The 72,089-nt window shown below is 43.3% G+C and overlaps 3 protein-coding genes across 3 annotated transcripts in view; 1 reads left to right on the forward strand and 2 right to left on the reverse strand.

Moving 5' to 3' along the window:
• The first annotated feature begins 18,911 nt into the window (after positions 1-18,911).
• Positions 18,912-23,247, forward strand: LOC120053056 (ecto-ADP-ribosyltransferase 5-like). Its single transcript, XM_039000307.1, has 3 exons — positions 18,912-19,069; positions 21,943-21,972; positions 22,216-23,247. Exons 1-3 carry the CDS (start codon positions 18,986-18,988, stop codon positions 22,930-22,932), a joined length of 831 nt encoding a protein of 276 aa, XP_038856235.1. The 5' UTR covers positions 18,912-18,985; the 3' UTR covers positions 22,933-23,247.
• Positions 23,248-48,553: 25,306 nt separating this feature from the next.
• On the reverse strand, positions 48,554-52,040 carry LOC120053060 (CD209 antigen-like protein E). The gene is made up of 6 exons (XM_039000309.1): positions 51,723-52,040; positions 50,899-51,015; positions 50,402-50,569; positions 50,140-50,285; positions 49,869-49,969; positions 48,554-48,819 (listed from the first exon to the last, which is right to left on the reverse strand). The coding sequence occupies exons 1-6, from the start codon at positions 51,805-51,807 to the stop codon at positions 48,663-48,665; spliced, it is 774 nt and encodes a 257-aa protein (XP_038856237.1). The 5' UTR covers positions 51,808-52,040; the 3' UTR covers positions 48,554-48,662.
• Positions 52,041-70,206: 18,166 nt separating this feature from the next.
• Positions 70,207-72,089, reverse strand: part of LOC120052238 (C-type lectin domain family 4 member E-like) — a gene marked incomplete at its 5' end in the record, with an annotated part of 2,285 nt that continues 402 nt past the window's right edge. Inside the window, 2 exons of the mRNA XM_038999060.1 lie at positions 70,207-70,354; positions 71,926-72,026. Of these exons, the coding sequence (XP_038854988.1) occupies positions 70,207-70,354; positions 71,926-72,026 (249 nt within the window). The remainder of the gene's footprint in view (positions 70,355-71,925; positions 72,027-72,089) is intronic.

The following is a 72,089-nucleotide window of genomic DNA, read 5'->3' on the forward strand; positions in this document are numbered from 1 at the left end:
GTTTCTAATGATGTTTGAAACATAACTACTGGTACACAAGAAGTTACACACAGGAAATAAGTAAGACTTTTATTAATATGATACTAGAAACAAATAAAACATGCGTGTAGATGAGTGTGTGTCGGGGGGTTTGGAACAGAAAGAGAGAGAGAGAGAGAGAGAATGAAGGAGGAAGTGTTACAGTACGTTGTCATGGTGATGTTAAATCACTATCTCACAAATCCAGTTGAGTTTGCTGTCACATGACAAGTCATTCCATGCCTTTAGAGGACTCTGATCTATATATATCTCAGCACAGTCTTCCTTCCCAGTAGCACCTGCATTATCAGGCTGTGGGTCATGCCAGTACCTACAAGGTTAAAAGCCATCAGATATCATGGTTAATACCGGTACCTACGGGGTTAACAACAGTCAGATATCATGGTTAATACCAGCACCTACAGGGTTAACAACAGTCAGATATCATGGTTAATACCAGTACCTACGGGGTTAACAACAGTCAGATATCATGGTTAATACCAGTACCTACAGGGTTAAAAACAGTCAGATATCATGGTTAATACCGGTACCTACAGGGTTAACAACAGTCAGATATCATGGTTAATACCAGTACCTACAGGGTTAAAAACAGTCAGATATCATGGTTAATACCAGTACCTACAGGGCTAAAAACAGTCAGATATCATGGTTAATACCAGTACCTACGGGGTTAAAAACAGTCAGATATCATGGTTAATACCAGTACCTACAAGGTTAAAAACCATCAGATATCATGGTTAATACCAGTACCTACGGGGTTAATAACAGTCAGATATCATGGTTAATACCAGTACCTACAGGGTTAAAAACAGTCAGATATCATGGTTAATACCAGTACCTACAGGGCTAAAAACAGTCAGATATCATGGTTAATACCAGTACCTACGGGGTTAAAAACAGTCAGATATCATGGTTAATACCAGTACCTACAGGGCAAAAAACAGTCAGATATCATGGTTAATACCAGTACCTACAAGGTTAAAAACCATCAGATATCATGGTTAATACCAGTACCTACAGGGTTAACAACAGTCAGATATCATGGTTAATACCAGTACCTACAGGGTTAAAAACAGTCAGATATCATGGTTAATACCGGTACCTACGGGGTTAAAAACCATCAGATATCATGGTTAATACCAGTACCTACAGGGTTAACAACAGTCAGATATCATGGTTAATACCAGTACCTACAGGGTTAAAAACAGTCAGATATCATGGTTAATACCGGTACCTACGGGGTTAAAAACCATCAGATATCATGGTTAATACCAGTACCTACAGGGTTAACAACAGTCAGATATCATGGTTAATACCGGTACCTACAGGGTTAAAAACAGTCAGATATCATGGTTAATACCGGTACCTACGGGGTTAAAAACAGTCAGATATCATGGTTAATACCAGTACCTACAGGGCAAAAAACAGTCAGATATCATGGTTAATACCAGTACCTACAAGGTTAAAAACCATCAGATATCATGGTTAATACCAGTACCTACGGGGTTAATAACAGTCAGATATCATGGTTAATACCAGCACTTACAGGGTTAACAACAGTCAGATATCATGGTTAATACCAGTACCTACGGGGTTAACAACAGTCAGATATCATGGTTAATACCAGCACATACAGGGTTAAAAACAGTCAGATATCATGGTTAATACCAGTACCTACAGGGTTAACAACAGTCAGATATCATGGTTAATACCAGTACCTACAGGGTTAACAACAGTCAGATATCATGGTTAATACCAGTACCTACAGGGTTAAAAACAGTCAGATATCATGGTTAATACCAGTACCTACAGGGTTAACAACAGTCAGATATCATGGTTAATACCAGTACCTACAGGGTTAACAACAGTCAGATATCATGGTTAATACCAGTACCTACAGGGTTAAAAACAGTCAGATATCATGGTTAATACCAGTACCTACAGGGTTAACAACAGTCAGATATCATGGTTAATACCAGTACCTACAGGGTTAACAACAGTCAGATATCATGGTTAATACCAGTACCTACAGGGTTAACAACAGTCAGATATCATGGTTAATACCAGTACCTACAGGGTTAAAAACAGTCAGATATCATGGTTAATACCAGTACCTACAGGGTTAACAACAGTCAGATATCATGGTTAATACCAGTACCTACAGGGTTAAAAACAGTCAGATATCATGGTTAATACCAGTACCTACAGGGTTAACAACAGTCAGATATCATGGTTAATACCAGTACCTACAGGGCTAAAAACAGACATATCACAGTTAGAACTTCACAATCCTAAATAATATACAGACATGTTTCATCTTACAGTTTTTTTGGATTGCTTACACACTAAAATTAAAAGTAGTACACTATTAGCAAAACCTTACACTCAAGAAGCAAAACATCAGCCCATATTTGCACAACTATAAGCACATTGTCAACCTCACACTTGTTGCAAAACTCTACACACAGTGATTTGCAAAACACTAAACACACTTAACATACATTACACACAAAAATCTATCATGAGGTCACGTCCTTGCAATACCAAAGCACTGACTGTCAAATTACCACACCGTCCAACCAATTGGTTCAACACAGTCATCAGGTGTGCAAACACTCGTTTGCTTAATTGTAGACACACCAATCAGGTGTATAAGCACTATAAAAAGCAGCAGGTGAGTTCATCGGTCTTCAAGCACAATGGAAAGAGTCAGAGAAAGAGTAAGACGAGGAGGAGGAGGAGGAGGAGGAGGAGGAGCACGAGGAGGACGAGGAGGAGGAGGAAGTGGAAGAAGAGGAAGAGGAAGACAAGAAGGTGCTCAAAGAGGACCGAATCTGACAAATGAGATCCGCGCAACACTGGTTGACCATGTTGTCAACCACGGCCTGATGCTGAGGGAGGCTGGACTGCGAGTACAGCCAAATCTAAGCCGATATACAGTGGCAAGTGTGATGAGAACATTACGACTGGAAAATAGGTACTGTAAAAATATCATCATATCAAAAACATCTGCACGGTTTCAGTAACTGCTTACAGTACTGTATTCTATGCACTATCAGCACTTCTGTTACCTTTTCCTGTGAAATTACTGTACTATTGTATACAGTTTTTTTTCTACATAGGATTGAGGGTCAGGGACGACAAGGGGGAAGGCCTCCTATGTTCACAGAACAGCAAGAGAGGGAGATGGTAAACATGGTTTTGGCCAACAATGCTATAACACTCAAGCAGCTCCAAGCTAACATTGTCAATAACCACGCCATTTTCAACGATATCCATCAGGTCTCAACATCAACACTGGCACGCATCCTAAAAAAAAAACATATTCAAATGAAGCAAATTTATCGAGTGCCTTTCGAGCGCAATTCCGAAAGTGTGAAACGACTGCGGCATGATTATGCAGAGGTATGTACTCACTTTAGCAGTGTGATCTTGCATACTGTCTCATAATCTTTTACTGTAATATGTATACTAGATCTACACTGAACTACACAATTTTGCCTGACACTGTTTTTCAGAGTTTTACGAATGGATGGAGAAGAGATCCATTTACGTAGATGAGGCTGGGTTCAACCTGACGAGAACACGAAGGAGGGGAAGAAACATCATTGGCCACAGGGCTATAGTCAATGTCCCAGGGCAACGTGGGGGTAATATAACACTCTGTGCAGCCATTACACAGAATGGGGTCCTCCACCGCCATGCCCATATGGGCCCTTACAACACAGCACTCATACTTACATTCTTGGACCAATTGCACAACATAACAGCAGCAAATCAAATCGATCATATGCAATACATTGTTGTCTGGGACAATGTGTCTTTCCACCGCTCTGCTCTGGTTCAGAACTGGTTTCAGCAACATCCACATTTCACCGTCCTATATCTTCCACCATACTCTCCATTCCTCAACCCTATAGAAGAGTTTTTCTCGGCACGGCGGTGGAAGGTATATGATCTCCGTCTCCAGGCTGAGGTACCCCTCATCCAAGCCATGGAGGAGGCCTGTGACCAGATGGAGGTAGCAGCAATGCAAGGATGGATTCGTCATTCAAGACTTTCTTTCCAAGGTGTCTTGCTAATGACAACATGCGATGTTGATGAAATTCTCTGGCCAGATCCAGCTAGGCGAAGAGACAATGTCTAGTTTTTTTTTTTTTTGAACTTACAATACGTAAAGTGACGTTTGGTTACAGTATTATGAATCTCCATGTCAACATTTTGGGCGTGTTGAGAAATAAATGAGTTTCTTCAGTCTGCAACATTGGTCTTGTGTAGTGTTTGGTGAATTTACATTATATTTGTACTTTGTTGATAGTAGCCTACTCTAATCATAGGGAAGTAGAAGTGCTAAAAGTGTTTTAGGTTTATCACAGCAGAGTGTAACTCGTGCAAACAGAGTATAGTAATGTGAAACGTGTGTGTTTCATATGGTAACAAAGTGTGGTTTTTAAAAAGAAGTGTATAGTTTTTACAAGAGTGTTTAATTTTGCTAAGGATCTGTAGTGTTTTGCTAATTGGGTGTGTGGTTGTGCTAATTGTGTGTAGTGTTTTGAAAACACGGGCCCTGTTTTGAAAATCGTGCTTAAGCAATCAAAAAAAACTGTAAAGGAAGTCAGTGGTATGGCTAAATATGAGTTGGCACAGCAACACATGCTGAAATCAACAAAAATTACAATACAATAGATGCTCCAACAATAACTTCCCTAAACTACTGTGTCCCAAATGGAACCATTTTTCCTACATATTGATGGACCCTGATCAAAAGTAGTGCACTATACAGGGAATATGGTGCCATTTGAGATGTATACTTCATGGCATTATTCACATTCTATGTAGGTCTTATGTACTGTATCTGTCCTGAAAACACAGGCCACTTTTCATCCATGGATATAAGGTCACCACAAGTACAACAGGACATCTATAAAGAAAAAGGCTTCATTATAAACTTTAAGAACATAATTTTCTGAGTTAGTTCAAATTAGGTGAAGGTTAGGGTTAAGGTAAGGGTCAGTTTTAGGTTTTGTCTATAATCTGTATGTCAATGTGATGCTGGTCAGAAAAGTCCCTCTTGTTGGGTATAATACCTACTTTTATAAGTGTTTGTCTCCCCCTACTGGCTGTTTTCTACAAGGTCAGTTTCTTCCTTCTATTACTGTGACCTTGACCCATAGAGATAGATAGAGGACTCATCTGTATCTGTTCCATTTTAGCTACAATCCATAGAAAAACCAACCCAGTTGACAACCCTGACTACTTTGAAATGGTGGAAGGATGGTGGAACCCCAGGTTTTCTTCTCAGAGGAGAGGAAGTAGAAACTGCAGTCAAAATATCTCCATTCCTCCTGACAATGCTGCTCTGCTGAAGAGCAAAGGTGAACACATTGAGAAAGTTAGCAAGTTTCGTTATACTCTCAAACCCATATACAGTGGGGCAAAAAAGTATTTAGTCAGCCACCAATTGTGCAAGTTCTCCCACTTAAAAATATGAGAGAGGCCTGTAATTTTCATCATAGGTACACTTCAACTATGACAGACAAAATGACGAAAAAAAATCCAGAAAATCACATTGTAGGATTTTTTATGAATTTATTTGCAAATTATGGTAAAAATAAGTATTTGGTCAATAACAAAAGTTTATCTCAATACTTTGTTATATACCCTTTTTTGGCAATGACAGAGGTCAAACGTTTTCTGTAAGTCTTCACAAGGTTTTCACACACTGTTGCTGGTATTTTGGCCCATTCCTCCATGCAGATCTCCTCTAGAGCAGTGATGTTTTGGGGCTGTTGCTGGGCAACACGGACTTTCAACTCCCTCCAAAGATTTTCTATGGGGTTGAGATCTGGAGACTGGCTAGGCCACTCCAGGACCTTGAAATGCTTCTTACGAAGCCACTCCTTCGTTGCCCGGGCGGTGTGTTTGGGATCATTGTCATGCTGAAAGACCCAGCCACATTTCATCTTCAATGCCCTTGCTGATGGAAGGAGGTTTTCACTCAAAATCTCACGATACATGGCCCCATTCATTCTTTCCTTTACACGGATCAGTCGTCCTGGTCCTTTTGCAGAAAAAAAGCCCCAAAGCATGATGTTGCCACCCCCACGCTTCACAGTAGGTATGGTGTTCTTTGGATGCAACTCAGCATTCTTTGACCTCCAAACACGACGAGTTGAGTTTTTACCAAAAAGTTATATTTTGGTTTCATCTGACCATATGACATTCTCCCAATCTTCTTCTGGATCATCCAAATGCTCTCTAGCAAACTTCAGATGGGCCTGGACATGTACTGGCTTAAGCAGGGGGACACGTCTGTCACTGCAGGATTTGAGTCCCTGGTGGCGTAGTGTGTTACTGATACTAGGCTTTGTTACTTTGGTCCCAGCTCTCTGCAGGTCATTCACTAGGTCCCCCCGTGTGGTTCTGGGATTTTTGCTCACCGTTCTTGTGATAATTTTGACCCCACGGGGTGAGATCTTGCGTGGAGCCCCAAATCGAGGGAGATTATCAGTGGTCTTGTATGTCTTCCATTTCCTAATAATTGCTCCCACAGTTGATTTCTTCAAACCAAGCTGCTTACCTATTGCAGATTCAGTCTTCCCAGCCTGGTGGAGGTCTACAATTTTGTTTCTGGTGTCCTTTGACAGCTCTTTGGTGTTGGCCATAGTGGAGTTTGGAGTGTGACTGTTTGAGGTTGTGGACAGGTGTCTTTTATACTGATAACAAGTTCAAACAGGTGCCATTAATACAGGTAACGAGTGGAGGACAGAGGTGCCTCTTAAAGAAGAAGTTACAGGTCTGTGAGAGCCAGAAATCTTGCTTGTTTGTAGGTGACCAAATACTTATTTTCCACCATAATTTGCAAATAAATTCATTAAAAATCCTACAATGTGATTTTCTGGATTTTTTTTCTCATTTTGTCATAGTCATAGTTGAAGTGCACCTATGATGAAAATTACAGGCCTCTCTCATCTTTTTAAGTGGGGGAACTTGCACAATTGGTGGCTGACTAAATACTTTTTTGCCCCACTGTATGTACACACTATTGCGTTTGATTTTACTTCTAATTCACCACAGTTTATATCTCACCTATCACAAAAAGCTTTGCCTGAGCTGGTCTCTCTCTTTAGTCAGGTTGTTGTAACTGGCCTCTCTCTTTAGTCAGGTTGTTGTAACTGGCCTCTCTCTTTAGTCAGGTTGTTGTAACTGGCCTCTCTCTTTAGTCAGGTTGTTGTAACTGGCCTCTCTCTTTAGTCAGGTTGTTGTAACTGGCCTCTCTCTTTAGTCAGGTTATTGTAACTGGTCTCTCTCTTTAGTCAGGTTGTTGTAACTGGTCTCTCTCTTTAGTCAGGTTGTTGTAACTGGCCTCTTTCTTTAGTCAGGTTGTTGTAACTAGCCTCTCTCCTTTGTCAGGTTGTTGTAACTGGCCTCTCTCTTTAGTCAGGTTGTTGTAACTGGTCTCTCTCTTTAGTCAGGTTGTTGTAACTGGTCTCTCTCTTTAGTCAGGTTGTTGTAACTGGCCTCTCTCTTTAGTCAGGTTGTTGTAACTGGTCTCTCTCTTTAGTCAGGTTGTTGTAACTGGCCTCTCTCTTTAGTCAGGTTGTTGTAACTGGTCTCTCTCTTTAGTCAGGTTGTTGTAACTGGTCTCTCTCTTTAGTCAGGTTATTGTAACTGGTCTGTAACTGGTCTCTCTCTTTAGTCAGGTTATTGTAACTGGTCTCTCTCTTTAGTCAGGTTATTGTAACTGGTCTGTAACTGGTCTCTCTCTTTAGTCAGGTTATTGTAACTGGTCTGTAACTGGCCTCTCTCTTTAGTCAGGTTGTTGTAACTGGTCTCTCTCTCTTTAGTCAGGTTATTGTAACTGGTCTGTAACTGGTCTCTCTCTTTAGTCAGGTTATTGTAACTGGTCTCTCTCTTTAGTCAGGTTATTGTAACTGGCCTCTCTCTCTTTAGTCAGGTTGTTGTAGCTGGCCTCTCTCTCTTTAGTCAGGTTGTTGTAACTGGCCTCTCTCTCTTTAGTCAGGTTCTTGTAACTGGCCTCTCTCTCTTTAGTCAGGTTATTGTAACTGGCCTCTCTCTCTTTAGTCAGGTTGTTGTAACTGGCCTCTCTCTTTAGTCAGGTTATTGTAACTGGCCTCTCTCTCTTTAGTCAGGTTGTTGTAACTGGTCTCTCTCTTTAGTCAGGTTATTGTTACTGGTCTCTCTTTAGTCAGGTTGTTGTAACTGGTCTCTCTTTAGTCAGGTTGTTGTAGCTGGTCTGTAACTGGTCTCTCTCTTTAGTCAGGTTATTGTAACTGGCCTCTCTCTCTTTAGTCAGGTTGTTGTAACTGGTCTCTCTCTTTAGTCAGGTTATTGTTACTGGTCTCTCTTTAGTCAGGTTGTTGTAACTGGTCTCTCTTTAGTCAGGTTGTTGTAACTGGCCTCTCTCTTTAGTCAGGTTGTTGTAACTGGTCTCTCTTTTTAGTCAGGTTGTTGTAACTGGTCTCTCTCTTTAGTCAGGTTGTTATAACTGGCCTCTCTCTTTAGTCAGGTTGTTGTAACTGGTCTCTCTTTTTAGTCAGGTTGTTGTAACTGGTCTCTCTCTTTAGTCAGGTTGTTATAACTGGTCTGTCTCTTTAGTCAGGTTGTTGTAACTGGTCTCTCTCTTTAGTCAGGTTGTTATAACTGGTCTGTCTCTTTAGTCAGGTTGTTGTAACTGGTCTCTCTTTAGTCAGGTTGTTGTAACTGGCCTCTCTCTTTAGTCAGGTTGTTGTAACTGGTCTCTCTTTTTAGTCAGGTTGTTGTAACTGGTCTCTCTCTTTAGTCAGGTTGTTATAACTGGCCTCTCTCTTTAGTCAGGTTGTTGTAACTGGTCTCTCTTTTTAGTCAGGTTGTTGTAACTGGTCTCTCTCTTTAGTCAGGTTGTTATAACTGGTCTGTCTCTTTAGTCAGGTTGTTGTAACTGGTCTCTCTCTTTAGTCAGGTTGTTATAACTGGCCTCTCTCTTTAGTCAGGTTGTTGTAACTGGTCTCTCTTTTTAGTCAGGTTGTTGTAACTGGTCTCTCTCTTTAGTCAGGTTGTTATAACTGGTCTGTCTCTTTAGTCAGGTTGTTGTAACTGGCCTCTCTCTTTTGTCAGGTTGTTGTAACTGGTCTCTCGCTTTAGTCAAGTTAATGTAACTGGTCTCTCGCTTTAGTCAAGTTGTTGTAACTGGTCTCTCTCTTTAGTCATGTTATTGTAACTGGTCTGTAACTGGTCTCTCTCTTTAGTCAGGTTATTGTAACTGGCCTCTCTCTCTTTAGTCAGGTTATTGTAACTGGTCTCTCTCTTTAGTCAGGTTATTGTAACTGGTCTCTCTTTAGTCAGGTTATTGTAACTGGTCTCTCTCTCTTTAGTCAGGTTATTGTAACTGACTCTCTCTTTAGTCAGGTTATTGTAACTGGTCTCTCTCTTTAGTGGGGTTATTGTAACTGGTTTCTCTCTGTAGTCATGTTGGTTATATAAGAGAAAAATGCTTCTAAAGAGAGTCTTTGATGCATCTGTTATCTAGAAAGGATTGAAACATTTTGCTACTGGTTAAAACACAGTTTCTTATTGCTAATGTAAGTGACAGGCCCCAAAAAACAGACAGTCTATGGCCGCACACTTTCTCCAGGACTGCTGCGCAGAAGAAACGCCATGCTACAGAGATGGAAGAGATTGAACTTCACTGAGTTCACCCCATTAGATTGCACTATAAAGATAATTGTTTTTTCAGGAATCAAATCAATGTTTTATCAGCCCCTTTTCAATGCAACAAACCAATACAAATATAACTTTGCAAGATTGAGTCTGTGATTTTGTTGTTGGCAGGCACAGAGCACAATGGAGTTAAAATGTAATTTGAAAGGGGTTTGCCCCCGAGTGGTCTTTAAATCACCTGTGAGTGAATGCGCATTTCACATCAGTTCAGATCAGAGCGCAGAGTCGCTCATTTGCACATTTCTTGATATTCTTTGCTTGATTAGTTATTAGCCCAGTTATTGTAACATCTCCTTCCAACTCTCACCCTCAAACATGTAGATCACCTGAATGCAGCTCACTCCCCAGATCCCAATCACCTGAATTCTAATCACCTGTTCAAACATCTGTAGGTCGTTATCACACACTATTTAGTTCAGTTCTTTGCATCCTGTCACTGTGATGTATTGTTTGTTTTGTGACACACGGCTTTCGTAGTGCTGGTTTTCCCGTAATTTACTCCTCCCGTGTATGATAGTTTTTGCCTGCCTCTCTAACAACGCCTTTTGCCTATTCACTGCCTGTACTTTAGCCTACTGAATTTCCTGTTATCTACCTATTGCCTGATCTCCCGGACTATGTTACTAGCCTTTTACCTGCCTGTACTGTTTCCCCTTTGGACCCCCTGTGTATGACCTTCTGCCTGCCCCTGGACCCAGCTACCTGCCTCCTCCTGTGGTCCTTTGCAATAAACACCTGCTGCGCCCTGCGCTTGAAACCAGCTCTCTGCCTCCCCTCGTGTTCATTACAGTTATACATTAGTGTAGGTCAGATATGGGGAGTTACTGCTTCCTACAAGAGCACACAACGTGTAGGCCACATTTCAATCTGTCTTTGAAAAACCAGTCAGGTTAAAAGCTTATGTCTTAATTAAAGGGGCAATGTTGTATTTTGAGACAGGTTTGAATATGCAAATAAGCCAATAGGCAGAGGGGAAGCCTACGTTGTCTAATTTGCTGTATGGTTATAATAATTCATTTTATTTTGTAGAATGCTGTCTTGCATAACACAACACAATGCCATTTACAGTCACCTATTTGGCCCATGGTGTTACAGACCAAATAAAACAATTATTAATGTCAAGCCCTTTACAATGTAAAAGGTTTTTAAGCCAATTTGTATATTGCTGATTCATCATTTATGCTAGGGTTTGTGCAGATATCCAAGAATTTTGCCACATTCAGAATGAGACTGATGAGGTAAATAATATTTAATGGACGACTAAAATATTAATGATATATTCTGATATTGAGTGAATTCGGGAAACGGTAACTCATTAAACAAACAAACTGGTGCCCCAAGATTACTACTTAATTAGTTATATGATTAATTGAATCGCGTAATAATTCAACGTGTTTGTTAATTGAGTTGATAAAATAATTGTCATCGCATTAATGATACAAATGACACGACAGAGCGAACCAATGTGAGAGATCCGGCTGGCTCACCAGGCTCCATTCTAAATAGTATGCAGTATGATTAGAACGCAGTAGTTTTAGTCATTAGTAGTCAAGACAGATGTTGGACACGGTCTAGGTGGTGTGTCTAAGAGATCCGGCCTGCTCGCCAGGCTCCATTCTAAATAGTATGTAGTATGATTAGAACACAGTAGTTTTAGTCAGTAGTAGTCAAGACAGATGTCGGACACGGTCTAGGTGGTTTGTCTAAGAGATCCGGCTGGCTCGCCAGGCTCCATTCTAAATAGTATGTAGTATGATTAGAACACAGTAGTTTTAGTCAGTAGTAGTCAAGACAGATGTCGGACACGGTCTAGGTGGTTTGTCTAAGAGATCCGGCTGGCTCGCCAGGCTCCATTCTAAATAGTATGTAGTATGATTAGAACACAGTAGTTTTAGTCAGTAGTAGTCAAGACAGATGTCGGACACGGTCTAGGTGGTTTGTCTATGAGGCAGGTTGACAATAAACATCAAATAGTACAACAATCAAGGACATATTTTAGTCATTGATCATTTATTAATTGATCTCATAAAGGAGTCTTCATATTCACATGACTGTCTCACATCTGCAAATGGTCCACACTTATTTAGGAGTTGGATTCTGGGGAAACAACATTTTAAATAGAGGGTTGACAGATGCTTTGGCCTAGATAAGCTGCGTGACATGGAGCATTCTTCACAGTTACCAGAAGAGGGAAGCATTTCACTTAACCAGCTAAAGGCATGAATGACAGAGAAAGTTTAGACGAGGGTTATTCAAATCCAGTCTCACACAGTAGGGATCTATGGAATGCCGATAAAGGTGTTCCATAGGAATCAGTTCAGTGAATGCCTAAATTCAACACAACTGGTCTTCCAGGTCGGTTAAATTAAAAACATGCCTGCGCCACTCCAGGACCACGGTTGCCTACAAGGTGCAGTATTTTCCAAACCTTTCCTCTGGGTTCACCAGACAGGCACACCTGCATCAATTGGTCAAGGGGTTGATGGTTAGTAGACTGAATCAGGTGTGTCAGATTAGGGCTAACACGGAACCCAAACCGGCTGCGCGCGTGCGCCATCATGCATACATTTATTTTGCCCCCCAACCCCCGAACGCGATCACCACACGCAGGTTAAAATATCAAAACAAACTCTGAACCAATGACATTAATTTGGGGACAGGTAGAAAAGCATTAAACATGTATGGCAATTTAGCTAGTTAGCTTGCACCTGCTAGCTAACGTTAATTTGTCCTATTTAGCTAGCTTGCTGTTGCTAGCTAATTTGTCCTGGGATATAAACATTGAGTTGTTATTTTACCTGAAATGCACAAGGACCTCTACTCCGACAATTAATCCACACATAAATCTCTCCTCCTTCCAGGCTTTTTCATTGTTACACTTATAAGGTGATCGCATCTAAACTTTCATTGTATTACCACGACTACTGGCAAAATGTTCGTCTTTCATTCACCAACGTGGGTATAACCAATGAGGAGATGGCACGTGGGTACTTGTTTCTTTAAACCAATGAGGAGATGGGAGAGGCAGGACTTGCAGAGCGATATAAGTCAGAAATAGGAATGAGTTCTATTTTAGCCCTTGGCGTCGCAGACGCTCGTTGGCGCGCTCGAGCAGTGTGGGTGCAATAATTGAATAACAAGGATTTCTAAATATATTTTGCGACGCTGGTCTGGTCGGCATGTAAAACCAAAATGTGAAACGTCTGATGGTCCCTGAGGAGAGGGTTGGGAAACCCTGGACTGGGGGCCTCAATCTTCACTGTAGTGCTGCTTTCCATTATTCTGGGTGATTGATTAAAGTGGTATATTGGCTATCAGTAATCCAGGCCTGAATCAGTCCCTGATTAGAGGAGAAGGATGATATTGAGGTTTGAGGGTCTTTCTGTACTGTTACTATGGGAAACTTTTTCTCAGTATCAGCAGTGGTGTTGCTGTTTTAGTCATGTTCACACACAGATCAGCATGAAAGAAGTGTGATCAAACATTTCTCAGAGGCCTTGTTGTGTTTCCTGCCTGTGTCTGGGTGTGTGTGCGTGTGTTAGAATGTGACCTCTATTGATCTGTGCAAACACATATCACTCTGTAAATACAGTGCATTTGGAATGTATTCAGACATGTTCACTTTTTGCACATTTTGTTACGTTACAGGCTTATTCTAATGTGGATTAAATCGTTTTTCCCCTCATCAATCTACACCTAACACCTCATGATGACAAAGCAACAAAAAAAAATGTATGACAAGATTTTTTTTAAATTCAGACTCTTTACTCAGTACATTGTTGAAGCACTTGACAAATAAACTTTGATTTGATTTGAAGCCCCTTTTGGCAGTGATTACAGCCTTGAGTCTTCTTGGGTCTGACGCTACAAGCTTGGCACACCTGTATTTCTAGGAATTTCTCCCATTCTTCTCTGCAGATCCTCTTAAGCCCTGTCAGGTTGGATGGGGAGTTTCGCAACACAACTATTTTCAGGCCTCTCCAGAGATGTTAGATCGGGTTCAGGTCAGGGCTCTAGCTGGGCCACTCAAAGACATTCAGAGACTTGTCCCAAAGCCACTCCTGTGTTGGTTTGGCTGTGTGCTTAAGGTCATTGTTCTGTTGGAAGGTAAACCTTCGACCCAGTCTGAGGTTCTGAGCGCACTGGACCAGGTTGACATCAAAGATCTCACTGTACTTTGCTCCATTCATATTTTCCTTGATCCTGACTAGTCTCCCAGTCCCTGCCGCTGAAAACATCCCCATAGCTTGATACTGCCCCATCAAGCTTTACTGTAGGGATGGTGAAAGGTTTCCTCCAGACTTGACGCTGGCATTCAGGCCAAACAAATAGTTCAATCTTGGTTTCATCAGACCAGAGAATCTTGTTTCTCATTGTCTAATAGTCATTTAGGTGTCTTTTGGCAAACTCCAAGCTGGCTGTCATGTGTCTTTTACTGAGGAGTGTCTTCCGTCTGGCCACTCTACTATAAAGGCCTGATTGGTGGAGTGCTGCAGAGATGGTTGTACTTCTGGAACGGTCTCCCATCGCCACAGAGGAGCTCTGGAGCTCTGCCAGAGTGACAATCGAATTCTTGGTAACATCCCTGCCCAAGGCCCTTCTCCCCTGATTGCTCAGTTTTGCCAGGCGACCAGCGCTAGGAAGAGTTTTGGTAACAAAGGGTCTGAATACTTATGTAAATAAGGTATTTCAGTAAAAAAAAATTGATATTTTTTTTTTTTAAACCTGTTTTCACTTAGTCATTATGAGGTATTGAGTGTAGATTGATGATCTTTTTATTTATTTAATCAATTTTAGAATAAGGCTGTAATGTCACAAAATGTGAAAAAGTCAAGGGGTCTGAAAACTTTGCAAATGCACTATATGTCTGCTGGATTAGGTGCTATCTATACAGTTGCTGTACTTCACACATTCAGCAGCTATGAAAATTATGTTTCTGATTCCCTCCCTCTGCATCAATATTGTGTTTAATATTCACCATTATATTACTGATTAGCGCAGCGGTCTAAGTCATCACAGTGCTGAGGTGTCACTACAGCCTGGGGTTTGATCCCTGGCTGCGTCACAACCGGCCATGACCAGGAGCCCCATCGGGCGGCCCAAAACTGGCCTAGCACTGTCCGTGTTAGGGGAGAGTTTGGCAGGAGGGGAGCTATCCTTGGCTCATCGCACTCTACTGACTCCTTGTGGCGGGACGGGCGCCTGCAACCTGACTACGAATGTCAGTCGAATGGTGTTTCCTCCGACACATTGGTGAGGTTGACTTCCGTGTTAATGAAAGGAAAGGGGGATACCTAGTCAGTTGTACCACTGAATGCATTCAACTGAAATGTGTCTTCCGCATTTAACCCAACCCCTCTGAATCAGAGAGCAAGTATTGTGTTTAGAAGTGGGAGGCTAGGCGGGTCATGACCTTCGTCTCTCCCGAACTCCACCGAGGAGTTTCAGTGCTGAGACAAGGTTGTAACTAGCAACCGGGAGAAAATGTGGTAAAAACTATAATACATTTTTTTTTAATGAATCATTTGACATAGTTTTATAGAGAAGTAATACTTAGTGATGGCTTTGAAATAAACTTGAGGCCAAAGAGTAACATGTAGGCTGGCTAACCAGAGAGAGAAGATTAAACTGTGGCTGTCAGAGGGGAGGGAGAACAGTAGCAGAGTTAGTAGTTTCCTGTATCTGTGAAGTCAGAGCTCAGTACAGTTCAATCTATCAACCACAACGAGGAGAGAGCTGTCTCGTTCCAGGCCGACTATATTGCAGTCAGGCTGCACACAACAACTAATGGGCCTCCGATTGCTATATCATATAATGTGGTTAGCTGATGTGTTAAACACCTATCCGGAAGTTGTGAGATCTGGAAGGCAACTTCAATGTAGTCAGCCTGGAACACGACAATGTTACGACGGGTGGGAGGAGAGAGGGGCCGGGACTCAGTTATCAGTTGTCCGTTGTTATAGGTTAGTACTTTTTGCTGATACAAGATTGTCTTATGTGACTTAGTCATAAGTCTGGGCGTACAGATAAGAGCTGTTTGGGTACAACCTCAGTGTGTGACATCCTGTTCTCATATCCTGTTCTCATATATCTACAGGAACTTAGATGGGTGGAAACATGAAGGATGGAACAAACAACGGTGGCAACGTCAGCTATCTTAATCTGAACAGACAAGCTAATTCAGCTTTTACACACCATGTTCCTTCTCTGTTTCCACCCATCTGCTAAACTGCCACAATGACAAAAAATGTTTTGTAATTTTCCTATAAGAGGAGAGAGAACTCTGTTTGTTGGGCTTTCCTAAAGATGCACTGTTGAGTGGTTGTTAATGATTGCTTCATTTTTGCTGATCTTATAATGAAGTTGTTGTTAGAGGAATCTACAGTCTCTCGTCCTATAGAATTGCTACCATAAATGGCACATGCAAAGTTACATGTTGGTAAATAAATGACATGTATCTTATCTTTGTAAGGTTGTAGTTAGGTGTTGTAGTTTACACCTAACTCACCCTGACGACTCTCTCGCTCTCACACCTTCAAGAGGGCTTCAAACTTGTTAGCAGGGGGTTTATGATGAACTTGGGCGGGGGGGGGGGGGGGGGGGGGGTCTACCAGTCAACTGTCTATCCTGCCGTCTATCCACTATTCATAGTGACACTAGTGGTAGATGGATTATTTGTCCAGATCTGCAATAGGCTAAATAGCAATCATACCACACATAAAAGCATTCAAAGCTGCATCAATGTTCAATATAAATCCACATCAACAACTAGGAATTGCTGATAGGCAGCAGACAGGCCAGTTGCATCATTGTGCATGAAAGAACAGTATAGACATGAGACACAGCTCAAAAAGATCCCCTAATGATCTTGCTCAGGGACAATACAGTTATCCTGCCTAGACTAGCCTACAACACCAAAAACCAATGAAAAATGGCATTATATTTCTACTCTAGGCTGTAGACTGCAGTAAAAATGTCATAATAAGCCTTGTTATTTGATTGTCTCATTCCATTCATTCCATGTGGATCAGTTGTGGTTCTACTCTGACAGATTCTAGAAAGGCACAGCAGCAGGCCAGTCTGGCTGTATTTTTACTGCTGATACTAATGTGCTGTCTCTGGCCGATCATCATTCTGTCAAGTCGTTCTATATAGTGTGGCCTCAGAGGCCTATGATCCCAGCAGGCCCAGTTATTCAGAAAAGCTCAACAAACCTTCTGCTTTCTGATCCGAGCTGCTGTTCCTCAACCTACAACCTGAAGCTTAAATATAGCCTAAATACTTGCATTTTAAAATGCATCACCTTTTATGTGTGCATTAACATAACAGGTCACAATGTTTTAATCTGATTAGGCTACTTTAAAAGTCTCCTGTAGGCTTCCTGCACACGTTCATCCACTCCCCTCTAATGTAATTCCAGCATCCAAACTGCAAAAAGGCCATTCCATTCCACCAAAAAACTGTAAAGACATTGGGAGATTGTCAAGCCAAGACTTTAATACTGAGTAGGGAGGGTTATATTTTCTGTTTGTCAAGATTGACATACTCTATTTGATTGTGGTGTTGAAAATGCAAACCATGATGATAAGCACTCAAAGTTAGTAATTGGTATGCAGTTATGCATTGCTTATTGGTTGGTGGAAAATGTGTTGCATAAATATTATATAATTAAACAATAAGGCCCGAGGGGGTGTGGCGTTGCGCGGTCCCTGAGTACATCCCTTAGCCGTGGTATATTGGCCATAAATCACAAACCCTTGAGGTGCCTTATTGCTATTATAAACTGCTTACCAACTTAATTTGAGCAGGAAAACGAAAAGTATTGTCATGCCCGTGGCATACGGTCTGATATACCATGACTTTCAGACAATCAGAATACAGGGCTCAAACCACCCAGTTTATAATTATAAATACAACACCAAAATGTTGAAAATCTGGTATCCTACTAACTCATCATTATCTGAAGCTCTGATCATAAAACAGGCAGAGAGAGTTGGCTCATCTGTTGTGGTCGGCAAACCTTCAACCTTCTGGCCCGTTATCCCTGTGTGGCATCCACTGTGGTAAAGTTGATATCCATGTTTGTAAGCACAGGGTTGCTACAGTTATTATTTATGGTGGTAATACCTTTTTTTGTACATTTTAATAGGTGGGAGGGTCAGCACCTTTTTGGGCAGTACAAGGGGAAGGTTGTGAACATTTTCTTTACGTTAGGGAGGGGGGTGAATCTTTTTTATGACACCTCGAGTTAGCAAGACAGTACAAACAGATCTGGGACTCAGGCTAGGAAAGATCTAAACAGCAGTCAGAAGTCATGAGTGAAGTCCCCCTGATGACTGACTGATGACTGGTATCCTTCCACATCACAGGAGGTTGGTGGCACCTTAGTTGGGGAGAACGGGCTCGTGGTAATGACTGGAGCGGAATCAGGGGAGTGGATTCAAATACATCAAACACATGGGTTCCAGGTGTATGATGTCATTCCCTCCTCCGTTCCGGCCATCATTATGAGCCGTTCTCCCCTCAGCACCCTCCACTGTTCCACATTTACCAAATGTGATATATTTTATGACATATTTTAATTGACAATTAAGATTTTATATTTTATTCTATTGACAATATGATACTTGGTTCTGCCACAACTGTTTTAAATAAAACCTGTTGTTGAGAAATTGGTAGAACTCATCCAGTGACGTCATTCCCAGTCACACAACCTCAGAGACGGTAACTATGACAACTGACCACACATTGCGGTGTTTGACTTGGGGTTGAGGGGAGCGTCAGAAAGACAGAAAGGGGGGACGTTAACTCTTCCTCAGCAGCATCACTTTTAGTTTCAAATGGCCCTGTGGTGAACCAAGGTAGAGCTGTGTACATCCTCATGCATGTGTGCAGACATGAAGATCTGCATGACTTTGTGCACGTATTATCTTGCTGCTTCAGTGTGGGAACAGGATTTGTAGTCATGTCTGCTTGTAAAGTCAGAAATCTGACCAGCTATAAGCAGAAATGTTCAGTCTGCAACACACAAGTCCTAAAGCTGAACAATAGAGGAATCTGCATACAGTCTACCTGCACTTGTCATATCCTTTCTGCCTCTGTCTAGATGTTGCTGCTCCCCAACTTCCTGTGGTAAAGGCTTCTTCTTCATCTTCCTTGTCTCAGTGTTACCATAGCTCTGACTGGAGTCTGGAGGATACTGACTAGGCTCATAACATCTTAAGATATGGGGAAAACGTGCGTGGTCGTAATTAGTTTTGTTGTTGTGGCGGTAGCAATGGAGTTGACCCTGGGTCTTTACTTTGGACGGGTGAGATATTTTATTTGATTCATATGTCATTGTTGTCTTCCCCTAAAGATTAGGGGTTCCAGGATAGTCAACACAATCTATAGTGGAACATTGTTTACTGCATCGTATTGTTCTCATTCTGAATTAATTATTTGACATGTTAAGCTTCATAGTTTGATCATCTATATTGACATCAGACATGGGTTTAAACACTTGAAAAAAAAATTCAAATACTTTGAGTGTTTTCTGGAGTCTGCCTGAAGTACCAGATGGGACATTTCTATTGGTTTATTGGGCCAGGCAAGATCAAAATGGCACTTCTTTTTTTGTACGATATTTGAAACTCAGGTCTGATTGACATTATCATCAAAAGCTCAAGTTCCTGTACTATCTGTTGACTTTATCTAATATGAGAGAATATACACTACTGTTCAAAAGTTTGAGGTCATTTAGAAATGTCGTTGTTTTTGAAAGAAATGCACATTTTGTTGTCCATTATAATAACATGAAATTGATCAGAAATACGTTGTAGACATGTTAATGTTGTAAAGCAGTATTGTAGCTGGAAATGGCAGATTTTTCATGGAATATCTACATAGGCGTACAGAGGCCCATTATCAACAACCATCACCCCTGTGTTCCAATGGCACATTGTGTTAGCTAATCCAAGTTTATCATTTTAAAAGGCTGATTGATCATTAGAAAACCCTTTTGCAATTATGTTAGCATAGCTGAAAACTGTTGTCCTGAATAAAGAAGCAATACAACTGGCCTTCTTTAGACTAGTTGGGTATCTGGAGCATCAGCATTTGTGGGTTCCATTACAGGCTCAAAATTGTCAGAAACAAAGAGCTTTCTTCTGAAACTCATCAGTCTATCCTTGTTCTGAGAAATGAAGGCTATTCCATGAGAGAAATTGCTAAGAAACTGAAGATCTCATACAACGCTGTGTACCTCTCCCTTCACAGAACAGCGCAAGCTGTCTCTAACCAGAATAGAAAGAGGAGTGGGAGGCCCCGGTGCACATCTGAGCAAGAGAACAATTACATTAGAGTGTCTATTTTGAGAAACAGACACCTCATAAGTCCTAAACTGGCAGCTTCATTAAATAGTACCCAGGCAGATTGGTTGGGCGGGCGGGCTCAGGGTCAGGACAGGCAAGGGTAAAAACCAGGAGGACGAGAAAAGAGAGACTGGGGAAAAGCAGGAGCTGATACGAAACCGCTAGTTGACTTGACAAACAAGGTGAACTGGCAACAGACAAGCAGAGAACACAGGTGTAAATACACAGGGGATAATGGGGAAGATGGGCGACACGTGGAGGGGGTGGAGACAATCACAAGGACAGGTGAAACAGATCAGGGTGTGACACATAAAAGTGTTGGGCCATGAATAAAGGGCCTTTTGAGTAATTCAGTGAAACATAAAAATTTATTTCACCTAATTTTAACATTTTGTCATAAAGAACACAATAATTTTCATAAAAAAAGACTAATGTTTTATCATCTCCAGAGGATTAAGCATGACAAGTAACTATAAAATGTGACATTTAAAGAAACAGGGTGGACTATTTCAACTTAAATCAGCCATAACTCCACTTGTGACATGGGGAAAGGAAGCTGGTTGTGTCCGATAGAGAATGTGAACTTTACAAAATGTGAATTTAACATAGACATGTTTTATCTATCTATAGGTAACAGGGTTGACGTGCCATGCTCTAAGCACTTTCCCCACAAAACAGATAATGGACAAAAAAAGTAAACACAGCTCACTTGCTATTACACTTTTGAAAAAGTAATAAAAAAACTAAAAGTTTAACAGTATTGAAGAGAGTTCAGATTAAGAGACTTGACTGTAAACCGGAGGGTTAAATGTAAATTCATCACCATCAAATAAAATAAAATGAATCATCTTCAGAATTTTCAAAGCAACAAAATAACTACGGTTTACAATGATGGTGATAACTTGGAGAAATTTCGGTTGATGTGGGACAACTCATTTATTTGATTGAAAACACACTATTATTATTATTATTATTATTATTATCATTTTACTAACTCCATATTGTTCCTCCCAAACCAATCTAATTCTTTCTACACTTTTCCATTACACAAATTTCTCCGCCATTCAATTTTTTATTTTATTTCACCTTTATTTACCCAGGTAGGCCAGTTGAGAACAAGTTCTCATTTACAACTGCGACATGACCAAGATAAATAAAAGCAGTGCGAAACAAACAACACAGAGTTACACATGGAATAAACAAACATACAGTCAATAACACAATAGAAAAATATATATACAGTGTGTGCAAATGAAGTAAGATTAGGGAGGTAAGGCAATAAATAGGCCATAGAGGCATAGTAATTAAAATGTAACAATTAAATACTGGAGTGAAAGATGAATGTGCAGAAGATGAATGTGCAGAATATGAATGTGCAAGTAGAGCTACTGGGGTGCAAAGGAGCAAAAAAATAAACAACAATATGGGGATGAGGTAGCTGGATGGGCTATGTACAGATGGGCTGTGTACAGGTGCAAGGATCTGTGAGCTGCTCTGACAGCTGATGTGGAACTCTATGTCCGTACAACAGAGGACTCTCTACATGCATGGCTGGGTGTTTAAATCTCATTTTTTTCCTAATTTCCAAATTAAAATGATTAAGCCATTCAAACAACCACTGAGGAAAAGTCCATCCCATAATTATCCCACTTACATAACTTCTATAATACGTCTGCCCAGATACTATTCTAACCCATTTCTTATCTTTCAATTGCTCCCATCGAGTCTCTGCTGGAATCCTTTTCTTAATGGGCTTATTTCTTACATCTCTTAGCTCAAACGGTCCAGGCTCTCTCTGGCCGTTCTATAATCACATCTTTTCCTTCCTTAGATATTACCCATGAATCCGGACCCACATATGGTGAGTATGGAATTTTAGTTAGTGTGTGAATCAACTGTTAAATTGAGTGTTTATTCAAAATGTCCACACATAATGTTACAAGGACATAAATGTCACTGTATGTATGAAAACAACCAAAATCTATCGCACAAAAGAGTTAGCCGCCGTTAAAAAATATATTATTTATTTTAAAAAATTCATGGGGAGAAACAGAGACCTAGTAAGTCTTAAGTAATGTATTGAAACTAAATGTTATTTTTACAGGAGCCTTTCCCTTTGGACATGGCCCCTAAATCTATTGATGACCGATATGATGGCTGCAGTAAGTACATGCACAATGATGTGAACACAGTCTACCTCCCACGTGAGAAGAATACCAGTACAGACTTCAATAATGCCTGGAATGAAGCAGAAGAAAAAGCCAAACCACCTATCCATGATCTGCAAAAAGAACACTCCATGGCTATATATGTGTACACAAATGATGAGCCCGAAATCTACCCGGACTTCAACAGACAAGTTAGAGATGGTAGATCTAAATATGGGACAACATTCCAGTACCATTCCCTACACTTCTATCTAACTGAAGCCATTCAGATTCTCAAACAAAGTCAAACAACATGCAAGATCACCTACCGTAGAACCGATGTGTATTTTGATGAGGATGTGGTCAACAACGACATCCGTTTCAGCACCTTCACCTCGAGCACTGAAAACCAGGAAATAGTCAGAGATTCATTTGGAGCTACGTCCTGCTTTAAGATCTCCAAATGTTTTGGAGCTGACATATCATATTACTCTGTATTTACAGAAGAGAGAGAAGTCTTAATTCCTCCCTATGAGGTATTCATAGTGACCAACATCCAGACGAAGTCAACAGAGAATAAACTGTGGTGTGAAGTCGTCTACACATTAAATAGCACAAGAGTTCAGAGTAACTTGAATTGCAAGTTGCAAAAAGAAGCAAAATCAAACCTGTGAAGCAGCTTTTCTGCATTCAACCGCACATCAGAAAAAGGCTACATGACGCTCTATATTATGTTGACAATTACTGTATATCACAGGTCATTTCCCCACCAATGTACGATTAAGTCATCTGTAAAAATGTTAAATGTTTACTTTCTTTCTTTCAGTTGTAATGATCCTGTTAAAGACTATTTAAACTTATTGGTGCCTCAGATTAATAAGATCAAGAGTTATAAAAAATTATAATTTGCTGACATTGAATCAAATTGTAATTTGTGATTTGTTGACATTTGTTAGCATGTGCACTGTGTTTGTTTATATTCACCATTATGTTACTGATTCCCTCCATCAATATTGTGTTTATATTCACCATTATGTTACTGATTCCCTCCATCAATATAGTGTTTCTATTCACCATTTTGTTACTGATTCCCTCCATCAATATTGTGTTTATATTACCCGTTATGTTACTGATTCCCTCCATCAGTATTGTGTTTATATTCACCATTATGTTACTGATTCCCTCCATCAATATTGTGTTTATATTCACCATTATGTTACTGATTCCCTCCATCAATATTGTGTTTATATTCACCATTATGTTACTGATTCCCTCCATCAATATTGTGTTTATATTCACTATTATGTTACTGATTCTCTCCATCCCATCAGTATTGTGTTTATATTCACCATTATGTTACTGATTCCCTCCATCAATATTGTGTTTATATTCACCATTATGTTACTGATTCCCTCCATCAATATTGTGTTTATATTCACCATTATATTCACCAACTTCTTGTGACTGGTTGGACGCCTGCAACCTGACTTTGGATGTCCGTCGAATGGTATTTCCTCTGACACATTGGTGAGGTTGACTTCCGGGTTAATGTTCCTAATGGTAATATCTACTGTATGATTACCTTTCTAACTGACTCCTAATGGTAATATCTACTGTATGATTACCTATCTACCTGACTCCTAATGGTAATATCTACTGTATGATTACCTTTAACTGACTACTAATGGTAATATCTACTGTATGATTACCTATCTAACTGACTACTAATGGTAATAGCTACTTTATGATTACCTTTCTAACTGACTCCTAATGGTAATATCTACTGTATGATTACCTTTAACTGACTACTAATGGTAATATCTACTGTATGATTACCTTTCTAACTGACTCCTAATGTTAATATCTACTGTATGATTACCTATCTAACTGACTACTAATGGTAATAGCTACTTTATGATTACCTTTCTAACTGACTCCTAATGGTAATATCTACTGTATGATTACCTTTCTAACAGACTCCTAATGGTAATATCTACTGTATGATTACCTTTCTAACTGACTCCTAATGGTAATATCTACTGTATGATTCTTCATGTACTGACAAGTAGCTATGTAGTTGGTCTAATGTGCTTCTCCACCAGGTACCTCTCTGATATCTGTCTTCGGTCCAAACAGTTGATAGAATGTCTTAAGTGTCCAATCACCTTCAAGCAGGAAGTTATACTTTGCAAGGTTATACTGTTTGTGGCATCGTTCATATGGAAGTCATGTGATGGCTTGCACTCGATGGCCATAAAGTCATCAGTGTGAAGAGATATTGAGAAGTGTGTGTGGGAAATGCGAGTATTAATAATTTTCATGATTCATAAGCATATAAATCTCTCTCTCTCACTCACACTTGCTCCTTTCTGCTGTTTATGATCACCAGGTCTGCTCCTCTCTCCAGACAGTCCTGTCTGCTGTAAGCCCAGGTTTTCTTCTCAGTAGACAGGAAGTAACATCTGAATCCCAACAGCCTCCATCCTTCAGGACACCTCAACACGGTCCTCATCGTTGGGACTGCAATGTCCCTCTCTTCCACCACTGTTCTAGTACCTACATACAACACACACGGTGTCCACCATATTGGTTTTTAAATATTCGGATCTGGATTGCGTTCAAATAATATCTCCTTTCTCTGGAAGTATGCATTCGTCTAGTACTTCCCACAAATCTAAAAGCATTTGGTTGGTGTAGGTATGGAGACTAGAATGAATTCCCATGTACCAGTCATTTCCATTCAAATCCATGAAGGGAAGTGAACAGGTACGCACACCTGGAGAATTTAGAGATTATTGTGACAAGTTTTTTTCAGGACAGGTATTCCTGATTTTCAGACAACTGTTTAGCTCTGTTGGTGTCAAGTTGTCTAGGTGTTATAATTATTCCAGCTCTGCCCAAACTTGAAAACGGCTTGCTCAACATGTGAAGGATGCAAAGGGACAACTCAATTCCTTTTTAGTGTTTTATTATGGTTTCGATGCCATATGTTGAATATGTTGAAACAGTTGATTTGTTGAATAGAATAGTTGAATGACAGAGGAATAAGGAATAGGGAATAGGAATAGGTTGATAACCTTAAACAGAGATGACACAGCAACAAAGCATGGCTTTGAATAAAGTAAACGTTTAAACAATTTAATCTAGCACTTCAAGCAATTACTTCTGCAGTCAGAAAATATCCACAAAAAAAGAAGTCACCACTCCTACCAGAGTTAAACATGTAAATTGTGCTAAGCACTGGATGCAACATAATAAATAATTCCAAACATTGCATACCAGTTGCGTCTTTAGGGTTGAACAATGAGCTATTTGTATGTTGAGGACCCAAGCAAAGCTAAGCCCAAACATTTTATACCCATGCTTATCTGCCAGGTGCGCATGTAAAAGTAGTCCCTCCAGAAATCCTGGCTCAACTTTTTAGTTCCACCCGTGTTTTTGGGTTATCTGCCCTCTTGAGGCCTGGAGTTCTTTAAAGGAAGAGCTGCCATTGTGCTCATGTTTTGAGTGTTCTGTTTTTTGACGCAACAGTTGGAGAAATCTTCTTTATGTCACATAACAAATTCTAACGAGATATTTAACTGGTACACTACACCTCAATGAACTAGTTTGAGGAATGTGGTGGAAACTCCATCCAGCCATGTTTGCACCAATCAAATGCACACTTCTGGAGAAGGGTAGAGAATCAGAATTCAGCCAGTGTCTAAGTGTACACCACAAGTGCACACATCAGGAGAAAGATGGTTAGAGTAGATGAATGGAGTCCTAGTTACTCAGTAACATCTCTCTTCCATACACGTTTTCACAGCAACAGGAAGTACACAGTGGCCAGTTTAATAGGACTATATGAACATATAAATAACTTTCAGCAGTTAGTATTCATCCTAAAATACACCTTAGGAGCCTCCAACATTTCAGAACATTTAACCTGGAACACATAGTAGCATGTCATGTATCAGTTTCCACACATAAATCATTTTAATGACTGTTTCAAAACCTTTCCCTTGTGAAGGAAGACCCCGTCGTTTGGAAGACAAGATGTTTTCTATTTTTAAAGTATTAGTAATCTGTTTGTTAGTTTATTTTACTCAGTTGGGTTTAGAAGACTTGTGTTCGGGGCATTGGACATCGACCAACCTCATTATCTTAAGGTAAAAAGTGTATGTGGCAAGTGGAAGGAGAATAACCATTGGTTTAAACTTCCATGTGTGTGTCTCTATGACTACGGTGTATTTACCAGTGTTCTGAGATTCAAGTTGTGTATCTATGCTCCTGTCCACAGTATCCTGTCCACATTAGCATGAATCTCCTCAGACTGCTCCATATAAAGGCTAATTCTAATTGCTCCCTTAAAATATACTTTGGTACTTTATGGATCTGCACACAGTACAACAGACAGTATATTATGTTGTATATCCTGTTATACAGCTGTTTTAGCTTAACAGTCTGTTGTGTCTGAGAACGTACAGTGTTATAGGTTTGGGGAGGACTTCACACCTTAACCGGTGGTTTGAGCAGACAGCAACCTCCAGGAAGAGACGCAACAGCAAATAGACACCATGATGAGTGTGTGGATATGTAGCAGGCAGGTCCACTGGTGCATGGTGCTTGGTGTTGCTATTGCTAACCTACACATTGTACCTTGTACTGTGAAGGTTGTGAGTCATTTTCACCTTTCCTTAGCATTTGTGTTAGTGTGTGTGTGTTTCCTCTTAGAACTGTTCTGCCCTCTGTGTGTCCATGTAACACTGTTTAAAGTGTCCAATCACATTAAATCAGGAAGCTAGTAGACCTTGTGAAAGAACATTGTTCCTTTATTTATTAATCTGTGACTTTGTTATTCTTAATAAACATAGGTTAAATCACCCTCCCGGATCCGGGATCCTCCTCATCAAAAAAGCTGACTAGCATAGCCTAGCGGGACAGGGATATCATTTATATAATTTTCATGAAATCACAAGTCCAATACAGCAAATGAAAGATAAACATCTTGTGAATCCAGCCATCATTTCCGATTTTTAAAACGTTTTACAGCGAAAACACAATATGTATTTCTATTAGCTAACCACAATAGCCAAACACACAACCGCATATTTTCACCATGTTTCCACCGCATAGATAGCTTTCACAAAACCGACAAAATAGAGATAAAATTAATCACTAACCTTGAACAACTTCATCAGATGACAGTCTTATAACATGTTATACAATACATTTATGTTTTGTTCGAAAATGTGCATATTTGAGGTATAAATCATAGTTTTACATTGCAGCCACCATCAAAAATATCACCAAAGCAGCCAGAATAATTACAGAGAGCAACGTGAAATAAATAAATACTCATCATAAAACATTTAGGAAAAATACATGGTGTACATCAAATGAAAGATAAATATCTTGTGAATCCAGCCAATATTTCAGATTTTTTTAGTGTTTTACAGCGAAAACACAATATAGCATTATATTAGCTTACCACAATAGCCAAACACACAAAGGCATTTATTCACCGCAATGGTAGCTTTCGCAAAAACCAGCAATAGATATAAAATGAATCACTAACCTTTGGACAACTTCATCAGATGACAGTCTTATAACATCATGTTATACAATACATTTATGTTTTGTTCGAAAATGTGCATATTTAGAGCTGCAAATCGTGGTTATACATTGTGAATATGTAGCAACAATTCCCCAGAATGTCCGGAGATATTTTGGACACTCACCTAATCTGACCAAAGAACTCATCATAAACTTTACATAAAAATACTTGTTGTTTGGCAAATGAAAGATACACTGGTTCTTAATGCAACCGCTGTGTTAGATTTTTAACAATAACTTTACCACAACATACAGCTTGGGTTATTGTGAGACAGCGCTCACCAACACGGAGGAGAATAGGCATCAACATATTACACAGAAATACGAAATAACATCATAAATGTTGTCTTACTTTGCTGAGCTTCCATCAGAATGTTGTACAAGGAGTCCTATTTCCAGAATAAATCGTTGTTTGGTTTTAGAATGTCCATTTCTTCTGTCAAATTAGCAACCTTGGTTAGCATTGTGGCGCGAACATTCCCATCATCTCTTGGCGCAAAGAACAGAAAATACCAAAAGTCCCATTAAACGTTGAATAAACTGATAAAACTCGGTTGAAAAAAACGACTTTATGATGTTTTTCTCATATGTATCAAATAAATTCAGAGCCGGAGATATTCGCCGTGTATACCGAACGCTTTTCAGAAGACAATGTCGAGGTCCCCCGCGCGCCGTCGAAGACAAAGAAAATACCGGACCTGCCACTCCAAGAGCTCTTATTCGGCCTTAGATCAAGCTAGACACCCCATTCAACCTTCCACTGCCTGTTGACATCTAGTGGAAGGGGTATGAAGTGCATACATATCGATAAATAAAAGCCAGTTGAATAGGCAGGCCCTGAAACAGAGCCTTGTTTGCAGATTTTTCACTTCCTGTATGGAAGTTTGCTGCCAAATGAGTTCTGTTTTACTCACAGATATAATTCTAACAGTTTTAGAAACTTCAGAGTGTTTTCTATCCAATAGTAATAATAATATGCATATTGTATGATCTAGAACAGAGTACGAGGCCGTTTAATTTGGGCACGATTTTTCCAAAGTGAAAACAGCGCCCCCCTATTGACAAGAAGTTTTAAACATAGGTAGCCTACTCAATCACTTTTTATAGCTACTGTTTACAGGCCTCCTGGGCCATATACAGCGTTCCTCACTGAGTTCCTTGAATTCCTATCCTATTCCTAATTCCTAATTTTTGGTGACTTTAATACTCCGGAGCCATCATCGACTCAGTGGGTTTTGTCCAACATGTTTCTGGAGCTACTCACTGCCACAGTCATACATACTCTGGACCTAGTTTTGTCCCGTGGAATAAATTTTGTGGATCTTAAAGTTTTTCCTCATAATCCTGGACTATCGGACCACCATTTTATTTTACGTTTGCAATCGCAACAAATAATCTGCTCAGACCCCAACCAAGGATCATCAAAAGCCGTGCTATAAATTCTCGGACATCCCAAAGATTCCTAGATGCCCTTCCAGACTCCCTCCGCCTACCCAAGGACGTAAGAGTACAAAAATCTGTTAACCACCTAACTGAGGAACTCAATTTAACCTTGCGCAATACCCTAGATGCAGTCGCAACGCTAAAAACGAAAAACATTTGTCATAAGAAACTAGCTCCCTGGTATACAGAAAATACCCGAGCTCTGAAGCAAGCTTCCAGAAAACTGGAACGGAAATGGCGCTACACCAAACTGGAAGTCTTCCAAATAGCTTGGAAAGACAGTACCATGCAGTATCGAAGAGCCCTCACTGCTGCTCGATCATCCTATTTTTCCAACTTAATTGAGGAAAATAAGAACAATCCAAAATTTATTTTTGATACTGTCGCAAAACTAACTAAAAAGCAGCATTCCCCAAGAGAGGATGGCTTTCACTTCAGCAGTGATGAATTCATGAACTTCTTTGTGGAAAGATCATGATCATGAGAAAGCAAATTACGGACTCCTCTTTAAATCTGCATATTCCTCCAAAGCTCAGTTGTCCTGAGTCACAAGTGTTTTAGTACTATATCTCTTGACACATTGAGGAAAATAATCATGGCCTCCAAACCTTCAAGCTGCATATTGGACCCTATTTGACCGAAACTACTGAAAGAGCTGCTTCCTGTGCTCGGCCCTCTTATGTTGAACATAATAAATGGCTCTCTATCCACCGGATGTGTACTAAACTCACTAAAAGTGGCAGTAATAAAGCCTCTCATGAAAAAGCCAACCCTTGACCCAGAAAATATTGTAATGACCCAGCCGGGTCATAAAGGAAAAAAGAGACGGACTCTAGGTGTGGGCTATTGTTCAGGCCACAGCCCACGCCGCTAAATGCCGAACGTACACAATTATACCAACACAATTATACCATGTCGAGTTAAGGGTCACTCTCATAGGAACAGATCAAGGCCCCGAACAGAAGAAAGAAAGATGAGACAGTAATCCCTATTTATGCATTTCCAAACCCCGCGGGATTACCCATCATACCCCCCCAACCTTTCCATCTGTCCTGACATATTTAACCCCTGCTAGTATCCATGAGAACCATAACACACCCACAAACACAGAACACAATACCGGGTCGTTACATAGCCCCCCCCCTTTCTAAACCCTAGCCCCTAGGGTTACACAACAAAATCCTTAAAACAACCCGGAGGTCGCATCAGTCTCTTGGGCCTCCCCGTGACTCTCACCGGTGAACCCCCAGAACACTCCTCTGCCCCAATGTCATTTCCAGCGCCCTCCGAAGAAGCAGCCCCCTCCCCAGGCTCAGGTTGCGCTAGAGTCTCCTTGTTAGACTGTTCCCGTGGGCTCACATCAGAGACCTCACTGCCATTCCCTACCGTTTTCCTCCCTCTGTAGGGTGTCAATCGATCCCGGTGGACCACCACCTTCCTGCTCCGTGGGGGGACCTCCACCCGGTACGTCACCTCCCCCACTCTCTCTATCACCAGACACGGCCCCACCCATGCACTCTCCAGCTTTGGGCACCGCCCCTTCTTGCGCGTGGGGTTGTGAAGCCACACACATTCTCCCGCTCCAAAGTGCCTCCCCCTAGCGCGCGAGTCGTAGTGGCGCTTTTGGCGCACCTCTTCGTTCTCGAGTTGCTCTCTTGCGAAGGTGTGAGCCGCTTCTAACCGGTTCTGCAGACGACACACATAGTTCGGGCCAGGCAAAACCCCGTCGTCATTATCAGGAGGGTGGCCAAACGTCAGTTCGGCTGGGGTGCGCAACTCACGACCTAACATTAGTAGTGCTGGGGAGCACGCAGTCGATTCTTGAACAGCCAACCTACACGCCATAAGAATAAACGGTAAGTGGGTGTCCCAATCTCTCTGGTGTTTTGAGGTAACGATGGCCAGCTGCTGTGCTAATGTTCTGTTAAATCTTTCCACCAGCCCATCACTCTGGGGGTGAAGCGGAGTAGTGCGCGTCTTCTCCGCGCCTAACCGTCTACACAACTCTGAGAACACCCGTGACTCTAAGTTTCTCCCCTGGTCGCTGTGAATAGACTGTGGCACCCCAAACCGACTGATTATTCCCCCCACCAACGCATCAGCTACTGTCTCTGCCTCCTGGTCTGGGAGAGCGTAAGCCTCCGGCCACTTGGTGAAGTAGTCCATAGCGGTTAGAATCCACCTGTTACCGCTGTCTGTGGTTGGAAACGGCCCTACTATGTCTACCCCCAGTCTCTCCATTGGCTCCCCTACTGGGAATTGTTGTAGGAGGGCGTGTGACTGACCTGGAGGTCCTTTTTTAGCAGCACACTCGTCGCACTGCCTACAAAAGTCCTCAACATCCCTCCTGTGCCTGGCCCAATAGAAGCCTTTACGCACGCGCTTTAATGTTTTGGAGACCCCAAAATGCCCTGCGCCTACTCCCCCATGAAGCTGCTGTAACACGCTCCCCTGCAGCCTTTTGGGCACCACTACCTGCCACGTAATTTCTCCAGTCGCTAGCTTTTTCCACCCCCTCTGGAGCACTCCCTCAGCCACTCTAAGGACTGTGAATTTAGCCCACAGTCCTTTGGTGACTGGTGATAGAGGGGCTACTTCCCCCCACGGCGGTCGTCTTCTCTCTTCCACCCACCGCAGCACAGGACGCAGCTCTGCGTCCTCCTCCTGGCGACACCTCCACTCCCCAACGTCCACAGCCTCAAGCTCCCGGCACTCTGTCACACTCAGCTGACTCACCGTGGCGGTGACTCCCTCCTCCCTGCACAGTTCTCTCTCTCGCTCCACCCGTTTGGCGCAGTACCCACAGCCATCCTCAGCACACGGGCGGCGGGACAAGGCGTCTGCATTGCTGTGGCGAAGGCCGTCTCTGTGCTCCACCTGGAAGTCGTAGGGTTGCAGCTCCTCCAGCCAGCGGGCAATCTGACCCTCTGGCTCCTTGAAGGAGAGAAGCCACTGCAGGGCGGAGTGATCCGTCCGGACCACAAACGGCAGGCCCCCCAGGTAGTACTTAAAATGGCGTACTGCTGCCACGACAGCCAAAAGCTCTCTCCTTGTCACGCAGTAGCGTTTTTCAGCCTTATCAAAAGCTCTGCTGTAATAAGCTACTACGTGTTCCCCATCAGGACCACACAGAGCCAGCACAGCCCCCAAACCCTCATTGCTTGCGTCGGTGTCCAGGATGAACGGACGGTTCAGGTCTGGTGAGGCCAGGACAGGGGCCTCCATCAGGGCACGTTTGAGGGCCTCAAACGCCTGCTGGTGCTCTTCGGTCCACTGAAAAACAGTGTCCTCCTTGAGAAGGTGGTTCAAAGGAGCCGCTACCCCCGCAAACCCCTTCACAAACCTATGATAGTAGGATGCCAGCCCCAGGAAGCTCTTAACCTCTTTTTTCCCCCCTGGAACTGGCCACCCCCTCACAGCCTCTACTTTGTCTGGCATCGTGCTGATGCCCTCACCACCCAGCTGATGCCCCAGGAACGCCACCTTCCTTTGCATGAAATGGCACTTTCCCGGATGCAATTTTAGCCCCGCCCCCGAGATCCTCTCCAACACTCGCCTAATTGCCCCCAGTGCCCCCTCAAACGATGTGCCGTGCACCAATATGTCGTCTAGGTACAAAACACACTCGTCTCTCGGAACCCCCGCCAGCACTCTGTCCATGAGCCTCTCAAAGGTGGCAAGAGCATTACAGAGCCCGAAGCACAGCACCTTGAACTGCCAATGGCCCCTATCTGTGGAGAAGGCCGTTTTTTCACGTGCCCCTGGCGAGAGGGGCACCTGCCAGTAGCCACTGCGCAGATCAAGGGAGGAGAACCACGAGGACCCTCTCACGTGGTCTAGCGACTCATCAATCCTCGGTAGGGGATAACAGTCTTTAGTGGTGACAGAATTCAGGCCCCTGTAGTCAACACAAAACCTAAGTTTACCCCCTTTCTTAGGCACCATGACGACCGGCGCGGACCATGGGCTATCTGATGGCTCAATGAAATCAGCCCGCAACATGTCAACAATAGCTGTGTCTGCTGCCTCCCTCCTGGCAAGGGGAATACGACGGGGACGAATTTTAATGGGTCGGGCGTCCCCAGTGTCTATTTCGTGCTGAACTAGGTGCGTTTGTCCTACCTCATCTTCCCCCCAAGCGAAGCTATCTTTAAAGTCCACAGCAGCTGCTTTAACTGTCTCTGTTGTCTCTCATCCAGACCCTGACAGTTCTTCAGCCACACAGCCTCGACGGCGTCGATAGCTTCCTCCTTCCCCCCGTCGGGCTGATGGGGTGAAGGAGCCAGTGTGTTTTGGGCTACTGGGCTGCCTGTGCTTGCACCATGATGGGGAGTGAAGGCCGTCGCCGCCGGAGACAGCTGCTGGGATGGCACAACGACCAAGGGAGCAGCCGGGATGACCGGTGGAGTTTCTGCAAGCTTGGAGGAAGACGGAGGGACAGCCCTGCCCCCTGATGGCCCTCCCGAAGGCGACATTCCCACTGTGGCCCCCCCCGACAGCCTCAAAGTGCCCGACGTCAAGTCCAACTGAGCCCCACAGTTTTTCAAAAAGTCCATTCCCAGCATACAGGGGTCCTGCACCGCTGCTACCCACACCGGACACCCCACAGTTCTCCCCCCCCACAGTCACAGATAGCTGACACTTCCCTAACATGGGGGCTAGCTCCCCCGTGACAGTCCGTAGCTGGACATGGGTCGGCTCCACCCGCACCCCAACATGTCTGGTCTCACCAGGGTTACTGTAGAGCCCGTGTCGACCAGGGCCAAACATTCCACCCCCTCTACCTTGACGATGACATTGCGAGCCACCGCCTCGCCCCATGTAGTCCCGTGTAGCTCAGTTGGTAGAGCATGGCGCTTGCAACGCCAGGGTTGTGGGTTCGTTTCCCACGGGGGGCCAGTACAAAAAAGTATGAATATATGTACTTGTAAGTCGCTCTGGATAAGAGTGTCTGCTAAATGACTTAAATGTAAATGAAATGTAAAATGTAAGTCCCCAATGGTGGTACGTCCCACCACAACTACCGGACTAGGAAACACGGCGGCAGCTACACCCTGGGGGAGCAGGTCCCCACCCTCTTGTCTGCGCTGCTGGGTACCTCTTTTGCTTACAGTGGGTTCGGGGGCGGGGGGTTGGGCCCGCGCTGACCCCTGCGCGAGAACCCGCTGTCGTTTCCCTGGTGACGGGAGAATCTGCCACACTCCCGCTGAATGTGGCCAGGCTGGCCACAACCCCAGCAGACAATAGGAGTTGAGCTGACACTGCGACGTTGCCTGGAGCCCCTCTCCATGACAAGCGAAGCAGTCTTGACTAGCCCGCCCAACTCATCAACCCACTCTGGTTTTGTGACCCCTGGCACCCCAGCCACCGCTGCTCTCACCTCTGGTTGACTGGCGACTTCCACTCTCACTCCCTCACCCCAGATCAGCTCCCTCTTCCTGGCTATCTCCACTGCAGCCCGCAGAGATGGTGGGTCCGCCATCTGAACATGCTTACCCAGTTTGGTGGAAGAGAGCGCTCTAATAAAACTGTCCCGTGCCAGCTCGTCTTGCACCCCAATCGGCATAGTTGCATAAGCCCGCCTGGTCAGGCTCAGAATACCACTTGCCAACGCCTTTAATGATTCCCCCTGAAGTCTCTTTTTGTTACTCAGTTCAATCCGCAGCATGTTGGGCTGCGCGTCGCTGCCGAAACGGCCCCCCAATACCTCCACTAGCGCACCGTCGTCGCCCCTCTCGTCCGGGGCTAGCGTTAACAGGCATTCCGACGCCTCCTCTGCCAGGCTCAGGGCAAGCTGTAACGCTTTCGTCTTGTCAGACCACCTCCCGGCTCTAGCCAACAACTCAAATTGAGTGAAAAAAACTTCCCATTTACCTTGTCCATTGAACTTTGGTAGTTTAGCCGCTACCGTGGCTAATGGCAATAGGCCGCTGCCATCTCTGTTTACATAAGCAGGCCCAGCCATTTCCGCACCCGGTGACGTCGATATCCCCGTCGCCGTGACGTCTGCTCTCGAGCGGTGTGAAGGAAAACCCGCCAGTTCTGCCATCTTGCTGACTGACAATTTAACTCTCGCCATGTGGCTCTCCAGCTCTTCTACGGCAGTCGCCGCCTGACCCTCCCGACCGGGTACCCCCGAGCCCACAACGGACACTTTGTCCGACTCTTCCTTAATTTTCCGCCTTGCCCCAAGCATCATGACCGTAGATGCGAGTCACGCTAAAGCCAACCCGGCCTATACTGAACAGCTAACTCGCCTAGTCTCGATCCCGAATTTCGAAAGCACTTCTGACACCAATGTAATGACCCGGCTGGGTCATAAAGGAAAAAAAGAGACGGACTCTAGGTGTGCAGGTCAGAACACAGGTTTATTCCTAAACTGGGCTATTGTTCAGGCCACAGCCCACGCCGCTAAATGCCGAACGTACACAATTATACCATGTCGAGTTAAGGGTCACTCTCATAGGAACAGATCAAGGCCCCGAACAGAAGAAAGAAAGATGAGACAGTAATCCCTATTTATGCATTTCCAAACCCCGCGGGATTACCCATCATACCCCCCCAACCTTTCCATCTGTCCTGACATATTTAACCCCTGCTAGTAGCCATGAGAACCATAACACACCCACAAACACAGAACACAATACCGGGTCGTTACAATATAATAAAATATCTGCCTATTTCGAATTTCCCATTCCTCTCAATTAAAAAAAAAGAAGCTGTTTCGTTGCAACTAACTGCCTTCTTGAAGACAAACAATGTATACGAAACGCTGAAGCTGAAGAGACTTCACTTGTGAAGGTGGTAAATGACCTTTTAATGGCGTCAGACCGAGGCTCTGCATCTGTTCTCGTGCCACTAGACCTTAGTGCTGCTTTTGATACCATCGATCACAACATTCTTTTGGAGAGATTGGATCCCCAAATTGGTCTACACGGACAAGTTCTGGCCTGGTTTAGATCTTTCTGTCGGAAAGATATCAGTTTGTCTCTGTGGATGGTTTGTCCTCTGACAAATCAACTGTACATTTTGGTGTCCCTCAAGGCTCCGTTTTAGGACCACTATTGTTTTCACTATATATTTTAACTCTTGGTGATGTCATTCAGAAACATGATGTTGTAATAATGCCCGTGTGTAGCTGGTGTTGAGGAGTCAGGCGCAGGACAGCAGACATGAGTAATAAACGTAATTTACTCAAGTATATCCACAAATACAACACAATAATACTAGCCCACAATAACAGATCATATTACAAATAAACAATCACTCACAAACAAACATGGGGGAACAGAGGGTTAAATAATGAACGAGTAATTGGGGGATTGAAACCAGGTGTGTAAGACAAAGACAAAACAAATGGAAAATGAAAAGTAGATCGGCGATGGCTAGAAGGCCGATGACACACAGCTGTACATTTCGATGAAACATGGTGAAGCCCCAAAATTGCCCTCCCTGGAAGTCTGTGTTTCAGACATAAGGAAGTGGATGGCGACAAATGTTTTACTTTTAACCTGTCTAGGATGAGTGAGTATATCAGGCTAATTGTCTTAACGCTCCTTTTCATGTTTTCATTGACACTTTTTGAGACAATGCACAACGTTTTTACAGACAAAAGTAGACATATGTATATCAAAGTATTGTTAATTAATAATTGAAACAGGACATTGTATAAGCATACTGCCAACAATACATAAAAACATAACGTCATGAATCGTGTAATCTTCTCTCATATCTCAGTGGGCTCGGAGGTTGTTCACAAGGATGAATGACTCATCAGGAAACCACACTTACCTTGACACCTGGGATGTTTGCTTGGACCAGGGCTATGTTGTGCCAGTACTATTCCATGCTGTCCAGGTCCTGTGCTCCTTACTCGGGATGCCAGCTCTTGTCTGGTGCCTTTGGCTCTCTCTGAGTGGAAGTCTCTCTGGAGGTCTGAAACCCACCCAGGTCTTCCCTGTTAACCTGTTTGCAGTGGAGCTGGTGTTCTGTATCCAGGATCTCCTTGAGGTTGTCAGCTACCTACTCAGTCAGAATGTCATTTTACGGAAAGCTATTTATGTCCTCTATCACTTGTCCTGGATCTGCAGGCCCCTGCTCCAGAGCTGCATCTGTGTGGAGTGCTACCTGGCGGTGGTCCAACCTGTGGCTTTCCTCAAGTACAGACTCCGGAGGTACAGGGTGGCATGTTCAACCGTGGTCTGGGTGTTATCGCTCATCAATGCATGTTTTGTAATCCATTCTATGAGTTATGTAAAAAACACAGTGTATGTGCTTATTAGTGTCTATTGCCTTGGGGTGGCCATCATTTCTCTCTGCTGCTTCTTCATCCTGCGTGTGCTGAAGCAGCCTGGTCCAGGAGAGGTAGAGGGGGGCAGAGGGGGAGAGAAGAAACAGGGGACGACAGACCCACATAAGATGAGAGCTTTTGGGATCGTCTTAACCAACCTGGTGATTATCTTGGCGAGCTCCATCGCGGTGGTTGTTGGTTACGCCACCCTTTCATCCAGTCTTGACTACAACTGCAATGTCACCCCCATGATGCTGATTCTTAACAATTTCAGTGTCCTGGTCTCACCGCTGATGCACCTCCACAGAGAGGGAAGGCTGCCATGCCCTAGAGGGTCAGAGACACGTTAGTCTTACAGTTGCAGGCACTAAAGTACAGTGTTTTTACAAACGTGTTGTGCACTGTCAAACATAGTCATGCACAGTCAGTCCCCTTTACAGGAGACGATAGAGCGCTGTGTTAAATAAACACTGAAGAAAGATCTGCCAGTTTCGCAGCGCAGCCTAACTTCATAGTGCCCGCAACTGTAGTTTAAACATACGTAGATATGGCCGTGGCACACATTTTATTTTATAAATAGTTCGGAATGTTTTAAACTCGGACAAAACAGAGATGCTAGTTCTAGGTCCCAAGAAACACTGAGATCTTCTGTTGAATCTGACAATTAATCTTGATGGTTGTACAGTCGTCTCAAATAAAACTGTGAAGGACCTCGGCGCTACTGTAACGTTCGTCTTGTGGTGAATGAACGGACCAAGGCGCAGCAGGTGATGAATACATACTGATTTATTAAATGAAAGACGAAACATTAATGAACACTAGAACAAACTACAAAACAATAAACGAAGGCAACAGACCTGAAACAAACGAACTTACATATAGACGAAGAACGCACGAACAGGAACAGACTACCTAAAACGAACGAACAAACTAAACAGTCCCATGTGGTATACACAAACACAGGAACAATCACCCACAAACAAACAGTGAGAACAAACTACCTTAATATGGTTCTCAATCAGAGGAAACGTCAAACACCTGCCTCTAATTGAGAACCATACCAGGCAACACATTAACCCAACATAGAAAACACATAACATAGACTACCCACCCCAACTCACGCCCTGACCAACTAAACACATACAAAACAACAGAAAACAGGTCAGGAACGTGACAGAACCCCCCCCCCCTCAAGGAGCGAACTCCGGGCGCACCCCTAAAACTCAAGGGGAGGGTCTGGGTGGGCATCTGTCCGCGGTGGCGGCTCCGGCGGAGGACGAGGACACCACTCCACCACTGTCTTTGTCCCCCTCCTTAGCGTCCCTTGAGTGGCGACCCTCACCCCCGACCATGGTCCAGGAACCTTCACCAACGCCCCTCCTAAATAGAGGAGACAACTCAGGACAGAGAGGTAGCTCAGGACACAGAGGTAGCTCAGGACAGAGAGGTAGCTCAGGACAGAGAGGTAGCTCAGGACAGAGAGATCGCTCCGGACAGAGAGGTAGCTTAGGACAGAGGGACAACTCTGGACTACTGGCAGCTCCGGACTGAGTGGCAGCTCTGGACTGTAGGGCAGCTCCGGACTGTAGGGCAGCTCCGGACTGTAGGGCAGCTCCGGACTGTAGGGCAGCTCCGGACTGAGTGGCAGCTCCGGACTGAGTGGCAGCTCCGGACTGAGTGGCAGCTCCGGACTGGGTGGCAGCTCCGGACTGAGTGGCAGCTCATGACCGTGGGACAGCTCATGACCGTGGGGCAGCTCATGACTGTGGGGCAGCTCATGACTGTGGGGCAGCTCATGACTGGAAGGCAGCTCATGACTGGAGGGCAGCTCATGACTGGAGGGCAGCTCATGACTGGAGGGCAGCTCATGACTGGAGGGCAGCTCATGACTGGAGGGCAGCTCATGACTGTGGGGCAGCTCATGACTGTAGGGCAGCTCATGACTGTAGGGCAGCTCATGACTGGAGGGCAGCTCATGACTGGAGGGCAGCTCATGACTGTAGGGCAGCTCATGACTGGAAGGCGGCTCTGGCAGCTCCTGACTGGCTGGCGGCTCTGGCAGCTCCTGACTGGCTGGCGGTTCTGGCAGCTCCTGACTGGCTGGTGGCTCTGGCAGCTCCTGACTGGCTGGCGGCTCTGGCAGCTCCTGACTGGCTGGCGGCTCTGGCAGCTCCTGACTGGCTGGCGGCTCTGGCAGCTCCTGACTGACTGGCTGCTCTGGCAGCTCCTGACTGGCTGGCGGCTCTGACAGCTCCTGACTGACGGACGGCGCTAATGGCTCGGGACAGACGGGCGGCTCTAATGGCTCGTGGCAGACGGATGGCTCAGATGGCGCTGGGCAGACGGATGGCTCAGATGGTGCTGTGCAGACGGATGGCTCAGATGGCGCTGGGCAGACGGATGGCTCAGACGGCGCTGGGCAGACGGATGGCTCAGACGGCGCTGGGCAGACAGATGGCTCAGACGGCGCTGGGCAGACGGATGGCTCAGACGGCGCTGGGCAGACGGATGGCTCAGACGGCGCTGGGCAGACGAGCAGTGCAGGCGGCGTTGGGCAGACGAGCAGTGCAGGCGGCGTTGGGCAGACGAGCAGTGCAGGCGGCGTTGGGCAGACGAGCAGTGCAGGCGGCGTTGGGCAGGCGGCCGACTTCGACCTGCTGAGGCGCACAGCAGGCCTGGTGCGTGGTGCCGGAACTGGTGGTACCGGACTGGAGACACGCACCTCAAGGCTAGTGCGGGGAGCAGGAACAGGGCACACTGGACTCTCAAAGCGCACTATAGGCCTGGTGCGTGGTACCGGCACTGGTGGTACCGGGCTGAGGGCACGCACCTCAGGGTGAGTGCGGGGAGAAGGAACAGTGCGTACAGGGCTCTGGAGACGCACAGGAGGCTTGATGCGTGGTGCCGGAACTGGAGGCACTGAGCTTGAGACACGCACCACAGGGAGAGTGCGTGGAGGAGGAACAGGGCTCTGGAGACGCACTGGAAGCCTGGTGCGTGGTGTAGGCACTGGTGGTACTGAGCTGGGGCGGGAAGGTGGCGCCGGATATACCGGACCGTGCAGGCGTACTGGCTCCCTTGAGCACTGAGCCTGCCCAACCTTACCTGGTTGAATACTCCCCGTAGCCCGTCCAGTGCGGGGAGGTGGAATAACCCGCACTGGGCTGTGTTGGCGAACCGGGGACACCATGCGTAAGGCTGGTGCCATGTACACCGGCCCGAGGAGACGTACTGGAGGCCAGATATGTAGAGCCGGCTTCATGGCACTTGGCTCAATGCTCAATAGAGCCCGGCTAGTGCGGGGAGGTGGAATAACCCGCACCGGGCTATGAACACGTACAGGAGACACCATGCGCTCTACTGCGTAACACGGTGTCTGCCCGTACTCTCGCTCTCCACGGTAAGCCCGGGAAGTTGGCTCAGGTCTCCTACCTGACATCGCCACACTCCCCTTTATCCCCCCCCCCAAGAAATTTTTGGGTGAGCCTCTCGGGCTTCCAGCCGCTCTGCCTTGCTAGCGCCTCATAATGCCGCCTCTCCGCTTTAGATGCCTCCAGCTCCGCTTTGGGGCGGCGACACTCCTCTGGCTCTGCCCAGGGTCCTTCTCCGTCCAGAATCTCCTCCCATGTCCATTCCTCCTTGACCCACTGCTGCTGTCGCTGCTGCCCGTTAACCCGCTGCTTGATCCGGGTTTGGTGGGTGATTCTGTAACGTTCGTCTTGTGGTGAATGAACGGACCAAGGCGCAGCGGGTGATGAATACATACTGATTTATTAAATGAAAGACGAAACACTAATGAACACTAGAACAAACTACAAAACTATAAACGAAGGCAACAGACCTGAAACAAACGAACTTACATATAGACGAAGAACGCACGAACAGGAACAGACTACCTAAAACGAACGAACAAACGAAACAGTCCCATGTGGTATACACAGACACAGGAACAATCACCCACAAACAAACAGTGAGAACAACCTACCTTAATATGGTTCTCAATCAGAGGAAACGTCAAACACCTGCCTCTAATTGAGAACCATACCAGGCAACACATTAACCCAACATAGAAAACACATAACATAGACTACCCACCCCAACTCACGCCCTGACCAACTAAACACATACAAAACAACAGAAAACAGGTCAGGAACGTGACAGTTACTCTGGACCCTGATCTCTCTTTTGACAAACAAAGCAAGACTGTTTCAAGGATAGCTTTTTTCCATCTACGTAATATTGCCAAAATTCCAGTGCTAGCCTCTCAACACTGGCTTCCTGTTAAGGCTGGGGATGATTTCAAGGTTTTACTGCTAACCTACAAAGCAGTACATGGGCTTGCTCTGGAGGCAGGGCTTTCTGGAGGCAGGGCTTTCTCCTATAGAGCTCAATTTTTATGGAATTGTCTGCCTATCCATGTGAGAGATGCAGACTCGGTCTCAACCTGTAAGTCTTTTTTGAAGACTCATCTCTTCAGTAGGTCCTATGATTGAGTGTAGTCTGGCCCAGGCATGTGAACGTGAAAGGAAAGGCACTGGAGCAACGAACTGCACTTGCTGTCTCTGCCTGGCCGGTTTCCCTCTCTCCACTGGGATTCTCTGCCTCAAACCCTATTACAGGGGCTGAGTCATTGGCTTACTGGTGCTCTTCCATGCCATCCCCAGGAGGGGTGCGTCACTTGAGTGGGTTGAGTCACTGACGTGATATTCCTGTCTGGGTTGGCGCCCCCCCTTGGGTTGGGTTGTGCCGTGGGGGAGATCTTCGTGGGCTATACTCGGCTGTCACGACTTCTGTGGAAATAGATGCCTCTCCTTGTTCAAGAGGTGCTCGGCAGTCGACGTCACCGGTCTTCTAGCCATCATTGATCCTTTTTTAATTTTCCATTGGTTTTGTCTTGTCTTCTTACACACCTGGTTCCAATCCCATTCATTATCCTGTTGTGCATTTAACCATCTGTTTTCCCTCATGTCCTTGTCAGAGATTGTTTGTTTGTTCATGATCGTGTAGTTTGTATTGGTGCGGGTCGGGTTCTCGTACCCACTTTGCTTTGATTATGTATTATGGTTTTGGAGCTGTGTTTTTAAGTTATTAAACTTTTCCATTATACCAAGTTTGAATCTCCTGCGCCTGACTTCCCTGCCACCTATACACACGTCGATGACATCGGCCTTGTATCAGGATGGTAAGTTGGTGGTTGGAGATATCCTTCTAGTGGTGTGGGGGCTGTGCTTTGGCAAAGTGGGTGGGGTTATATCCTGCCTGTTTGGCCCTGTCCGGGGGTATTGTCGGACGGGGCCACAGTGTCTCCTGACACCTCATGTCTCAGTCTCCAGTATTTATGCTGCAGTAGTTTATGTATCGGGGAGCTAGGGTCAGTCAGTTATATCTGGATTTTTTTTTCTTATCCGGTGTCCTGTGTGAAATTAAGTATGCTCTCTCTAGTTCTCTCTCTCTTTTTCTCTCTTTCTTTCTCTCTCTCGGAGGACCATGCCTCAGGACTACCTGGTATGATGACTACTTGCTGTCCCCAGCCAACCTGGCCGTCCTGCTACTACAGTTTCAATTGTTCCGCCTGCGGCTATGGAGCCCTGACCTGTTCACCGGACGTGCTACCTGTCCCTGACCTACTGTTTTCAACTCTCTAGAGACAGTAGGAGTGGTAGAGATACTACTCTGAATGATCGGCTATGAAAATCAACTGACATTTACTCCTGAGGTGCTGACCTGTTGCACCCTCTACAACCACTGTGATTATTATTATTTGACCCTGCTGGTCATCTATGAACATTTGAACATCTTGGCCATGTTCTGTTATAATCTCCACCCGGCACAACCAGAAGAGGACTGGCCACCCCTTATAGCCTGGTTCCTCTCTAGGTTTCTTCCTAGGTTTGGGCCTTTCTAGGGAGTTTTTCCTAGCCACTGTGCTTCTACACCTGCATTGCTTGCTGTTTGTGGATTTAGGCTGGGTTTCTGTACAGCACTTTGTGACATCAGCTGATGTAAGAAGGGCTTTATAAATACATTTGATTGATTGAGGGTTAATAATTGGACACACTTTTTTTTTACTAAGCATAAGCCTATGGCAAGTCACATGAAATGTTTCTAATAAAAATAATGAAGAATCATTTTACAGAGTACAATATGTCTACATATTCTCCTCTAAATCTAAACAAGAATATTTTTTTTCTCTTCCTCACTCTCTTAATTTATTCTTCCTCCTCTATGTCTCTCTGACACTAAGGCTCTATCTCAAATAGTCTTTCCTAGATTCCTCTCCTATCTCCTCTCCTTCTATCTCAACCCTATTAGAGGAGAAGGTCCAAGGTCACTCCCCTAAGATTCTATTCTCCAATGTGTTTTGAGACAATGTCTGTAATACCACTATTTCACCTCTATGAGAGAGAGAGAAAGAGAGAGAGAGGGGGGGGGGTATAGGTGTGCTGGGGGGAGATATGATCAAATATTTTTTTACTGTAAGTTATTGTTACACCACTTTCTCATAGATCCAGTTATAATATTTGCAACATTTGTCATCATTCCATGTCTTTACAGGGTCATCTTGTCCATAGTACATCTCAACACAGTCTCCATACCCACTATTATCAGGCTGTCCTGTCCCCCAGTACCTAAACAACACAGAGAACCAGACAGTCAGACACTGTGGTACAAACATCCTCCTCAATTATACACATGGTCCTATGTTTTTACAGTTATAAAGAAACACTCTGTAAGATGATCATACCATTATCAAGAATGGCCCTCAACACATTCTTTTTTTTACTCTTTCAATTACTTTTTAATTTGTAAATATTACCTGGTTTCTATAATACTGTACATCTATAGTTCTCATTGAATGACATCGAAACATCCTTTTTTTGGAACATGATTGGAAGCAATATATCATTGTGGTTTTTTATCTCCAATTAACAAGGTAAAATGTTAAAATCTCTCACCCTGTGGTCAGTGGGGTGCCGTCCACCCACTTCCAGGTCCCCTCAGTAACAGAGTCAGTCAGACCAATCCAGACCTTCAGGTGGAGGTTGAAGACAAATCTCTATTGTTGAGAAAGATAAAAACTGTAACTTGTATTATATTTATAAAATACTGCCCACATATTAGTGTACTGATGAAAATTATACTTGCTCCACCTCTCTCTCTCTCTCTCTCTCTCTCTCTCTCTCTCTCTCTCTCTCTCTCTCTCTCTCTCTCTCTCTCTCTCTCTCTCTCTCTCTCTCTCTCTCTCTCTCTCTCTCTCTCTCTCTCTCACCTCTCTCACACAGTCACCCACCTGTTCCTCTCTGCTGTTTATGATCACCAGGTCTGCTCCTCTCTCCAGACAGTCCTGTCTGCTCTCCTCCCAGGTTTTCTTCTCAGTAGAGAGGAAGTACAAACTGGAGTCAAAGTATCTCCATCCCTCCTGACAATGCTGCTCTGTTGAAGAGCAAAGGTGAAAGCAGTGAGAGACTTAGCCAGTAAACCCATTGATATATAATTACTGTTGATTTTACATCTAATTTATCATAGTTTGATTGTCACCTATAACAAAATGCTTTGCCTGAATATGGGCTCTCTTCAGTCAGATTGTTGTAGCTGGTGATGGGGTTCACCTTGGGGTCATCATAGGGGCTGCACCAAATGATTGATGTATTCTAATAATTGATTATGCTTATGTTGTATTAATAGAAGGGGAAGGGCTATAAGACCCCTCCCCCACTACATTTATTAGGGTCCTGGACCACAGATTAGCAATATTTTAATTATAAGGTTTAATACTGTTCCACAGTTCTTTTCTAGTCTCTGCTTCTTATAAGAAACGGTATGAGAGATGTGTGAGCTATTGCAGTCAAAACAGGGCGTCTGTGAGAAAGCGCCTCAAAGCTAAAAGAGATTCATAGACACAGAACCCTGCAGGGGAGTAAAAGAGATTAGAGACAAGTCAGACATACCACTGTAAGCCACACAGGAGTGGAAAATTACTGCTGAGCCCTTAGAAAACACTAGACTGTTGTTTTCTCCTACAAGTTTGTATAACTGTATAAGCATGGGTTTGGTCTCATGAGTAGAAGGTGTTTACGTAGGCAGTTACATCACGAGGGGTTGACTGCAAGCATATTAAAGCAACTTTTACCTTTTTTATTTTGCAGAACTTACTCTGAAACATTTGTGCTATGTTTCCGTTGTCAACTTCTGTCTGCAATTGCATTAATAAAGGTTAATTGATTTACTTGAAAATATTGTCTGATTGCTGATTTCACCAATAAGCCAATGATTGACAAGGAATAAGGAACCTACCCCAACACTGGTCTGTAGCTGGTCTCTCTTCAGTCCGGTTGTTGTAGCTGGTCTGTAGCTGGACTCTCTTCAGTCCGGTTGTTGTAGCTGGTCTGTAGCTGGTCTCTCTTCAGTCCGGTTGTTGTAGCTGGTCTGTAGCTGGTCTCTCTTCAGTCAGGTTGTTGTATCTGGTCTGTAGCTGGTCTCTCTTCAGTCAGGTTGTTGTATCTGGTTTGTAACTGGTCTCTCTCTTCAGTCAGGTTGTTGTATCTGGTCTGTAACTGGTCTCTCTCTGCAGTTGCTTGGTTTTATAAAGGGAAAAACTCTGGAACCAGTTGATACTTTTATTCTCAGAATATGTGATGTCTCTGTTGTCTACAAAGTATAAACACATAGTTACTAGATAAAACACCAGGTAAATAGGCCTAGTAAACAGCAAGTCTTACAAGTAGGTGATAAGCAACAGACTTTGACACATACTCACAGTTGACAGACAGGCCAGAAGAACACACAGCAACCCCAGAAACACTTCAGCAGCTAGGAAGGGTCTCTTCTCTGAGCTATCATAATCTGTTGACACATACAAGATACTTACATTTTTTTATGTCTGTGTGTGTGTCTGTTACCAGAGTGCTGGTCTCCTGGTCCATTATTCTTCTCTCCTGGTGCTGGTCTCACTGTCTCTCAGGGTGTCTGCACTGACGTAGATATCCACAATCCTCTCCTCCATCTCAACTCTGTCAAACTTTACATTCTTGTTCATATCTGGTTCAGCATAGATGACCTTTGACATATTTAACAATACCTGGGTCTTTCTTTCTATGTAGGTCTACTATACATTAAGTCTCTGCTTCTAGAATTAATGTGGTCTTCCATCATGGCCGCCAGGACGCGTGGTATGTCAACTGCAAACCCTAAATACGTTAAGTCTGGTTCTAGTGATATCTCTGTCTCTGAGTCAGCTGTGTGTCTCTGTCTATGTGACTAATGTAGGTGTTAACTCTAGAGAAGTATCAACAAAATGACATAGTAGTTATGGCTATGCTAATCCCAAAAAATAGAAGAAGTTTACATACTTGTGTGTGTGTGTGCATGTGAGAGATTATTACAGTGGTTATTGTTAAAATATTTTCTGCAGCACAATATAAATCATTCCATGTCTCTACATGGTCATCTTGTCCAGAGTATATCTCAACACTGTCCTCCTGTCCAGGGAATGGGACTTGCTATTTGTGATGATGGACAGGACACTATGATACCAGGAAGATATAGATCATAGAGGGGAAGTGGACAACAAAGGCTAGTTGTTAACATATATTAAATATCATATGTAACAGCCCCAAGATAATTCAGGGAGTTTCCAGAACTCCTCCTTCCTTTCACCTTTCTGCTGATTTGGACCCTCTGTTTACTCCCAAATATGCATCAACATGTTCAGGAGGTCCAGGACTACAAACATGGGTCATTATAATGTCCATACAATAGATTTGACACTACAAACTGCTCCAAGTGGATATTGAGGGTGGGTAGTCTCAACCAGTGAGGAGGAGATGGCGACATAATTTGCCACAGCCCTCTTCTCTCTTAATTAACCTGATTGGTCGAGGAGATTTTGAGTGAGAGCTATTTGAGTGACTGAAAAGGTGCACTTCCCTCTTTTGGGACCCTTAGAAGGGAACAACAGCCGAATATGAGCATTTGATATTGTGCTTATATGTAACTTTACAACAAAGACTGACTGTCAAAAATGATTAAGTAACATCCTTTGATATCTTTACTACACTCATTGATTGGTGATAGAGTCAACTCCTATACAGTGTATGTGTCACACCCTGATCTGTTTCACCTATCTTTGTGATTGTTTCCAAATCCCTCCAGGTGATGCCCATCTTCCCAATTATCCCCTGTGTATTTATACCTGTGTTCTCTGTTTGTCCGTTGCCAGTTCGTCTTGTTTGTCAAGTCAATCAGCATTTTTCTCAGCTCCTGCTTTTCTCCAGTATCTCTTTTTCTCACCCTCCTGGTTTTGACCCTTGCCTGTCCTGTCTCTGAGCCCGCCCGCCTGTCCGACTACTCTGCCTGTCCTGACCCTGAGCCAGCCTGCCGTCCTGTACTTTTGCCCCACCTCTGGATTACCAACCTCTGCCTGACCTGATCCTGAGCCTGCCTGCCGTCTGTACCTTTGCCCCTATACTCTGGATATTTTACCCCTGCCTGCCTTGACCTGTCGTTGCCAGTATAAACAGTTTTACTATGCAGTCTGCATCTGGGTCTTACCTTGATTCCTGATAGTATGTAATGGGGGTTTGGTACTGTTGAGAATGTTTGCACCAGGCCTAAATTGGAGCATGTAAATATCTGTAGAATACATTTGAATTGAGAAATATTTGTATGCACAAAGTCAAATGTCCTAACTTCATGTTGTATCTGATGATGTGTGAAACATAACTACAGGTACACAGGAAGTTACAAACAGGAAAAAAGTTGGACTTTTATTAATATGATATTACAAACAAATACAACAATAGGTGCCTTTGCATGAGGGTGTGTGGGTTTAAGAGAGAGAGAGAGAGAGAGAGAGAGAGAGAGAGAGAGAGAGAGAGAGAGAGAGAGAGAGAGAGAGAGAGAGAGAGAGAGACAGAGAGACAGAGAGACAGAGAGAGAGAGAGAGAGAGAGAGAGAGAGAGAGAGAGAGAGAGAGAGAGAGAGAGAGAGAGAGAGAGAGAGAGAATGAAAGAAAGAGGAAGTTGTGTGCACTATAAGCTGCAGTACGTGTTACAGTATGTTGTCATGGTGATGTTAAATCACTTTCTCACAAATAAAGTTGATTTTCTTGTCACATGACAAGTCATTCCATGCCTCCAGATGATGGTGAACTTTGTTTATTTCAGCACAGTGCTCCTCACCATGTTCTGCATAGCCACCACCATTATCAGGCTGTGGATCATACCAGTACCTACAGTGTTAAAAACAGTCAGATACCGAGGTAAATACCAGTACCTACAGGGTTAATAACAGTCAGATATCATGGTTAATACCAGTACCTACAGGGTTAAAAACAGTCAGATACCGAGGTAAATACCAGTACCTACAGGGTTAATAACAGTCAGATATCATGGTTAATACCAGTACCTACAGGGTTAACAACAGTCAGATATCATGGATAATACCAGTACCTACAGGGTTAACAACAGTCAGATATCATGGTTAATACCAGTACCTACAGGGTTAACAACAGTCAGATATCATGGTTAATACCAGTACCTACAGGGTTAACAACAGTCAGATATCATGGTTAATACCAGTACCTACAGGGTTAATAACAGTCAGATATCATGGTTAATACCAGTACCTACAGGGTTAAAAACAGTCAGATATCATGGTTAATAACAGTACCTACAGGGTTAACAACAGTCAGATATCATGGTTAATACCAGTACCTACAGGGTTAATAACAGTCAGATATCATGGTTAATACCAGTACCTACAGGGTTAATAACAGTCAGATATCATGGTTAATACCAGTACCTACAGGGTTAACAACAGTCAGATATCATGGTTAATACCAGTACCTACAGGGTTAATAACAGTCAGATATCATGGTTAATACCAGTACCTACAGGGTTAAAAACAGTCAGATATCATGGTTAATAACAGTACCTACAGGGTTAACAACAGTCAGATATCATGGTTAATACCAGTACCTACAGGGTTAACGACAGTCAGATATCATGGTTAATACCAGTACCTACAGGGTTAACAACAGTCAGATATCATGGTTAATACCAGTACCTACAGGGTTAAAAACAGTCAGATATCATGGTTAATACCAGTACCTACAGGGTTAAAAACAGTCAGACGTCACATTTAGAACATCACAATCCTAAATAATTAAAAGAAAAGTTCAATCTTTAAGTTAACTTAGTTGACTGCTGCAATCAATGACAGTAACCTGCATAGAAAAAGGTTGAATGGAGCCTTATTTACATAATAGTCATCTCTCACCCTTTGGTCAGTGGGGTGCCGTCTACCCATTTCCAGGTCCCCTCATTAACAGAATCGGTCAGACCAATGAACACTCTCTTCTTGAGGTTGAAGAGAAATGTCTGTTGTTGAGAAACATAAATATATACATAATTATGTTTGATTATATCTACCCCCTGCACACCCATATCCTCTCTCTCTCTCTCTCTCTCTCTCTCTCTCTTTCTCTCTCTCTCTCTCTCTCTCTCTCTCTCTCTCTCTCTCTCTCTCTCTCTCTCCGTCTCTCTCTCACCTGTTCCTCATCACTGTTTATGATCACCAGGTCTGCTCCTCTCTCCAGACAGTCCTCTCTGCTTTCATTCCATGTTTTAGTCTCAGTAGACAGGAAGTAGAAACTGGATTCAAACTTCTGCCAGCGTTCAGGACATGTTTGTTCTACTAGATGAAAACATGAATTCCCTTCAACTAATCACACTGGATTCTTATTGAAAGAATACAGACACACGATAAAGTTAGTGGTATTAATGATACTTTATTACTGTAGGTTTACTCACTGTGAATGGTAAGCCTCCCGCTAAGAAAATCTCTCTCAGTCTGTAGCCGGTCTCTCTCTTTCGTCAGGTTGTTGTAACTCGTCCGTAGCTGGTCTCTCTCTTCAGTCAGGTTGTTGTAACTGGTCTGTAGCTGGTCTCTCTCTTCAGAATATTTGAAGCGTCTGTTAACTGGAAAGTATTGATACATATAGCTAGTGGTGAAAACAGAATTTCTTACTGTAACTGTTAAAAACAAACAGTTTGAAAGTGGACAGAAAATCTTGAATGTGGTTTGCAAGTTCCTTAAGCATGTCTAACAGAGGAAGAACTTAGTTACGTGGATAACAACACTCCCCACTGGTTGAATTAACGTTGTTTCAACATCATTTCAATGAAATTACATTTAACCAACGTGGAATAGGCATTGACTCGACAACTGTACTCAGTGTGTCATCTGAATTTAGGACGTTGTTGTGAAAGTCTGATATAGTGTAATGATTCGATAACAAGAGACTCACAGACTAGTCTCAGGGAGATGTTGAGAGTGACTTGTAGAACACACAGCATCCCAAAGCTCACAGCAACCATCCTATAGAGTGTTCTCCCTGAATCCTCAGGTCCTGAGGAGATAAACACTGATGGGAGAACACACACAGACACATATACACAAACGTATACACACACACACACACATATACACAAACATATACAGACACACACACACGTACACATTAATGCATACACTCATGTATTCAAGCAAGCAAGCACGCACGCACGTACACACACATACCAACACACTCATAAACACTCACATACAAGCACACACATACCACACACACTATCAGCAGCAAGAGTACCGTTTCTCACAGCTGCTTTAGATGAAGTTCCTGTATCAGTATAACATGTTAGAATCATTAAAGGAGAAATCTGCAGTTGCTACATTAATATTAGTAGATTTACCCATAGATTCTTAATGATAATGATTTAGAAATGCCTCCTGAGCTTTGTTCAACTGTCATACAAAACATACTTCTTTTTACTCCATTGTAATTGTAAACAAACACTGTATGGCCTCAAAACATGGTTAAAACAACAATTTGGATCTTATGGATGATCAGTCATTACACTAATACTCCAGCCCCATTCCTCAGATGTTTACCAAATCATTGGCAGGGTGACCGCGTTGGTCATGTTGGAAGTGCATATTGACGCTTTAATGCTTCTGAATACAAAAATCATATATTTTTTAAACTTTTCCAGTAAGACTTGCTATTAGCATTTTTCAATGTTTGTGTAAGTCTTTGTCAATGTGTGTGTGTGATAGAGTTTTCTTAGTTCTTACCTGAGCGATTGGTCTCAGTCTTCACTCTCCTCATTGCTCTCTTCTGCTTTTCTTCAATAACCTGGTCGTTGATGTAGTCATCCATCTAAACTAACTGTGTGATTACCTTTCTAACAGACTCCTAATGGTAACATCTACTATATGATTATCTTTCTAACAGACTCCTAATGGTAATATCTACTGTATGATTACCTTTCTAACTGACTCCTAATGGTAATATCTACTGTATGATTACCTTTCTAACTGACTCCTAATGGTAATATCTACTGTATGATTCTAACTGTACTGACAAGTAGCTATGTAGTTGGTCTAATGTGCTTCTCCACCAGGTACCTCTCTGCTCTCTGTCTTTGGTCTACCGGGGTTTTCCTCTATCTTAATGAACCTGATTGGTTGAGGAGTTTTTGAGTGACAGCTGGTTGAACCACTGAAAAGATCCACTTCACTTCCCTCTTTTGGGACCCATATAGGGGAACAACAGTCAAATATGATCATTTGATATTGTGCTTATATGTAACTTGACAACAAAGACTGACAGTCAAACGTTATTTAGTAACATGCTTTGAGATCCTTTGATATCTCTTCTACACTCATTGATTGGTGATACAGTCAACTCCTATACAGTGTATGTAATGGTGGTTTGGTACTGTCTATAATGTTTCCACCAGGTCTAAATTGGAGCATGTAAATATCTGTAGCAAGGTAAAATAATATATTAGAATTGGAAATTATGAAATGCACTGCATGCAGAGTGTGAACAAAGTCAAATGTACTAACTTCATGTTGACTCTGGTGATGTGTCAAACATAACTTCTGGTACACAGGAAGCTACAAACAGGAAATAAGTCGGCCTTTTATTAGTATGATACTACAAACAAATACAACAATAGGTGTATGTGTTATTGAGTGTGTAGGTGTGTGGGATTGAGAGAAACAGAGAGACAGAGACAGAGAGACAGAGAGACAGAGAGACAGAGAGAGACACAGAGAGAGAGACAGAGAGAGAGAGAAACAGAGAGAGAGACAGAGAGAGAGAGAAACAGAGAGAGAGAGACAGACAGACAGAGACAGACAGCGACAGACAGACGGAGAATGAAGGAGGAAGTTGTGTGCACTGTAGGCTGCTGTGTTTTACAGAATGTTGTCATGGTGATGTTAAACCACTTTCTCACATATCCAGTTGAGTTTCCTGTCATATGACATGTCATTAGAGGACTATGATCTTTGCGTGTTTCAACACAGTCTTCCTCCCCATTAGGACCTGCATTATCAGGCTGTGGGTCATACCAGTACCTTCTTACTCTTCTTGTTCATATCTGGCTCAGCATAGAGGCCTCAGACATCTCCAACAACGTACTGTGTTTACTGTCTAACAGGTCTGTGTTAAGTCTATTCAGGGTCTTGTGATATCATTACCTCTGCCCTGTTCCTGTCCCTTACTGTGAGTGGAAGTGTTTTAACTGATGAGAAACTGTCAAATCAACACATCACTGGACACATGACTTCCCCCACATTAGCTTCTAAGCAAAACATGTTTGTTTTCCCTCTGTGCACATCCATTTGAAACATACATTATGATTCAAGACATAATTGAAGTAATCATATATTTTAGCAGATAAAAGACTGGACTCTGTGAATTTGCACATAGATCATATAGCATTACTGAGGCTTTGACACCCCAGCCTTTAAACAGAGGTCACGTTATGTCTTGTACTCTGTGAGCAGCCACCTATTTCATCACATACATCACCAATGACCTGATGACATATAGGGGCCTTTATCTGTCTATGCTGTCTGTGTGTGACATCACTGTGAAGAGTTATTCAGAAGTGTTCTTGCATCTTTCTCAGAGTTTTTAAAGGGGAATTGTGTGTGTGTGTGTGTGTGTGTGTGTGTGTGTGTGTGTGTGTGTGTGTGTGTGTGTGTGTGTGTGTGTGTGTGTGTGTGTGTGTGTGTGTGTGTGTGTGTGTGTGTGTCCTCAGTACTGTTCTGCCCTCTGTGTGTGTCCAACTGGAAGTCACACTGTTTTATCGATCCAATCACATTCAAGCAGGAAGCTGGTAGACATGCTGGGACATTCTTCCTTTATCCCTTGACCCTGAGGAAATCGAATGTACATAATAAAAAAGTTCCCATCAAAATTTGTCTGTTTGAGACGTGAGAGATGTGTGTTTTTTGTTGTTGCATTAGTTGAGTCTCACACGTTGTTGATCAGACCATGAGACATCCAGAAAATCTGTCTTCTTACAAAAACGGTATTCTCACAAAAACACCAATAAACTACTGTAACTCTATTGAAAGCAGAGACTCTCCGTGCTGCCATTGGATGCCCACAAGACTCACAAGACTCATCTGAAGTTCCCCTGTAACAGTTCACATTTCATGGAAGTATATATGGAGATAGTTTAGTGCCTAGAATAAGAGGATAAATACATGTACAAAAATATTGATTGATGTGTCTTAAATCTCTCAGATATAAGACACAACAAACTTCCTTTAGATGGTTTTTTGACTACCTGTTGTTACGTGTAGTGAGTCTGTTATTCAACCCATTTCTATTGGCTAATAGCAGGAAAGCCACATTCAATGTTTCATCCAATAATGTTGTTTTATATATTTTTGATACATTAAGGGGTCTTAAATTAAAAAATCCAGTAGCTAAATGATCCTTGGTATGACCATCTTAAAACTATTCCATATTTTAGCTTAGAACCCCTCCATTTTTAGACAGGACTTATAGTCTAGAAGGTTAATCTGTGGCTTTAAAAACTATTAATACAGGCAGGGGGGTGAACGTTTTGGTTTTTGCCTGAGCACTACACAGCTGGTTCAAATAGCCAACTCATCATCAAGTTTGATGATTAGAATCAGCTGTGTAGTGCTAGGGTAAAAAACAAAATGTTCACCCAGAGGAGAACCCCAGTACAGAGTTTTGGTAACCCTGCTCTATGGCTCTAACTCAATTTGTTTTTCATCGATTCCTCTCCTCGTAACTCCTCATCAGAGTGTTGTAACTGGTCTGTAGCTGGTCTCTCTCTTTAATCAGGGTGTTGTAGCTGGTCTGTAGCTGGTCTCTCTCTTTAAACAGGGTGTTGTAGCTGGTCTCTCTCTTTAAACAGGGTGTTGTAGCTGGTCTCTCTCTCTTCAGTCAGGGTGTTGTAACTGGTCTGTAGCTGGTCTCTCTCTTCAGTCAGGGTGTTGTAACTGGTCTGTAGCTGGTCTCTCTCTTCAGTCAGGGTGTTGTAACTGGTCTGTTGCTATTCTCTTTCCTGGTCTTTCTGCAGATGTGTTGTTGTGCTGATTTCACCGTCTCTCAGGGTCTCTGCTCTGATGTAGATATCCACAATCCTCTCCTCCATCTCACCTCTGTCAAACCTTCTTGGTCATATCTGGCTTGGTATAGATGGACTCAGACATTTTCAACAATGTTTTCTGACTATAGCTACAGTGACTTAGAGCAGGGTTTCCCAAATTCAGTCCTGGGCCCCCCTTGGTGAACGTTTTGGTTTTTACCCTACACTACACAGCTGATTCAAATAACCAATTCATCATCAAGCTTTGATGATTAGAATAAGCTGTGTAGTGTTAGGGTAAAAAACTAAACGTTCACCCAGAGGAGGCCCCGAGTACAGAGTGTCTGAGTCTGAAGCTGACTGCTTTTACACCTGTTGTAGGTGGGGATTTGTGGAACAGAAACATGTCCTGGCTGGTTATACAGTAACACGTCCTATCTGGTTATACAGTAACATGTCCTGGCTGGTTATACAGTAACATGTCCTGGCTGTTTATACAGTAACATGTCATGGCTGGTTATACAATAACACGTCCTGGCTGGTAATACAGTAACATGTCCTGGCTGGTTATACAGTAACACGTCCTGGCTGGTAATACAGTAACACGTCCTGGCTGGTTATACAGTAACACGTCCTGGCTGGTAATACAGTAACATGTCCTGGCTGGTTATACAGTAACACGTCCTGGCTGGTAATACAGTAACATGTCCTGGCTGGTTATACAGTAACACGTCCTGGCTGGTAATACAGTAACACGTCCTGGCTGGTTATACAGTAACACGCCATGGCTGGTTATACAGTAACGTGTCCTGGCTGGTTATAGAGTAACGTGTCCTGGCTGGTTATACAGTAACATGTCCTGGCTGGTAATACAGTAACGTGTCCTGGCTGGTTATACAGTAACGTGTCCTGGCTGGTTATACAGTAACGTGTCCTGGCTGGTTATACAGTAACGTGTCCTGGCTGGTTATACAGTAACGTGTCCTGGCTGGTTATAAAGTAACATGTCCTGGCTGGTTATACAGTAACATGTCCTGGCTGGTTATACAGTAACATGTCATGGCTGGTTATACAGTAACACATCATGGCTGGTTATACAGTAACATTTCCTGGCTGGTTATACAGTAATATGTCCTGGCTGGTTATACAGTAATATGTCCTGGCTGGTTATACAGTAACATGTCCTGGGTGGTTATACAGTAACATGTCCTGGCTGGTTATACAGTAACATGTCCTGGCTGGTTATACAGTAACATGTCCTGGCTGGTTATACAGTAACATGTCCTGGCTGGTAATACAGTAACATGTCCTGGCTGGTTATACAGTAACATGTCCTGGCTGGTTATACAGTAACATGTCCTGGCTGGTTATACAGTAACATGTCCTGGCTGGTTATACAGTAACATGTCCTGGCTGGTTATACAGTAACATGTCCTGTCTGGTTATACAGTAACATGTCCTGGCTGGTTATACAGTAACATGTCATGGCTGGTTATACAGTAACATGTCCTGGCTGGTAATACAGTAACATGTCCTGGCTGGTTATACAGTAACATGTCATGGCTGGTTATACAGTAACATGTCCTGGCTGGTTATACAGTAACATGTCCTGGCTGGTGATACAGTAACATGTCCTGGCTGGTTATACAGTAACAAGTCCTGGCTGGTTATACAGTAACAGTCCTGGCTGGTTATACAGTAACATGTCCTGGCTGGTTATACAGTAACATGTCCTGGCTGATTATACAGTAACATGTCCTGGCTGGTTATAAAGTAACATGTCCTGGCTGGTTATACAGTAACATGTCCTGGCTGGTTATACAGTAACATGTCATGGCTGGTTATACAGTAACATGTCATGGCTGGTTATACAGTAACATGTCCTGGCTGGTTATACAGTAACATGTCCTGGCTGGTTATACAGTAACATGTCCTGGCTGGTTATACAGTAACATGTCCTGGCTGGTTATACAGAAACATGTCCTGGCTGGTTATACAGTAACATGTCATGGCTGGTTATACAGTAACATGTCCTGGCTGGTTATACAGTAACATGTCCTGGCTGGTTATACAGTAACATGTCCTGGCTGGTTATACAGTAACATGTCATGGCTGGTTATACAGTAACATGTCCTGGCTGGTTATACAGTAACATGTCCTGGCTGGTTATACAGTAACATGTCCTGGCTGGTTATACAGTAACATGTCCTGGCTGGTTATACAGTAACATGTCCTGGCTGGTTATACAGTAACATGTCCTGGCTGGTTATACAGTAACATGTCATGGCTGGTTATAAAGTAACATGTCCTGGCTGGTTATACAGTAACATGTCCTGGCTGGTTATACAGTGGTTATACAGTAACATATCCTGTCTGGTTATACAGTAACATGTCCTGGCTGGTTATACAGTAACATGTCCTGGCTGGTTATACAGTAACATGTCATGGCTGGTTATACAGTAACATGTCCTGGCTGGTTATACAGTAACATGTCCTGGCTGGTTATACAGTAACATGTCCTGGCTGGTTATACAGTAACATGTCATGGCTGGTTATACAGTAACATGTCCTGGCTGGTTATACAGTAACATGTCCTGGCTGGTTATACAGTAACATGTCCTGGCTGGTTATACAGTAACATGTCATGGCTGGTTATACAGTAACATGTCCTGGCTGGTTATACAGTAACATGTCCTGGCTGGTTATAGTTGGGACACATTCTTCTTCTTTTCACCTTGTTATCTGATTGCTGAGTAACTTCCTGGTCTACTGGGGGAAGTTACACCAACATACATCAGACACTCACACCCTTTTATATGGACTCTTAATACTCTATATCACTGATTAACATATTGGATGTATACATCTTAATAATGCCTCTGAGTGCTTAAAAACGTATGAATAACCAGACCTGGGTTTAACTTCTTATGGCTGCAAGGGGCAGTATTGAGTAGCCAGATAAAAGATGCCCATTTCAAACGGCCTCGTACTCAATTCTTGCTCGTACAATATGCATATTATTATTATTATTGGATAGAAAACACTCTCTAGTTTCTAAAACCGTTTGAATTATTTCTCTGAGTGAAACAGAACTCATTCTGCAGCACATTTCCTGACCAGGAAGTGGAATGTCTGAAATCGATGCTCTGTTCAACTTCCTGCCTATACATGGGCATAAAACGTAAGAGTCTACGTACACTTCATAGACCTTCCCCTGGTTGTCAAGAGGCTGTGAGAGAAGAAATTTTGTGTTCATCTTGTTCTGAATTGGAATACAAGCTCTTTGTATGACTTGTCTCTCATTTCCGGTGCTCTTGGCAGCGCCAGTTGGACAGCGGGATTGCCTTCTGTTTAGCTGCCGTTATGGACGACTACTATCTCCGGTTCGGATTTTATTTGATACATGTGACCATATCATCGTAAAGTATGTTTTTTCAATATAGTTTAATCAGATTATTGAAATTTTTTCGGGAGTTTTGCCGTGTTCCGTTCTCTGACTTTGTTGACGTTGGAGAGATCCGTGCCGCTTGGCAAGTGCCCATGCTAAATGAAGAGGGAAATTTGCCGTTCCAGATCCAAACAACGACTGTTTTGGACAAAGGACACCTTGTCCAACATTCTGACGGAAGATCACCAAAAGTAAGAAACATTTTATGATGCTATTTCTAATATCTGTCGCGCATGTGAACTGGTCGTCGGCGCCCAAGTGTTTCTGGCTATTGTGGCTACGCTAATATAACGCTACATTTTGTTTTCGCTGTAAAACATTTAACTTCTTCTGGCTGCAAGCCCGACGTCAGTACACTTATGACAACAGCCAGCTCAAAGTGCAGGGCGCGAAATTCAAAAGATATTTTTTACAAATATTTAACTTTCACACATTAACAAGTCCAAGACACCAGATGAAAGGTGCACATCTTGTGAATCAAGCCAACATGTCCGATTTTTTAAATGTTTTACAGGGAAGACACAATATGTAAATCTATTAGCTAACCACGTTAGCAAAAGACACCAATATTCTTACTCCATCAGTTTATGACTCCATCAGTAGCTATCACAAATTCGGCCAAATAAAGATAAAAATAGCCACTAACCAAGAAACAACCTCTTCAGATGACAGTCTGATAACATATTTATTGTATAGCATATGTTTTTTTCGAAAAATTGGCATATTTCAGGTATAATTCATAGTTTACATTTCAGCTACAATCAGAAATTGCACGGAAAGCAGCCATAATATTTACAGACACCAACGTCAAATACCTAATTACTCATCATAAAACATTTCTGAAAAATACATAGTGTACAGCAATTGAAAGACAGGCATCTTGTGATTCTAGACAATATTTCCGATTTATTAACCTGTTATGGCTGCAGGGGGCGTATTGAGTAGCCAGATAATATTTTTCAGAAATGTTTTATGATGAGTAATTAGGTATTTGACGTTGGTGTCTGTGCAATTTCTGATTGTAGCTGAAATGTAAACTATGATTTATACCTGAAATATGCAAATTTTCGAACAAAACATATGCTATACAATAAATATGTTATCAGACTGTCATCTGATGAAGTTGTTTCTTGGTTAGTGGCTATTTATATCTTTATTTGGCCGAATTTGTGATAGCTACTGATGGAGTAATAAACTGTTATAGTAAAAAAAGTGGTGTCTTTTGCTAACGTGGTTAGCTAATAGATTTACATATTTTGTCTTCCCTGTAAAACATTTTAAAAATCGGACATGTTGGCTGGATTCACAAGATGTCTACCTTTCATATGCTGTATTGGACTTGTTAATGTGTGAAAGTTAAATATTTTAAAAAAAATACCTTTTGAATTTCGCGCCCTGCACTTTGAGCTGGCTGTTGTCATAAATGTACCGACGTCGCGCTTGCACGCCAAACAGGTTAAAAACTAGTTTAAATCTGTCATTAGGTGAAGGTTAGGGTCAAGGTAAGGGTCAGTTTTAGGTTTTGTCTATAATCTGTATGTCAATGTGATGCTGGTCAGAAAAGTCCCTCATGTTGGGTATAATACCTACTTTTATAAGTGTTTGTCTCCCCCTACTGGCTGTTTTCTACAAGCTCAGTGTCTTCCTTCTATTACTGTGACCTTGACCCATAGAGATAGATAGAGGACTCATCTGAATATATACGCCATTATAGTGTCTGTGACAGTATGGACAGCACCACTGAGGCTACAACCCATAGGAAAACCCTCCCCGGTAACTACCTTGTCTACTTTAAAATGGTGGAAGGATGGTGGAAGACCTCAATAGAGCAGCCAATGCCTTTCTTTACAACATTTAGTTCATCATTTGGTATCACACCAGTCTTCAGACCATCATTAACATGCAGTAGAGAGTTCCTAGAACAGCAGAGTTCTCACAGATCCAGTCCTCTGGATTGGAACACCCAAAGTCCCACCATTCTCCTTGGCCTCATAACCAGTAATGTACCACTGCACAGTTCTGACCTCCACCATCATTAGAATCTCCACTCCACCAATACCTGCAGTAGAATATAGAGTTAGACTGACCACTCTCTCAGAACCTAGAGTATGAACAACACAGAGTTAGACTGACCTCTCTCTCAGAACCTAGAGTATGAACAACACAGAGTTAGACTGACCACTCTCTCAGAACCTAGAGTATGAACAACACAGAGTTAGACTGACCTCTCTCTCAGAACCTAGAGTATGAACAGCACAGAGTTAGACTGACCACTCTCTCAGAACCTACAGTATGAACCACACAGAGTTAGACTGACCACTCTCTCAGAACCTAGAGTATGAACAACACAGAGTTAGACTGACCACTCTCTCAGAACCTAGAGTATGAACAACACAGAGTTAGACTGACCTCTCTCTCAGAACCTAGAGTATGAACAGCACAGAGTTAGACTGACCACTCTCTCAGAACCTAGAGTATGAACCACACAGAGTTAGACTGACCACTCTCTCAGAACCTAGAGTATGAACAGCATAGAGTTAGACTGACCACTCTCTCAGAACCTACAGTATGAACCACACAGAGTTAGACTGACCTCTCTCCCAGAACCTAGAGTATGAACAACACAGAGTTAGACTGACCACTCTCTCAGAACCTACAGTATGAACCACACAGAGTTAGACTGACCTCTCTCTCAGAACCTAGAGTATGAACAACACAGAGTTAGACTGACCACTCTCTCAGAACCTAGAGTATGAACAACTCAGAGTTAGACTGACCACTCTCTCAGAACCTACAGTATGAACAACACAGAGTTAGACTGACCACTCTCTCAGAACCTACAGTATGAACCACACAGAGTTAGACTGACCTCTCTCTCAGAACCTAGAGTATAAACAACACAGAGTTAGACTGACCACTCTCTCAGAACCTAGAGTATGAACAACTCAGAGTTAGACTGACCACTCTCTCAGAACCTAGTGTATGAACAACACAGAGTTAGACTGACCACTCTCTCAGAACCTAGAGTATGAACAACACAGAGTTAGACTGACCACTCTCTCAGAACCTAGAGTATGAACAACACAGAGTTAGACTGACCACTCTCTCAGAACCTAGAGTATGAACAACACAGAGTTAGACTGACCTCTCTCTCAGAACCTAGAGGATGAACAACACAGAGTTAGACTGACCACTCTCTCAGAACCTAGAGTATGAACAACACAGAGTTAGACTGACCACTCTCTCAGAACCTAGAGTATGAACAACACAGAGTTAGACTGACCTCTCTCTCAGAACCTAGAGTATGAACCACACAGAGTTAGACTGACCTCTCTCTCAGAACCTAGAGTATGAACAACACAGAGTTAGACTGACCACTCTCTCAGAACCCAGAGTATGAACAACACAGAGTTAGACTGACCACTCTTTCAGAACCTAGAGTATGAACAACACAGAGTTAGACTGACCTCTCTCTCAGAACCTAGAATATGAACAACACAGAGTTAGACTGACCACTCTCTCAGAACCTAGAGTATGAACAACACAGAGTTAGTCTGACCACTCTCTCAGAACCTAGAGTATGAACAACACATAGTTAGACTGACCACTCTCTCAGAACCTAGAGTATGAACAACACAGAGTTAGACTGACCTCTCTCTCAGAACCTAGAGTATGAACAACACAGAGTTAGACTGACCTCTCTCTCAGAACCTAGAGTATGAACAACACAGAGTTAGACTGACCACTCTCGCAGAACCTAGAGTATGAACAACACAGAGTTAGACTGACCACTCTCTCAGAACCTAGAGTATGAACAACACAGAGTTAGACTGACCACTCTCTCAGAACCTAGAGTATGTAGTCTCTTACCTTGGGGTGGTCAGTGTTATTATAGAGCAGTAGTCTCTTACCTTGGGGTGGTCAGTGTTATTATAGATCAGTAGTCTCTTACCTTGGTGTGGTCAGTGTTATTATAGAGCAGTAGTCTCTTACCTTGGGGTGGCCAGTGTTATTAGAGCAGTAGTCTCTTACCTTGGGGTGGTCAGTGTTATTATAGAGCAGTAGTCTCTTACCTTGGGGTGGTCAGTGTTATTATAGAGCAGTAGTGTCTTACCTTGGGGTGGTCAGTGTTATTATAGAGCAGTAGTCTCTTACCTTGGGGTGGTCAGTGTTATTATAGAGCAGTAGTCTCTTACCTTGGGGTGGTCAGTGTTATTATAGAGCAGTAGTCTCTTACCTTGGCCAGTGTTTTTAGAGCAGTAGTCTCTTACCTTGGGGTGGTCAGTGTTATTAGAACAGTAGTCTCTTACCTTGGGTGGTCAGTGTTATTAGAGCAGTAGTCTCTTACCTTGGCCAGTGTTTTTAGAGCAGTAGTCTCTTACCTTGGGGTGGTCAGTGTTTTTATAGAGCAGTAGTCTCTTACCTTGGGGTGGTCAGTGTTATTATAGAGCAGTAGTGTCTTACCTTGGGGTGGTCAGTGTTATTAGAGCAGTAGTCTCTTACCTTGGGGTGGTCAGTGTTATTATAGAGCAGTAGTCTCTTACCTTGGGGTGATCAGTGTTATTATAGAGCAGTAGTCTCTTACCTTGGGTTGGTCAGTGTTATTATAGAGCAGTAGTGTCTTACCTTGGGGTGGTCAGTGTTATTAGAGCAGTAGTCTCTTACCTTGGGGTGGTCAGTGTTATTATAGAGCAGTAGTATCTTACCTTGGGGTGGTCAGTGTTATTATAGAGCAGTAGTCTCTTACCTTGGTGTGGTCAGTGTTATTATAGAACAGTAGTCTCTTACCTTAGGGTGGTCAGTGTTATTATAGACCAGTAGTGTCTTACCTTGGGGTGGTCAGTGTTATTATAGAGCAGTAGTCTCTTACCTTGGAGTGGTCAGTGTTATTATAGAACAGTAGTATCTTACCTTGGAGTGGTCAGTGTTATTATAGAGCAGTAGTCTCTTACCTTGGAGTGGTCAGTGTTATTATAGAACAGTAGTCTCTTACCTTGGAGTGGTCAGTGTTATTATAGAGCAGTAGTCTCTTACCTTGGAGTGGTCAGTGTTATTATAGAACAGTAGACTCTTACCTTGGGGTGGTCAGTGTTATTATAGAACAGTAGTCTCTTACCTTGGGGTGGTCAGTGTTATTATAGAGCAGTAGTCTCTTACCTTGGGGTGGTCAGTGTTAATATAGAGCAGTAGTCTCTTACCTTGAGGTGGTCAGTGTTAATAAAGAGCAGTAGACTCTTACCTTGGGGTGATTTAACCCCATTGATAAATGTCTGTTGTGACACAGAAAACAACAATGTTGTTAATACAAAGTATTCTCTCTCTCTCTCTCTCTCTCTCATATATATACTGATGGTTGGTTACAGTACTGAATGGTTAAGTGATATTTTCACCTGGTGGTTAAATTGAGAGATGAAGTCACTATAGCGGTAAAAGAGCCTATGGGCTCTTTCTCAATTCATAATTCCTCAATTCCTCCTCACATCCTCTTTCCTCCCCTAATTCTCAAAACACAATGGAGAATACAATCCTGGGGGAAGGACCTTGGACCTTCTCCTCTAATAGGGTTGAGTGTGTGTTACCTTTGTGCTGGTCTCCTGATCCATTATTAGGAGCAGTGTCTGCTGTCTCTTCTCTCTTGGTGCTGGTCTCACCGTCTCTCAGGGTGTCTGCACTGACGTAGATATCCACAATCCTCTCCTCCATCTCACCTCGGTCAAACTTGACCTTCTTGTTCATATCTGATTCAGCATAGATGACCTTTGACATCTTTAACAATACCTGGGTACCTTTCTTTCTATGTAGGTCTACTATACATTAAGTCTCTGCTTCTAGAATTAATGTTGTGGTCTTCCAACATGGCCGCCAGGAGGCGTCGTACGTCAACTGAAGTATCAACAAAATGACACTGGTAGTTGTGTCAATGCTAATATATAAAAATATAACAAGTTTGCATACTTGTGTGCAAGTGTGCATGTGAGAGATTGTTACAGTGGTTATTGTTAAATATTTTCTGCAGCACAATATAAATCATTCCATGTCTCTACATTGTCATCTGTCCAGAGTGTATCTCAACACAGTCCTCCTGCCCAGGGAATGGGACTTGCTATTTGTGATGATGGACAGGACACTATTATACCAGGAAGATATAGATCATAGAGGGGAAGTGGACAACATAGGCTAGCTGTTAACATATATTAAATATCATATGTAACAGCCCCAAGATAATTCAGGGAGTTTCCAGAACTCCCCCTTCCTTTCACCTTTCTGCTGATTTGGACCCTCTGTTTACTCCCAGATATACATCAACATGTTCAGGAGGTCCAGGACTACAAACATGGGTCATTATAATGTCCAGACAATAGATTTGAGACTACAAACTGCTCCAAGTGGATATTGAGGGTGGGTAGTCTTAACCAGTGAGGAGGAGATGGCGACAGAAACGGACGCAGCTCTGTTCTCTCTAAATGAACCTGATTGGTCGAGGAGTTTTTGTTGTGAATTTTATGAATAAATGACTAAATGTTGTATACATTTAACTAGAACTATAACTAATTGAATTCTACCTTGTTTTTCTATATTGATAAATAATGTTAGTTCATAAGGAAGAGGTTATGTAGCATGTATGGGGGAAGAAAGGGATGTCTGTGTGAGTCTAAAGAAAATTAAGTGGATCATTAACCTATGTTTGAACCGACTAAGCTATAACTCTGTGGAGATAAGGGAAGACAGCTCAAGCCCCTCTAGGTTTTCCGTATCTGGGGGGGACTGGAACTGTCAGCTAAGTGGTAATAAACTGTGGTGAGATTTCAGGAGATAATCCAGATATTGTGTGTAAGATATGTGCGTAAGTGTGTTGGAAGGGACTTTTGATTAGCTTGTCCTTGTCGGAGAAGAGGAAGGACATTTAGAAAGCTATGACGCTGTCACGATCGTCTTGTGAAGAGAGTGAGGACCAAAATGCAGTGTGTGAAAAGTACATCTTCTTTATTTAACCTTTTACGGGGGCAGCCCGACACCGGTACACTTATGACAACATCCAGCTCAAAGTGCAGGGCGCGAAATTCAAAAGATATTTTTTTTAAATATTTAACTTTCACACATTAACAAGTCCAAGACACCAGATGAAAGGTGCACATCTTGTGAATCAAGCCAACATGTCCGATTTTTAAAATGTTTTACAGGGAAGACAAAATATGTAAATCTATTAGCTAACCACGTTAGCAAAAGACACAACTTTTCTAACTCCATCAGTTTCTTACTCCATCAGGTGCTATCACAAATTCGACCAAATAAAGATATAAATAGCCACTAACCAAGAAACAAATTCATCAGATGACAGTCTGATAACATATTTATTGTATAGCATATGTTTTGTTCGAAAAATTTGCATATTTCATGTATAAACCATAGTTTACATTTCAGCTACAATCCGAAATTGCACCGAAAGCAGCCATAATATTTACAGACACCAACGTCAAATAGCTAATTACTCATCATAAAACATTTCTGAAAAATACATAGTCTGCAGCAATTGAAAGACAGGCATCTTGTGATTCCAAACAATATTTCCGATTTATTAAATGTTTTACAGCGAAAACAAAATGTATCGCTATATTAGCGTAGCTACAATAGACAGAAATAATTGGGCGCCCACGGCCAGTTCACATGCACGACAGATATATGAAATATCATAAAATGGGTCTTACTTTTGCTGATCTTTCATCAGAATGTTGAAGAAGGTGTCCTCTGTCCAGATGAGTCGTTGTTTGGATTCAGAATGGCAAATTTCCCTCTTCAATTAGCATTGGCACTAGCCGAGTGGCACAAATTTCTCCAACGTAAACACAGTCAGAGGACGGAACACGACAAAACTCCCGAAAAAAGTTTCAATAATCTGATTAAACTATATTGAAAAAACATACATTACGATGATATGGTCACATGTATCAAAAAAAATTTGAGCCGGAGATGTTAGCCGTTCGTTACGGCAGCAAAACAGAAGTCAATCCCACTTCCTTCCGGAAGTGGACGGTCACGTCAAAGAAATAGGTTTTTTTCCACCACAGAACAAGAGGAGCACAAAAATGTCTTCTCTCACATCCTCTTTACACCAATAGGAAGGCGTATAGAGTGTAAGTAGACTCCTAAGTGTCAAGACCATGTATAGGCATCAAGTTGAAAAGAGCATCGGTTTCTGACATTTCACTTCCTGGTCAGGAAAAGTGCTGCAGAAGGACTTCTGTTTCACTCAGAGAAATAATTCCAACTCTTTTAGAAACTAGAAAGTGTTTTCTATCCAAAAAGAATAATAATATCCATATTGTACGAGCAAGATTTGAGTAGGAGGCCGTTTGAAATGGGCACGATTTCACTGGCTACTCAACACTTTGCCTTGCAGCCATAAGAAGTTAAGACGACGAAGATGAACACGAAACGAAACACTATTACAAACTATACAAAACAACAAATGACCGTGAAGCTACAAACGAAAGTGCACACACAAGCTACTTACGTTCAACATAGACAATTACCCACAAATGCCTGATGCCTATGGCTGCCTTAAATATGGCTCCCAATCAGAGACAAATGAAAGACATCTGTCTCTGATTGAGAACCACTCAGGCAACCATAGACATACCTAGAAACATTCATTCAACCATAGACATACCTAGAAACATTCACTCAACACAAACCCTTACACTAAACCCAACACCCCCTTTACCATATAACCACCCAAAACACAAACATTCCCCATGTCACACCCTGACCTAACTAAAATAATAAAGAAAACAAAGAATACTAAGGCCAGGGCGTGACAGTACCCCCCCCAAAAGGTGCGGACTCCGGCCGCAAAACCTGACACAGAAAGGGAGGGTCCGGGGTGGGCCTTAATATGGCAGCGGCTCGGGTGCGGGACGTGGCCCCCACTCCAGCATTGTCAATATCCGCTTCGGTGTCTCTGGTAGATCCTGGCTGACTGGCGGATTCAGCCGATCCTGGCTGGCTGGCGACTCTGGCTGCTCATGGCTGGCTGGCGACTCTGGCTGCTCATGGCTGGCTGGCGACTCTGGCTGCTCATGGCTGACGGACGGCTCTGGCTGCTCATGGCTGACGGACGGCTCTGGCTGGTCCTGGCTGACGGACGGCTCTGGCTGGTCCTGGCTGACGGCCGGCTCTGGCTGGTCCTGGCTGACGGACGGCTCTGGAGGGTCCTGGCTGACGGACGGCTCTGGCTGGTCCTGGCTGACGGACGGCTCTGGCTGGTCCTGGCTGACGGACGGCTCTGGCAGGTCCTGGCTGACGGACGGCTCTGGCAGATCCTGTCTGGTTGGCGGCTCTGGCAGATCCTGTCTGGTTGGCGGCTCTGGCAGATCCTGTCTGGTTGGCGGCTCTGGCAGATCCTGTCTGGTTGGCGGCTCTGGCAGATCCTGTCTGGTTGGCGGCTCTGGCAGATCCTGTCTGGTTGGCGGCTCTGGCAGATCCTGACTGACGAACGGCTCTAGCGGCTCCTGACTGACGAACGGCTCTGATGGCTCGGGACAGACGGGCGGCTCTAATGGCTCGGGGCAGACGGATGGCTCAGATGGCGCTGGGTAGACGGATGGCTCAGATGGCGCTGGGTAGACGGATGGCTCAGATGGCGCTGGGTAGACGGATGGCTCAGATGGCGCTGGGTAGACGGATGGCTCAGATGGTGCTTGGCAGACGGGCGGCTCAGATGGTGCTTGGCAGACGGGCAGCTCTGGCCGGCTGAGGCGCACTGTAGGCCTGGTGCGTGGTGCCGGAACTGGTGGTACCGGGCTGGGGACACGCACCTGAAGGCTAGTGCGGGGAGAAGGAACAGGGCATACTGGACCCTGGATACGCACATTAGGCCTAGTGCGTGGTGCCGGAACTGGTGGTACCGGGCTGGGGACACGCATCTCAGGGCTAGTGCGGGGAGCAGCAACAGGATGCACAGGACTCTGGAGACGCACAGGAGGCTTGGTGCGTGGTGCCGGAATTGGTGGTACCGGGCTGGAGACACGCACCATAGGGCGAGTGCGTGGAGGAGGAACAGGGCTCTGGATACACACTGGAAGCCTGGTGCGTGGTGTAGGCACTGGTGGAACTGGGCTGGGGCGGGGAGGTGGCGCCGGAAATACCGGACCGTGCAGGCGTACTGGCTCTCTTGAGCACCGAGCCTGCCCAACCTTACCTGGTTGTAAGCTCCCCGTAGCCCGACCAGTGAGGGGAGGTGGAATAACCCGCACCGGGCTATGTAGGCGAACCGGGGACACCATGCGTAAGGCTGGTGCCATATAAGCCGGCCCGAGGAGACGCACTGGAGACCAGACGCGTTGAGCCGGCTTCATGGCACCTGGCTCAATGCCCAATCTAGCCCTACCAGTGCGGGGAGGTGGAATAACCCGCACCGGGCTATGAACACGTACAGGAGACACCGTGCGCTCTACTGCGTAACACGGTGTCTGCCCGTACTCCCACTCTCCACGGTTAGCCTGGGAAGTGGGCGCAGGTCTCCTACCTGCCCTCGGCCCACTACCTCTTAGCCCCCCCCCAAGAAATTTTTGGGTTGTACTTGCGGACTTCAAGCCTTGCCTCCGTGCTGCCTCCTCATATCGCCTCCTCTCGGCTTTCGCTGCCTCCAGCTCTTCACGAGGGAGGCGATATTCTCCCGGTTGTGCCCAAGGTCCCTTACCATCCAATATCTCCTCCCATGTCCATGAATCCTTTATGCCTTGCTCCTGTTGCCGCTTGACACGCTGCTTGGTCCTTGTTTGGTGGGTAATTCTGTCACGATCGTCTTGTGAAGAGAGTGAGGACCAAAATGCAGCGTGTGAAAAGTACATCTTCTTTATTTAAGACGACGAAGATGAACACGAAACAAAACACTATTACAAACTATACAAAACAACAAACGACCGTGAAGCTACAAACGAAAGTGCACACACAAGCTACTTACGTTCAACATAGACAATTACCCACAAATGCCTGATGCCTATGGCTGCCTTAAATATGGCTCCCAATCAGAGACAAATGAAAGACATCTGTCTCTGATTGAGAACCACTCAGGCAACCATAGACATACCTAGAAACATTCATTCAACCATAGACATACCTAGAAACATTCACTCAACACAAACCCTTACACTAAACCCAACACCCCCTTTACCATATAACCACCCAAAACACAAACATTCCCCATGTCACACCCTGACCTAACTAAAATAATAAAGAAAACAAAGAATACTAAGGCCAGGGCGTGACAGACGCTTGTGATATATAACCTAATGTACATGTTTTTTTTGGTCAGAGATCTCTCGAGAATAAATGCTATTGATTAATTTGGACACGGGTCTCTGTCTATTTTATGCAAATAAGAATCTTACAAATTCTTATAAACTGACAGAGTGTTTGCATTGTTATAATTAAATTGGTTAACAAACATTTAGGAAACTATTTCCTTCAACAGTTTTTGACTGAAGCTCATTGAACCACTGAAAATAACAACTTAACTTCCCTCTTTTGGGACCCATAAAGCAGAGTCTGATGTACTATCTTCATGTTGACTCTGGTAGACATGACGCTACAATGTCAGGAAACAAGTAGGACATTTTTTAAAATACTAATACAAACAAATACAACATTTGTGTGCCTGAGTTTGAGACAAAGAGAGAGAGACAGAGGCAGAGGAGGAAGTTCTGTGCACTGTGTATGTGTTACAGTATGTTGTCATGGTGATTTAAAACACTTTCTCACAAATCCAGTTGAGTTTGCTGTCACATGACAAGTCATTCCATGACTTTAGAGGACTCTGATCTTTGTGTATCTCAGCACAGTCCTCCTGCCCGGTAGGACCTGCATTATCAGGCTGTGGGTCATACCAGTACCTACAGGGTTAAAACAGTCAGATATCATGGTTAATACCAGTACCTAAAGGGTTAACAACAGTCAGATGTCATGGTTAATACCAGTACCTACAGGGTTAATAACAGTCAGATATCATGGTTAATACCAGTACCTACAGGGTTAAAAACAGTCAGATATCATGGTTAATACCAGTACCTACAGGGTTAAAAACAGTCAGATATCATGGTTAATACCAGTACCTACAGGGTTAACAACAGTCAGATATCATGGTTAATACCAGTTGCTACATGGTTAAAAACAGTCAGATATCATGGTTAATACCAGTAGCTACAGGGTTAAAAACAGCCAGATATCATGGTTAATACCAGCACCTACAGGGTTAACAACAGTCAGATATCATGGTTAATACCAGTACCTACAGGGTTAAAAACAGTCAGATATCATGGTTAATACCAGTACCTACAGGGTTAAAAACAGTCAGATATCATGGTTAATACCAGTACCTACAGGGTTAACGACAGTTAGATATCATGGTTAATACCAGTACCTACAGGGTTAACAACAGTCAGATTTCATGGTTAATACCAGTACCTACAGGGTTAACAACAGTCAGATATCATGGTTAATACCAGTACCTACAGGGTTAACAACAGTCAGATATCATGGTTAATACCAGTAACTACAGGGTTAACAACAGTCAGATATCATGGTTAATACCAGTACCTACAGGGTTAACAACAGTCAGATATCATGGTTAATACCAGTACCTACAGGGTTAAAAACAGTCAGATATCATGGTTAATACCAGTAACTACAGGGTTAACAACAGTCAGATATCATGGTTAATACCAGTAACTACAGGGTTAACAACAGTCAGATATCATGGTTAATACCAGTACCTACAGGGTTAAAAACAGTCAGATACCATGGTTAATACCAGTACCTACAGGGTTAAAAACAGTCAGATACCATGGTTAATACCAGTACCTATAGGGTTAAAAACAGTCAGATACCATGGTTATTACCAGTACCTATAGGGTTAAAAACAGTCAGATATCATGGTTAATACCAGTACCTACAGGGTTAACAACAGTCAGATATCATGGTTAATACCAGTACCTACAGGGTTAAAACAGTCAGATATCATGGTTAATACCAGTACCTACAGGGTTAAAACAGTCAGATATCATGGTTAATACCAGTACCTACAGGGTTAATAACAGTCAGATATCATGGTTAATACCAGTACCTACAGGGTTAAAAACAGTCAGATATCATGGTTAATACCAGTACCTACAGGGTTAAAACAGTCAGATATCATGGTTAATACCAGTACCTACAGGGTTAAAAACAGTCAGATATCATGGTTAATACCAGTACCTACAGGGTTAAACACAGTCAGATATCATGGTTAATACCAGTACCTACAGGGTTAAAACAGTCAGACATCACAGTTACAACATCATAATACTAAATAATATGTCGACATCTTATAGTTAACTACTGCGTTGACTGCTATCATCAATATCAGTAACCTGCATAGAAAAAGGTTGAATGGAGCCTTATTGACAGATTAGTTGTCATCTCTCACCTTGTGGTCAGTGGGGTGCCGTCCACCCATTTCCAGGTCCCCTCAGTAACAGAGTCAGTCAGACCAATCCAGACTCTCTTCTTGAGGTTGAAGAGAAATGTCTGTTGTTGAGAAAGATAAATTAGCAGATGTATATGTTTGATCATATCTACCCCCTGCACACC

Source organism: Salvelinus namaycush, chromosome 8 (assembly GCF_016432855.1).
Source record: "Salvelinus namaycush isolate Seneca chromosome 8, SaNama_1.0, whole genome shotgun sequence".
In the NCBI taxonomy this organism is placed as follows: Eukaryota; Metazoa; Chordata; class Actinopteri; order Salmoniformes; family Salmonidae; genus Salvelinus; species Salvelinus namaycush.

What these genes read in the sequence shown, in the direction of transcription:
- LOC120053056 (XM_039000307.1), top strand. Translation starts at nt 18,986, where the DNA reads ATGGGGAAAACGTGCGTGGTCGTAATTAGTTTTGTTGTTGTGGCGGTA. An exon ending in TGGGTCTTTACTTTGGACGG is followed by an intron (nt 19,070 to 21,942) that starts GTGAGATATTTT and finishes TTCCTTCCTTAG; the next exon opens with ATATTACCCATGAATCCGGA. An exon ending in TGAATCCGGACCCACATATG is followed by an intron (nt 21,973 to 22,215) that starts GTGAGTATGGAA and finishes TTATTTTTACAG; the next exon opens with GAGCCTTTCCCTTTGGACAT.
- LOC120053060 (XM_039000309.1), bottom strand. Translation starts at nt 51,807, where the DNA reads ATGGATGACTACATCAACGACCAGGTTATTGAAGAAAAGCAGAAGAGA. An exon ending in TAAACAGTGATGAGGAACAG is followed by an intron (nt 49,970 to 50,139) that starts GTGAGAGAGAGA and finishes TCTCAACAACAG; the next exon opens with ACATTTCTCTTCAACCTCAA. An exon ending in GGCACCCCACTGACCAAAGG is followed by an intron (nt 48,820 to 49,868) that starts GTGAGAGATGAC and finishes TTAACACTGTAG; the next exon opens with GTACTGGTATGATCCACAGC.